General features: G+C 43.2%; 1 protein-coding gene across 1 annotated transcript; it reads right to left on the bottom strand.

Annotated features, from left to right (window-relative positions):
* Positions 1-15,249: 15,249 nt before the first annotated feature.
* On the bottom strand, positions 15,250-45,168 carry LOC132390631 (deleted in malignant brain tumors 1 protein-like). The gene is made up of 8 exons (XM_059963228.1): positions 45,085-45,168; positions 40,564-40,788; positions 30,467-30,775; positions 28,866-29,180; positions 22,622-22,936; positions 21,086-21,262; positions 18,718-18,804; positions 15,250-15,305 (listed from the first exon to the last, which is right to left on the bottom strand). The coding sequence occupies exons 2-8, from the start codon at positions 40,757-40,759 to the stop codon at positions 15,250-15,252; spliced, it is 1,455 nt and encodes a 484-aa protein (XP_059819211.1). The 5' UTR covers positions 40,760-40,788; positions 45,085-45,168.
* Between the last annotated feature and the right edge of the window lie 26,921 nt (positions 45,169-72,089).

Consider the following 72,089-nt stretch of genomic DNA (forward strand, 5'->3'; position numbering starts at 1 on the left):
TACAAAACGTGCATACAGCTGCAACTCCTGACAAACCGAGTTCGGGAACTGGAGCTGGGGCTGGATTAACTACATGTATCCAATTGCCAGAATTCCAATTGCCAGAATGTATCATTCTGGCAATTGAGGAAGTGCAGCGTAGATTCACTAGGTTGATTCCTGGGATGACAGGGCTGTCTTACACAGAGAGATTGGAGAGATTGGGCTTGTACACGCTGGAATTGAGGAGATTTAGAGGGGATCTGATTGAAACGTTTAAGATAATTAAAGGATTTGATAGGATTGAGGCAGGTAATATGTTCCAGATGTTGGGAGAGTCCAGTACCAGAGGGCATGGATTGAGAATAAGGGGTCAGTTATTTAAAACAGAGTTGAGGAAGAGCATCTTCTCCCAGAGAGTTGTGGAGGTGTGGAATGCACTGCCTCGGAAGACGGTGGAGGCCAATTCTCTGGATGCTTTCAAGAAGGAGCTGGATAGATATCTGATGGATAGGGGAATCAAGGGATATGGGGACAAGGCAGGGACTGGGTATTGATAGTGAATGATCAGCCATGATGGCGGTGCAGACTCGAGGGGCCGAATGGTCTACTTCTGCACCTATTCTCGATTGTCTATTGTCTATTGATTTATTTTAATTGAGGAAAGGCAGATTGTGGGGCTATAGGGCTAGAACTTGCGGCTGTGAATTGGAATGCTGTTTTTGCCGGGAAAGGTACTATGAACATTTGGTCGATGTCTAGGTATTGCAGGATGTTATGGATAAATTTGTCCCGGTGAAGAAGATACAGAATGGTTGTGTGATGGAAGCATGGGTGCCAAGTGAGGTGGAAAATCTAGTCAGGTGGAGGAAGGCAGCATACATGATAATTAGGAAGCAAGGATCAGGTAGATCTATTGAAGTATATAGGGTAGCAAGAAAGGAGCTTAAGAAGAGGCTGAGGAGAGCAATAAGGGCGAACGAGAAGGCCTTGGCGAGTACGGTAAACGAAATGCCCAAGGCATTCTTCTATTACGTGAAGAACAAAAGGATGACAGGAAAGAAGTTAGGACAGTTTAGAAGGAAAGGTGGTGGGATGTGTCTGGAGCCTGTGGAAGTAAACGAGGACCTCAATGAATACTTCTCTTCAGTATTCACCAATGAGAGGGAACTGGATGACAGTGATGATAATAGAAGTGAGGTTGATCTTCTGGAATATGTTGATATTAAGGGAGAGGTGGTGTACGAGTTGTTAAAAGACATTAGGGCGGATAAGTCTCCGGTGCCTGACGGAATATTCCGCTGGCTGCTCTATAAGGCGAGGGAAGAGGTTGCTGAACGTTTGGCTAGGATCCTTATGTCCTCGTTTTATATACGACTGCAGGTATTCAAAAAAAAACTTGTCCAGGCTTGCAACCTGTAAACTTTCGAAGGCGCACATCCATGGTCTATCGACACTAAAGGAGGCCTACACAGACACACACACACACACACACACACACACACACACACACACACACACCCCTCGTTGTCCACGGGAATGTTACCGGAGGATTGGAAGGAGGCGAATGTTGTCTCGTTGTTCAAAATGGTAGTAGGGATCGTCCGGGTAATTATAAACCAGTGAGCCTTTCGTCTGTGGTGGCAAAGCTGTTGGAAAAACTTCTCAGAGATAGGATCTATGGGCATTTTGAGAATCATTGTCTGATCATGGGTTTGTGAAGGGCAGATTGTACCCAATTCGTACATTCTCACACGTGTTCGAGAGTCTATCACTCTGACTCATTCGTGATAGAGTTCTTTGAGGAGGTGACCAGTTATATAGATGAGGATAGTTCAGTGGATGTGCTCTCCGTGGATTTTCGAAATGCATTTGAAAATACCGTTTCATAACACGGTAGGCCTATTCAGAAAGTCAGAAGGGATGGTACCCACGTAAGTTTGTCGAAGTGGATTTGACAAAGTTCCACATGGGAGGTTAGTTAAGAAGGTTCAGTCGTTAGGTATTAATGCTGGAGTAATAAAATGGATTCAACAGTGGCTAGATGGGAGATGCCGGAGAGTAGTGGTGGATAATTGTTTATCGGGATGGAGGCCGGTGACTAGCGGGGTGCCTCAGGGATCTGTTTTGGGCCCAATGTTGTTTGTAATATACATAAATGATCTGGATGATGGGGTGGTAAATTGGATTAGTAATTATGCCGATGATACTAAGGTAGGAGGTGTTGTGGATAATGAGGTGGGTTTTCAAATCTTGCATGGAGATTTATGCCGGTTAGAAGAATGGGCTGAACGTTGGCAGATGGAGTTTAATGCTGAGAAGTGTGAGGTTCTACATTTTGGCAGGAATAATCCAAATAGAACATACAGGGTAAATGGCAGGGCATTGAGGAATGCAGAGGAACAGAGAGATCAAGGAATAACAGTGCATAGTTCCCTGAAGGTGGAGTCTCATGTAGATAGGGTGGTGAAGAAGGCTTTTGAAACGCTGGCCTTTATAAATCAAAGCATTGAGTGCAGAAGTTGGAATGTAATGTTAAGATTGTACAATGTATTGGTAAGGCCAAATTTAGAATATTGTGTACAGTTCTGGTCACCGAATTATAGGAAAGATATCAATAAATTAGAGAGAGTGCAGAGACGATTTACTAGGATGTTACCTGGGTTTCAGCAATTAAGTTACAGAGAAAGGTTGAGTAAGTTAGGTCTATATTCATTGGAGCGTAGAAGGTTGAGGGGGGATTTGATCGAGGTATTTAAAATTTTGAGAGGGATAGGTAGAGTTGACGTGAATAGGCGTGAATCCATTGAGAGTAGGGGAGATTCAAACGAGAGGACATGATTTGAGAGTTAGGGGGCAGAAGTTTAAAGGAAACAAGAGGGGTACTTCTTTACTCAGAGAGTGATAGCTGTGTGGAATGAGCTTCCTGTAGAAGTAGTAGAGGCCAGTTCAGTTGTGTCATTTAAGGTTAAATTGGATAGGTATGTGGACAGCAAAGGAGTGGAGGGTTATGGGCTGAGTGCGGGTAAGTGGGACTAGGTGAGATTAAGAGTTCGGCACGGACTAGGAGTGCCGAGATGGCCTGTTTCCGTGCTGTGATTGTTATATGGTTATATGGTTATATGGATTCTGAATTGGCTTGCCTGCAGAAAACGGAGGGTATTGGTGGAGGGAGTACATTCGGATTGGAGTGTTGTGACTAGCGGTGTCCCAAAAGGTTCTGTTCTGGGACCACTACTTTTCGTGATTTTTATTAACGACATGGATGTCGGGGTAGAAGATTGGGTTGTCAAGGTTGAAGACGACAGAAATGTTGGTGGTGTTGTAGATAGTGTAGAGGATTGTGGAATATTGCAGAGAGACATTGATAGGATGCAGAATTGGGCTGCTAAGTGGCAGATGGATTTCATCCCACAGAAATGTGAGGTTTGGAAGGACAAACTGCAAGGCAGATTACAAAGCAAATGGTAACTTATTTGGTAGTGTAGAGGAACACGGGGATTTGAGTGTACATATGCACAGATCCCTGAATGTTGCCTCTCAGGTAGATAGGATTGTTAAGAAAACTTATGTGGTGTTAGCTTTCATAAGTCGAGGGATAGATTTTAAGAGTCACGAGGTAATGATGCAGCTCTGATAAAACTCTGGATAGGCCACACTTGGAGTACTGTGTCCAGTTCTGGTCGCCTCAATGTAGGAATGATGGGAAGGGTACAGAGGAGATTTATTAGGATGCCGCCTGATTTAGAGAGCACGCATTATAATCAGAGATTAAGGGAGCGAGGGCTTTACTCTTTGTTGAGAAGGAGGATGAGAGGAGACACGATAGAGCTATACAGGATATTAAGAGGAATAGACAGAATGGACAGCCATCGCTTCATTCCCAGTGCACCACTGCTCAATGGAAGAGGACACGGCTTTAAGGTAAGAATTACAAACTAGTTGTATGAACTCAGGAGGTCGGGCAGCATCCAGAACTGCTGAGTCTTCCAGCTTGTTTGTACGTCTTGATTTGACCACAGCATCGCAGTGTACTTTGAGTTTGCATTAAGGTAGGAGTTGCGAAGTTCAAGCGGGATATTAGATGAAAGATTTTTTACTCAGACAGTGGTTGATGCGTGGAAAGCAATGCCTAAGTCAGTGGTGGAGGTAGAAACACTAGTAAAATTTAAGAGTCCTCTAGACAGGTATATGGAGGAATTTAAGCTGGGAGGTTATATGGGATGCAGGGTTTAAGAGACGGCACAACATTGTAGGCCGAAGGGCCTGTATGGTGCTGTGTTATTCTATGATCTATAATCCATTCTTTAAGAAGAATGCAGTATGAATTAAATTACAGGCCAGTTAGACGTCAGTGGTTGGGAACTTGTTTGATACTTTTATGAAGGTTGTTTTCGGGGTACTTGGAAACTTATGATAAAATACGTCAGCGTCAACTTTGTTTCTGTATAAGGAAGTCTTGCCTATAAACACAGTTAGTTACAAACTTTTTGCTGGACGTAACGAGCAGGGAGGACAAAGAAAAGGCAGTGGATGTTAATTGCTTGGATTTTCAAAAGACATTTGATAAGGTGCCTCACATGATGCTGCATAACAGGATAAAATCCTATGGCGTTACAGGAAAGATATTGCTATGTATAGAGGAATGGCTGACAGGAAGGAGTCAACGAGTGGGAATAAATGTCGGCATTTCTGATTTAGCTCCCAGAGACTGGTACTGTTCTTCGGGGATCAGTACTGGGACTGCTAATTTTTAAATTGTTTGTCAAAGATTTACATAATGGAATTATTGACTTCTGTAAGAAGTTTGTAGATAATAGGAAGATAGATGGAGGGCTGTTTAGTGCTGAAGAGGCAATGCGATTGACGCACGACTGAGACAAATTGGAAGAATGTTCAAATAAGTGGCAGATGGAATACAGTGTTCGGAAGTTATTGATAATGCATTTTGGTAAAATGAGTAAAAGTGTAGACTATTATCTACATGGTGGGAGCAGACAAGTGCAGAGGTGCAAAGGGACTTAGGAATCCTCGGGCAAGACTCCCAGAAGGTTAATTTACAGTTTTAGTCTGTGTAAGGAAGGCAAATGCAGTGTTTTGATTTACTTTCGGAGAAAAGAATATTAATGCTAGGAGCCAGTGTTGAGGTTTTATAAGATACCTTTCAGAACGCATTGGATTATTTTCAGCATTTTTTGGCCCGTTATCTCAGAAAGGGTGTGTTGTCATTGGAGAGAGTCCTGAACAGATTCCGGGAATGAATATGTTAACATATCAGGAGCGTTTGACGGCTTTGGAACTTTATTCACTGGAATTTAGAAAAATGCGGGTGTTCTCATTGGGGGTGGGGAAGTGGAAATTGGAATACACCCAGAAGTGTGATCGCTCCTTTCGTTTTTCTGACTTCCAGCCACATTAACTGCAGATAATCCCTTCACGACTTACTCCGTATCTGCAGCTATGACACCACGACTGACTTGTATTGCCACTTCGCACCTTCTTCGCCTCTCTCCACTTCGATTTCTGCCCTTGATGCTGTGGAGCCTGTGTAATGATAGCATCATTGTAATTAAACGTGCTGACCAAGCTCTAATTGAAGCACCCTTGTTTTGGAAATTCTTCTGAAAACAGTAAGTATATTTCAACCCATCAATCGGACTGTATTTATGGCATAACCACTGGCCATACTTCCGCACAGTCTTTCTGCAGGTTCCTTTACACTCAAATTTTATCATCGAAATGTCATTCTAGTCAGCTGACAAGGATGTTAGACCATCGAGCTCAGCTGTAACCCGTTCATTTTGTGTACATCATACATTCCCCATAGTATAAATTCAATGATACAGCTATATGATGAATTGTCCCTTTCTTTCAAGAAGAATGGGATATTGCAAATGCCACTCGAAGAAGATATAACAGTACAGACCTGCTAAATTGACCTAAATGATAGGGATGGTATTGGGTTTTCTTTTTCTCAGGGATATGATTTCGTTGTACTTGGAGGCACGTGATGAAATAGGCTAATTCCTTAAGGGAAGATCATGCCTGACAAATCTATTAGAATTTGCTGCAGAAATAACAAGCAGGATAAACATATGAAAATAGTATTTTCATTTCAGAAGGCATTAGAGAAGATGCCACACATGTGGATGCCAATACAACAAAAGCCCATGGTATTATAGGTGTACAATGTCCTGGGTATGTTACTCAAAATGACCTCTTTGGTTTGTTACAAGTAGGAATGTTTCTTTGACGGATAAGTGTTTCTCTCGCCGTTGTTTCACTTTAGAATGGCTGATATGGTAATTGTATTCATTTGTTAATCAATGGGGAATGTCATTGTTTCTTGTGATGCTGGGAACTTGGGGGAGGGGTTTTCGCGGGTTTTTTGGGGAGGCCGAGGAAGACGCTGAGGAAGGTGGACGTGTGCTGGACTGCTCGTAAGACCACCGGGGTGGTTCCAGGTGCGACGGCCGGATGGGTCGATTGGTTCGTTGATTGAGCTCCAACGAGTGCACTAAACAGACTGAACTTTGATAAGTTGGCGCCTTTTGTTTTTTTCCTTGTATATATAGTATTGCCTACTATTTTTTTTAATTTTAGTAAACTCTTTAAAGTGTATTTCATAACGGTATTTGTTGTGGGTTTGATACTGTTGGCGGGCGCGAGGCATTAACTCGATTCTCACAGCACCTGCGTGTATGGGAGGTGGGTTGGAGAGTGGCTGAATCTCCTTTTTCCCCTACATATATACCAGCCTGTGGGTAAGGGTTACATTTGTGGGGGCTCGTCCGGGATTGGATTGTCATGGGCTGTGGAATCGCGCAGGCAGCAGTGCGGGGATGGACAGAGATAAGTTTGTTTGTTGGTGCCAGTTTGAAGGTGTACCAGTACAGTACGCATGCGTAGTGAGCGGAGTGGATTTTCGAGTTTCGGGAGACGCGATAGTGCGGGGTTCAAGTTCGGTGAAGGGTATTGGGCAGGTAGAATTGGTAGCTAGACGGAGTGGTAAAGAGGTAGAGTCTAGCTGGGTGTTGGTTTGTACGAGTGCTGAAGTCAGGACGGTGGGACTGCCGGCGACGGTCAGTGTACCGGGGATGGAGGGGCTGTGGGGGCTCCACTTCTACAAGGATGAGGCTGAGGAGACGTCGCCGGAGGAGTTAGAGCTAGAGGTGGACCCCAGAGAGGTGCCCGGCACTAGTAAAGGGAGGTGGGAGGAGGGAGTCGTGACTAAGCCCCGCTCCCCAGGTAGGGTGGAAGTCTCGGAGCTGGCAGCCGCACTTAATTCCCTGGTGGGGGTGGCCGAGAGGCCACGGCTGAAGCTAAGGGTGTTCTCCGGAGCCAAGCCTACTCCGGATGGGGAGGTGGACTATGAGACCTGGATCGAGCATACGTCCTTGATGTTAGAGGAGTGGCCAGGCTCAGAGGAGGAGAAGAGGCAGCGATTGGTGGGAAGTTTGAGGGGTTTAGCAGCCAAAATCGTCCGGGAGTTGAAAGCTGAGAAGCCTGGGGCCTCAGTGGAGGACTGCCTAGAAGTTTTGGAGGGAGCGTTTGGGTTGTCAGGGGAACCCTAGCTGCTTTTAGCAGTTTCAACGCCTGGACCAATGGAGAGGGGAAAAGCTCTCCGAGTACATATTTAGGATGGAGGGGATGCTCTCGGGGCTGCGGCGCCGGGGGGTAGTGAAGGCGACTGACGTGGCTAGCGTGAGGATGAGTCAGCTATTCAGTGGCTCTCTGGAGGAGGACAAGGTGGCGTGGACTATCCGGCAGGCTTATAGGAAAGTTCCCCCTCCATCCTTCGGGCAACTGATTAGAGAGGTGCGAGAGGAAGAGAGAGCATTAGGGCGGAAAAGGGGCACGGGCCTACGGGAGCAATCCTCAGCGATACAGGAAGTGGTGGCTGAGTGGAGGAATGACAATCCCCCGGGGAGTAGTGAACCCCCTTTGGAGGGGAGGGACAGGGGAGGTACCTACTCTCAGGGGCGATCAGTGCAGTGGATTGGGAGCAGGAGCCGTCCTGGGAGAGGAGGGGCGGCCGGCAGTGCGTGCTTTAACTGTGGGAAAGAGGGGCATTTCAGGCGGGTCTGTGGGCGGCCGAGGGTGTGCTATAGCTGTGGAGAGGAGGGTCACTTTAGGTAGGATTGTGAGAGACAAGGAGTCCCGGGGAGGACAAGCCCCCCTATGACTAAAAAGGGAGAGGTGTCGGGGAAACTTAGGAGAGGCTCAGTGAGGGAACGGACTGGAGCCTCTGAAGGGACACGTTCCCAGAGATCAGCCGGAAGACCACCGGGTGCCCACGCCTCTATTCCGGATGGGCTGGTAGGAGCCCGTGCCAGTGTGGGTCTACGGATAGAGGGAATTTACGCAAAAGCCGTTCTTGATACGGGATCGCAGGTGACCTTATTGTACCGGTCTTTCTACAATCAATATCTAAAGCATTTGCCCGTAACACCATTTGACGCCCTGCAGATTTGGGGTGTGAGCGAGGGTGACTACCCGTACGATGGGTACCTATCGGTGAGATTGGAGTTCTCGGAGGGCGATGTGGGAGTGTCTGAAGCTATTGAGACGTTGGTGTTGGTGTGTCCTGACCCGGTGGAAACCGGTGGTGCTGCCCTCCTGGTGGGGACTAACTCCCCAGTTGTGCGACGGCTCCTGGGAGCTTGTAAGGAGAAAGGGGGGGAAGACTTTCTGGAGACCCTCTCGGTGCATCCAGTGTTTCGAGCAGTGTTCGCAGAAGGGGTTGCCTTCCAAGGGTTGGACCCGTAGTGTAAACGAGGGACGGTGTGGTGTACCCAGGCTAGACCCAAGGTGATCCGACCCGGGGAGGTAGCCCTAGTGATGGGGACCCCAGATTCCCAGGAGTGCGACGGGAGAAGCCCTGTTAGTAGACGCCCCAGACGAACTTGAAGGGGAGACACGATTTCCGGCGGGGGCGCTGGTGAGGCCCGAAGTGCAGAGACCAGGGGTGGTACATGCGAGGCGTATAGCTATAAATGTCAGGAACACCACGGCAAGAGAAATCACCTTTAAGAGGGGAATGCCGCTAGCACATCTGTTCCCGGTGACGGTAATGTCCAGCGCACCAGTGCGGACCCCTAACGGGGAGGGATCGGAGCATCGAAGGGAGCTGACCGCTGAAGCCTTTAACTTCGGGGATTCCCCAGTGTCGCCGGAGTGGAAACGCTGGCTAGTGGAGAAAATGCTGAAGATGGAAGCTGTTTTTTTTCTCGGGGCGAGTTTGATGTTGGCTGCTCCAAAAGCACTCGCCACACCATCCGGGTGACGGAGGACACCTCGTTCCGAGAGAGATCCCGGCGGCTGGCTCCGGCAGATGTTGAGGACGTGCGACAGCACTTGTGCAAGTTGAAGGAGGCCGGAATCATAGCTGAGTCTCGAAGTCCTTATGCGTCCCCAATAGTGGTGGCACGGAAGAAGAATGGGCGAGTGCGCATGTGTGTTGACTACAGGACGTTGAAACGGCGAACTGTCCCTGATCAATATACTGTCCCAAGAGTCGAGGATGCGTTGGCCTGCCTGAGCAGTGCGAAGTGGTTCAGTGTGCTGGATTTAAGAAGTGGGTATTACCAGATCCCGATGAGTGCGGCCGATAAAGAGAAGACCACTTTTATCTGCCCGCTGGGGTTCTTTCAGTTCGAACGAATGCCCCAAGGCATATCCGGAGCCCCAGCCACCTTCCAGAGGCTCATGGAGAGAACTGTGGGGGATATGAATCTGTTGGAGGTGTTGGTGTACCTGGACGATTTGATAGTGTTAGGATCGACTTTGGAGGAACATGAGGAGAGGCTGTTGAAGGTGTTGGGCCGGCTTAATGAAGAAGGGTTGAAGCTTTCCCTGGACAAATGCCAGTTCTGCAAGTCGTCGGTTAACTACATTGGACATATCATTTCGCGAGAGGGAGTGGCTACTGATCCAACCAAGATAGAGGCCGTGACCACCTGGCCGAGACCCCAGAAAGTGGGTGCTCTGCGCTCATTTTTGGGGTTCTGTGGGTATTACCGGCGATTTGTGAAAGGATACGCCAAAGTGTGTCACCCGTTGACTCAGCTGTTGTGCGGCTATCCCCCGGTGGGGAAGAAGAGGACGGGGAACCAGAGGCAGGATGCTGGAGGGTACTGGAACCCGGCGGAACCTTTTGGTTCGAGATGGGATGATCAATGTGAAGAGGCGTTCCGATCTTTGAAAAGGGCACAGACCCAGGCCCCGGTGTTGGCTTTTGCCGATCCCCAGAAGCCATATGTGCTGCACACGGATGCCAGCCGAGAGGGTCTCGGGGCTGTTCTGTACCAGGAGCATGGCAAAGCATTGAGGCCGGTAGCCTTTGTCAGCCGAAGCTTGTCGCCATCGGAGAGAAACTATCCCACTCACAAGTTGGAGTTCCTGGCGCTGAAGTGGGCGGTGGTGGACAAGCTGGGCGATTACCTGTACGGAGCCAAGTTTGAGGTGAGAACGGATAACAATCGTCTCACTTATATTTTGACTTCGGCGAAGCTGGATGCCACAGGACATCGGTGGCTGGCGGCCTTGTCGGTATATGATTTCAGCCTGAGGTACCGCCCCGGAAGCAAGAATGTCGATGCGGATGCATTGTCTCGTCGGGAGCCGGGGGACGAGGAGGGGGAGAGTGTCCCTGCCCCTGGAGTGAAGGCGATGTGTCAGTTTGTTATCACCGTGAAGACCGAGGGAAGAGGGAGGCTGGAACGAGCCGTGCACCATTTGGGGTTTTTTGACGACGCCATACCACTAGTTTACTGTGACCTGACCTCTCTGGGGACTAAACAGTTGCCGAAACTGAGTCCGGGGGAAGTGGCAACTGCTCAGCAAAATGACCCGGGCATTGGCACAGTGTGGAGAGCGGTCGAGAAGGGGGATGGGGCGTTGGCTGAGAAGGCGAAACACCCATACGTGCCTTTGTTGTTGAAGGAGTGGTCTCGGTTGAAGTTAAAGAACAAAATCTTGTACCGGGTAACGACGCCTCCGGACCAACCCCGCTGTTGGCAACTGGTCCTGCCGGAGGAGTATCGCCAGGCTGTACTCCAGGCCTTACATGATGATTCTGGACATTTGGGGTGGAAAAGACATATGGATTACTTAAAGACCGGTTCTACCGGCCCCGGATGAGGGCGGAAGTCGAAGAATACTGTAGGGGATGCCGTCGTTGCATCCAGAGGAAGACCCTGCCAGCGTTGGCGGCTCCACTGTCGCACTTGCAGAGTGCGGGACCTCTGGACCTGGTATGTATGGATTTCCTGTCGATTGACTGACACCAACAACACCGCGAATGTATTAGTCATCACCGATCATTACACTCGCTATGCTCAGGCATTTCCCACCAAGGATCAGAAGGCGACGACAGTGGCGAAGGTGTTATGGGAGAAGTATTTTGTGCATTACGGCCTTCCCAGGCGAATCCATAGTGATCAGGGGCGGGACTTTGAGAGCCGCCTTATCCAGGAATTACTGACTATGCTTGGGGTTGAGAAATCCAGGACTACCCCTTACCACCCACAGGGAGATCCTCAGCCAGAGAGTTTCAACAGGACCCTGTTGGATATGCTCGGGACGCTGGAGATTGGGCAGAAAAGCAGGTGGAGTCGTCATATTGGACAATTGGTTCACTGTTACAATTGTACTCGCAATGATGCTACAGGGTATTCGCCCTATTGTCTGATGCTCGGGCGGGAAGCGAGGTTGCCCATTGACGTGTGTTTTGGAAGTGGAGTGGGTGAATTTCCTGGGAAGTCCCATCTAAAGTACGTGTCCGACATGAAGAGGGAGTTACAGCGGGCGTACGAGTTGGCCGAGGCGGCGGCTACCAAACAAGATCAGAGGAATAAGATGCGGTATGATCGAAAGGTGAAGTTTCTACAATTATTACCGGGCGACCGGGTCCTTTTACGGAATTTGGGACTCCCTGGTAAGCACAAGTTGGCAGATCGATGGGCGGCCAGCCCCTATGTAATAGAGAGCCAGATGCCGAACCTGCCAGTTTACCGGGTGAAACCTGAGGATGGAAAAGGGCCTATCAAGGTACTGCATAGGAATCACCTGCTGCCACTGGGTCAAGCAGTGCAGGTGGATCAGGAGCCCGAGTGGGAGGTTACGCACAGTACAAGGACTCTGCGAGGGCGCGGAGAACGGGAAGAGCCCGCTGCTGAAGAGCGGGGACGGGTCCCTCACCTGGGAATGGCTATCGATTCAGAGGAGGACGATTCAGATGAGTGGGTCCTGTTCCCATTCGCTGGTGCTCCAGTACCAGGAGAGGAGGCTCCTGGCCCTTCCCATACTGAATTGGGTGAGAGGAGGGAAGGTCTTGAGGGTCAGTTGGAGAGGCAGCCTACACTGGTGGGAGAGAGGGTGGAACCCGAGCGTGAGCCGGAGAGATCTCGGGTGAGGGAGGACCCCTGTGAGGAAGGGGGTGCGGGTCTGTCAGGTAGACCTGGTGTGTCCGAGACAGTGGGTTCGCAGGTGACGAGGGAACCCAGTGGGGCAGAAGGGGTATGGAGATCTCAGAGGATTAGGCGCCCCCCGGAGCGGTTGACATATGTGGTACCGGGAGAATCGAGTGTGATTTCTACTGCTCTGGGTAGTTATGTCACTGCTTTCTGCACCTGGATTGGGTTTTGTGTGTTGCAAGAAGCTTTGGGGACCTCTAGTAATGCCATGAGGGCATGACATTTGCTGGTGGGAAGACAATGTACAACGTCCTGGGTATGTTACTTAAATTGGCCTCTTTGGTTTGTTACAAATAGGAATGTTTCTTTGTCGGATAAGTGTTTCTCTCGCCGTTGTTTCACTTTAGAATGGCTGATATGGTAATTGTATTCATTTGTTAATCAATGGGGAATGTCATTGTGTCTTGTGATGCTGGGAACTTGGGGGAGGGGTTTTCGCGGGTTTTTTGGGGAGGCCGAGGAAGACGCTGAGGAAGGTGGACGTGTGCTGGACTGCTCGTAAGACCACTGGGGTGGTCCCAGGTGCGACGGCCGGATGGGTCGATTGGTTCGTTGATTGAGCTCCAACGAGTGCACTAAACAGACTGAACTTTGATAAGTTGGCGCCTTTTGATTTTTTCCTTGTATATATATATATATAGTATTGCCTACTATTTTTTAATTTTAGTAAACTCTTTAAAGTGTATTTCATAACGGTATTTGTTGTGGATTTGATACTGTTGGCGGGCGCGAGGCATTAACTCGATTCTCACAGCACCTGCGTGTACGGGAGGTGGGTTGGAGAGTGGCTGGATCTCCTTTTTCCCCTAGACATATACCAGCCTGTGGGTAAGGGTTACATAGGAAAAACATTTACATGGAATCAACATTGAGTGAATGGTAACAGGCAAAGGTTGAGAATAAAAGGAAATGAAAGGAACAAGGGATGACCGCATTGAAACCTGTCGAATGTTGTAGCGTGGATGAGGTGGGATGTTTTGATGGTGAGGAGTCTACAACCAGACACAACCTCAGGATAGAGCGGCCTCTATTTACAACAGCGGAAAAGAATAATTGCTTCAACAGTGAGTAGTGAATCTGTGGAATTCGTTGCCACAGACGTCTGTCTGTCACAGAGTACATTTAAGGCGGAGTGTCTTCTTGATTCGTCAAGAAGATGTGGAGCTGTGTGATGATGGCGCTAAACGGCGACTCCTTTCTTTCCATCTTTGGAAACAGCTTTATTTCTATCTTTGATATCTCGTTTTCCCTTTCCAGGTTCTTCTGAAGACCCTGACTTGGAGTTACAAATTGACCTCTGTCCATTGCGGGTATGGGCCCCGCTGTCAGGACCTTCAGACCAGCTGCTTTTCGATATGCCAAGGACGCGTCCTCAAAGACTAGCACACATTCAGTGTGGCGGATTTTCGTGGCTCTGGAGGCGGTAGGATTCAAGGCTGGTGTCGCTGCCACCGACCGAAGTGTCGTGGGAGAACAAAAAATCGAGAGCAGCAGGACCATTGTTGGCTGTTTGTCCAAAGGCACATAGCTCGGAGAAAGCGATGTAACAGTCTTTTAACACTATATATCAGCGAGTTGTTTTGTTATGTCTGCCCTTTCGCTGTGAAACATGGACACCTCGTGTTCCCTTATTAGGGAGGGAGAGAGCCTGTGGTATAGGGAGGGATTGAACAGATTAGGAAATTATTTCGTACAGCGTAGAAGAATGAGGGGAGATTTGATAGAGGTTTACAAAATAACGAGGGGTATAGGCAGAGTAAATGTGAATACACTCTTCCCACTTAGGTTAGGAGAGATAAATACGAGAGGACCTGGCTATCAGCTGAAAGGGCAAAGGATTATGGGGAACATTAGGATGAATATCTTTGCTCAGAGAGTGGTGGGAGTGTGGAACGAGCTGCCATCTGACGTAGTAAATGCGGGCTTACTCTTAAGTTTTAAGAATAAATTGGATAAATACATGAACAGCAGAGGTCTGGAGGGTAATGGACTGGGTGCAGGTCAATGAGACTAGCGGAATCAAGTTTCGAAACAGACCAAAAGGGGGGAATGGCCTGTTTTCTGCGCTGTGTTGTTCTTTCGGTTGGTCGAACTTGCTGTAATTATACGTTTAGAACATGGAGATTCCCACGCCTGGCTCCAAAAGGAGGAGTGTTAGCAACCCTATTTCGTAAAGAAACTCAGAGGTAAAGACGCAACAACAAAAGCTCCCAAGATCTCATCCCTGGGAGAGGAAGGATCTTCGGTTAGAAGTTGGGCTAATCTATGAACAACTTGAAATCTGGGCCCAGGGCAGAGGACTCTGGCGAGAGGCTGTCGCTACCCCTTGCTCCAGTAGGTGTGTTGTGCTTAAGAGAGTCGTGTATTCAAAAAATTATCAAGAGACGAGATATGTATTTCAGCAAATGTATTTCAAGGTCCGATGCATATATTAAAAGAACAATAGTCAGAAAATCTGCATCGTTTGTTGAATATGCCATACAAAATACAACTTGCTAGAAGATCAGCTGTGTGAAGTAAAGAGATATTTACTGACAGCGTCAAATTCAAATTAAAGCCATTTTACATTTTGCATCACTGGCATCTGCCAAACTGTTCAGAAGTTACTTTTTGTGTTCTGCTCAAGGAAGGAACTTACTTCAAATCACAGGGTGGGGGGAACGGGGGTGTTGAATGTCACTTACAACTTTACATTAAATGAATTACAAAGCATATGGGGAAATTGCACGGTGTTTGCAACAGACCATAAAATGTTTAATCTAAATGATTGTAATTCACATTTCTTCATGCACAATTATTCAATATCGTCATATTCTTCTCCGAAATGTTCCTCAAGCGGTAAAGGGGATTCTGAAAAGTGAGAGACAATTCCTAAGTGTACTGCAGAAAATGCTGCCACAATACAATACATAATGTGAAGTTAACTGTCTGTAGTCAACCCTTTAAGTATCTATGCGGCTCATTTTCTGAAAAATATTTCTCAGTATCTCCAGAGATCTGAACAGTGCACAAGTTGCAACTAGGAAACAAGGGCAGAGACAACTTCTAATCGTCAGCAGGTTAACTAGCAATGGCCAATACAGGTACAAAGTTAACGTTAATATAAGTCCATAAGACATAAGAGCAGAATTCGACCTTTCGCCCAATCGACTGCTCCGACATTTCATCATTGTCGTTGTATTACCCCTCCCCACCCAGACTCTTTCCTTTTCCCCGTAGCTAATCAAGAGCCTGTCAACCTCTGTCTTAATTATACACAATGGACTGGCTTCCACGGCCGTCTGTGACAAAGCATTCAAAAGATGAGCTACCGATTGGCTAAATAATTATTTATTTTCCTCTCTTAAATGGGCGCCCTTTATTCTACGTTGTGCTCTCTGGTTCGTGACTCACTCTCTATAAAACAAGTCCTCTCCACGTACTCTACCTCGTCCTTTCAGCATTCGATATGTTTCAGTGAAATCCCTGCCTCATTACTCAGAACTATTGTGTATATTCGGGAACGATAAAAAGCTCCGAATACGTTTACCCTTCTATTCACGGAATCATTCAAATGAAGCTACTGTGTATCTTTTCCAAAGTCCATAGTTTCTTAGACAATGAGCCTAGAACACCTCAAAATACTCAGTACGGTCTGACTAATGCAAATGAAACCCCACCATCATACACCAGTATTTCCTTTTTCTTTCTCAGCGTCCTCTCACGAATGATCCTATTACATTTCTCTTCCTCACCACAGATTCAGCCCGCAGGTTCACCTTTACGGAATCCCACACAAGCCCTGTAAAATCCCTTTGCAACTCTGTTTTTCGAATTTTATATCTGTTCGAAAAGAGTCTACGCATGTACTCTTTCGGGTATGTTATTTCATCGAACATTTTAAAAAAATCTTCATCCAATCAACATCTGGAAAATACTCTCAAGCCCATTCGAATTGCATTTTAAAATGTAATGCTGAGACGTGGTATTGTATCGCTGTCGTCCTGCTGTGAAATCATGAATAAAATTCTGCTCTGAAACTTCTGCAATGGAGCTTCCCAAGCACGGCTACGAAAGTAGGAGGGTTCGACGTTGTTTTAGCAAACCCATCCTGAAAATCCGTAGAGCTAGAGGAATGCCAACAGAAGCGAGATAATCCTTTTACCTGCGAGAGAAAGGATCTTTATATCGAGGGGATACAACAGGGGATTACCTGAAAGACTGCCCCAGGACTGAGGGCTCTTACAAACTTTGTCAGCAGCCTATGTCCCAGCAGGGTTGATGGGCTTAATGAACTGAGATGTTCCCAAGTTATATCAAGGCAGTATTGCACAGGGGAACTACATTGGTGATTGTAGCTGCAACAGTAGCTTATATATTCGGTGATTTAATTGTTTCCTCAGAGTGTTTCCTTCGGAAAAACTTTGGCAGGAAAAATCAATTGATTTAACAACAATCCTTGTATAATGCTCATGAAACGTATCACTGTTGGGGTTGGTGTTATTCAATCAAAGGAACTATAGTATCGATGGTGGCGTCAGTCGACATCATTGTCAGAGTAGCTCATATCCAGGTAAATAGAATGCATTCATTTTACTCATAAATTATATATTGCAGACAATTCTTGGTGGTCTCGAAGTCGCAGACCTTTCAGTCTCCTTACTACTCTTGTAGTCACAGTACATATGTGTAAACCGATATGTAGAGTCCAAGTATAGGAGGGACAATACTCAACCTGATTTTGGGAAGGAGACCTATCAGGTGAATATCCATTCAGTAGGAGACATTATATCGGGAAATACCCAACATTAAGTTTAAGGCAGCCACTGACCTTGCCTGAGATAATTAAGCCAGAGGTAGCAAACTACAAACTGATTAAGCAAGAACTGGAGAGAGGTAATTGAGAACAGCTATTTTAGGGCAGGTCCATATCGCAGATGCGGAGGGTGTTTAAAGACAAATTGGACTCATAGCACCCCGGTAAGAGGGAACGACAGGATAGTAAGATGAAAGAACCTCAGATACCGAGAGAACTAGTATGTTTAGTCAAGCAAAGTAATGATACTAAAATAAAATGGATCCCTTCAAGACACCCTAGAAGATGGATTCTATGGTTTTATGGTTTTATATATTACTTCTATGTTTCTTCTGTATTTTATGGGTATTTAGAGAAGACAATTCTTAGAGTTGTGTCCACTTATATTTTCTGATAGTAAAATGAGCATTTGATTCTCTTAAGATTGAAAATAACTAATGAAGGGGATTATGAGATCCATCAAGAGTCATGAAATGGCAATGACAAGCAAAATTGAAGTCAAACTTAAGATAGTTTATATATAAACCAAGGTCTATAGGATTACTAGGGAAAGGTTTGAACCTCTCAAGGATACAGGAGGAGATACGTACTTGGAGGTGGAGGATGTGTAATTGATTGTGCGTTGGTATCGACAATGGAGAATGACGTGAAGAATAACATGTTTTCTAATATGCTATGGCATTTGGATAGGAAAAGAGACGTATTGTTAGATCTATTGAAGAAGATGAAGGTAGATAATTTCCAGCAAGTACCGTGAGAGATATACCACATATTGAAAGAGGTACGATGGCCAAGGATTTCATGGCCTATCGAGAACAAATGATGTCGCAGCAAACTGAAATTAGTTAATGTTCTGTTATTCAGTAGTGAACATTGGAATAACCTTGGAAACCAGAGAACTTTGACCGTCACGTGAGTTGAAGGACGGATATTGGAATACATTCATAGGGATAGGATTTATCAGCACAGTCTAATTGGGAAGAGTTATCATGACTTATCAGCTTTCTTGTTGCCCTTGTTCTACTTTATGTTTGTAGATATTGCGAAATGATTAGTTTTCTGTATATTTTCCATACTTCTTTTGGTACTAGACTCTATGGCGAGAAAGGCTAAAATCTGCTCCAGTGTTTTATGGTACCCTCGTTCAAATTTCCTCTATCTGCATTTTATTGATTGCATTTTAATTATTTTCGTTACTGTGTGTTGTAATATCCTTGCGTCTTGTTCTAAGAGTATGACTTATTTTGCTCTATTCTGATGGGACTAATGTGGGGTAAAATTGTATCGAACTTAGCTTCCATGTTTTTATTTTGGTTGCCATGCAAATCCCCGTCCAGATAATATTCCACTGTATCTGCTGAGCTGAGGGATTACGAATCGCCTGATGAATGAAACACCCCGACGTAATAAAAAAATAATTCACTGACATTGAAAGATAACTGATGCATACAGATTAAACAGTATTACCAACTCCAGGCCCAGTCTCCTGAATGACTATCTCCTCATAAAACGGCTCAGCAAACTTGTGTATTGAAGGCCGTGACTTCTTATCCCCTGAAACACCAAAAATGGAAAATTATCCGGTTAACAAAACGGACAGATATTTCACCTATTATTGCCCTCTTTTTCTTTACTTTCAGCAGAGGAAGAGAGGGGGGAGTGACAGAGAGAGAGAGAGAGAGAGAGAGAGAGAGAGAGAGAGAGAGAGAGAGAGAGAGAGAGAGAGAGAGAGAGAGAGAGAGAGAGAGAGAGAGAGAGAGAGAGAGAGAGAGAGAGAGAGAGAGAGAGAGAGGAGAACCGCGCACCCTTGTAAACACGCATCGTTATTTATATATTAAGCATGTATTACTTTGTTAACATCCTTCCATTTTGTCAATTCATTATAATATCCTAGAAACGTTCTTCGGAACCTTCGTTTGCGTGATAGAATTCAAAATATAACCAGCTATATTGTTGCTACCTACATAAAATTAATCTGCAGAAGTTCCAAAGTCCAGGATCCGCTTCGTAGTAAACCAACAACGTTTACAGCATCTCAATCACACTGAAATATTTGACTGTTCTAACTCCTCTCTGTGAAGCAGACTATCTCAAACATGCAGCAGTATTCAGGATTGTCTGCTAAACATTGGGTAGGCGGACTAGTTGCTTCTCTCTTTATTAAAGGACGTTAAGAAGTGGCTTGTTGGAGGCATGCAAAATGATAAGAGGCATAGATCAAGTGGATAAAATGAGTATTTATCCCAGGGCTGAAATTAGAAATACGAAGGAGCATAATTATAAGGTGATTGGATGGAAGTATAAGGCAGAAGTTATTTTTTTTTCCACAGAGCGGCGAGTGATAAATCTTAATACGAGTGGTGGTGGTGGTGGCAGATACATGAGGGATACTTACAAAACACTTACATAAAGATACAGATGATGGAAAAAAATAAAACAGAGGGCTATGTGGGCTTGAAGGTGTCAATCGAAATTAGAGTAGGTTAAATTGCTGGAACAACATCGTGGGCGGAAGGGCCTATACTGCGCCGTAATGCTGTGAGTCCTCGAAGTAAAGTCATCCCAATTCCCAGAATGTATTTCTTTTTGTAATAACCTTAGCGTTACTTCCATATGTTGTTTCCCCCGTTCATACCGTATAGCTAGGAATCGACATGAGGAATTTTAAATCAGTTCACAGTTATTCCTCAAGGCTCATGAGAAAAAAAATACCAACCATTCTGGAACTGTCTTCGTTGGCTTTTGATCAGGTAGAGAGAAACGATGACCAGAAGAGAACCAAGAATGAAAGGGATGGTGTTAATGAAGTATCTCAGAGTACTAAAAGTGGGAGTATATGGCTGATGATCTGAAAGAAAGAAGTTAAACAAATGTAAATATATTTTATTAGGAGCAGCATAGAAGTGCCTAGCGCCGGAAACCTCGGTTCAATTTCACTGCTCTCTGTAAGTAGATTGCACCTACTCCCCCTGACAGCGTGGGTTTTCTCCGACTTTCCAGAGATGTAGAGGTTTAACAGGTGAATTCTTCAACCGACCGTAATTTGGCCGCGCGGTCTTGTTGGGCCAGAAATGCCTGTGACCGTGCTGTATCTCCTAGTAAATGAATATTAGAAAGCATACCCGTCATTAAATCACGGATTCAGTTATCAGAGCAGACAAAATTGTTAGTCATGCCTTTTCATGCGTTTGTCAAAACTTGATATTAATTCTGAACATTATGATGTTAAATGTAAACTCAAAAGTACTTCTTAGTGAGGATAATCTCACCCAGGCCTGTTCTGGGAAGTTCGAAGACCGGAGTAGATTTCAATTCGAACACCAGCGACGTCACAGGGGTGCAAACAGAGTGTAAAATTTTACGTGGTAAGGAGATGGAAAGCCGGATTTAAAACATGGTCTTGAAGTGAATTAAATGCTCAAAGAAAATTACAGATATGTAGAGGAAGAAAATTGCGTTGAACATCGATGTGGAACGACACGAGCAGCTGAGGAATAAACATAGAAACGTAGAACACCTTCAGCACAATATACAAAGGATCCTCAAAGCAAAGCAATGTCCCTGTGGGCAACCAATGCTGGAAAAGTTAATTTTGTGATACCCATTCGAAGATATCAGGGTTTCTTCTAGGGGTGTGCTACAGAGATAGAGATATGACGTGAAAATAACTGGAATTGACAAGTAAAAACATATTTCGATTACTGACCTGAACATATCACACTGACTGTTTCTTTGTGTCCACAATCATGACGGCTCAATGCAGAAAATTGGCAATCCCACAGAAAATTCTCACTCCCTTTGCATTTGACCTCGTCCATCCAAATAGTGCCGTTACCAGGGGGGAATAGCATCCCCACGGAAGTCAGGAATGGATCCCCACAGTTTAATTGACGACAGACGACAGTAGCATCGTATCTGTCCCACGAATCGTCACAGACCGTCCCCCACGTCCCACTGAAGAAAACTTCAATTCTTCCAGAGCAATTATCGAACCCGGCCACGAGCCGCAGGTCTGAAACAAAAATGCACAAGCTCTTACCTGAGAACTAACTTATATCGGACGTCCCATGTATCCACATCACCCTATCAACTTCTTGGGATGAGTCATGCGTTTAAAGTTTTGGGATGCTAATTCTTCCTGGATGCAATCAGAGAATAATGTAGAAGAACAGCATGTTCGATAGAATATGTTGATACACACTGATGTTGTCAATAATATCATTCGGTAATAAATGGAATCAATATTGTTGTAAAGAAATAGGTATTTAATATCCTATATTGCCCTGTTACTCTAGAATTCAGATCTTAGAAAATGATGCACCAGGAATTGTAATGCCGGCATTATATTCTTTGCATTCGACAATGAAGTAATTTTTTGACAACTCAGCCAGACGCTGGTAATGTCTCGCAGACACTTTTCTGTCCTTCTGCAGCTAAACGTTCCAATACTCTCAAAATCTAGTCAACCTCTAACTTTTGATTGCAAAGCGTTCAGCAAGAATGTTCTATTGTTTTTTTGCTAAAGCAGCGAATTGGACTACATTGTACTTAAATGTTCCCTTGCACGGACACGACAAAAAATGCAGTGAGGACAGAAAATTGAAATTGAGGGATTAAAAGTCTGTATCTTTCTGAGATCAGGAACAGAAAAAACGCCGCAGAAGAAGAAACATGGAAAAAAGAACAAATGCATATATGTTAAAATATCAGTAATTACGGGAGGCTTTTTGATATGGGTTGATTATCTTCTCCTTCTTGACATCATCAATTAGCGGTTTCGCAGGCCATATTTCTGTAAAACATTCAACTCATCGTTTCAGTGAAATATCCCAAATACATGTCCTTACGTTTAGAGATAAATAATATAATAAAGATATCAACAACTTAGCCAGAGTGCAGAGAAAATTGTCAGTTATGCTGCCAGGATTTAAGGATATGAGTTATAGAGAAAGGATGAATATGCTAGGACGTTAGACCCTGGAAAGTAGAAGAGTGCGGTGAGATTTGTTACAGATATGTACCATTATGAGTGGCTTAGATAGGATCCATTCAAAAAGGCTTTTTCCATTCAGGTTCAGGTAGACTAGAACTAGAGCTCATGGTTTAAGGGTAAAAAGGTGAAGTCATTAAGGGAAATGTGAGGGGATATTTCTTCACTCAGGGTGTGGAACGACAAGTCTGTGGAACTGTTGGAAAGGGTTTATTTCAATTTTTTAGAGAAATATGGATAGGTCCGTTGATGGGAGGAAAATGAAGGGCTATAATCCGGGTACGATCCAATGGGGCGAGGAAAATTAATAAATACTTTGTCTCCGCTAGGTGGGCCGAGAGGTCTGTTTTGCAGTCTATAACGCTATGGAAATATAGTTACCTGAACAACTGATCCCAACATCCTCCTGGTGTCTGCAGTTGTGCTGGCCCCATGCTGAAGATGGACATTGCCATAAAAGTGAGTCGCCAAACCGACATCTCACGTCGTCCAGCCAGATCGGTCCAGTCCCTTCTCCAAATGCAGCGTTGTTTTCGACAAATTTTGCCGAGCCGCAGTTGAGCTGGGAGCAGACGACTTCTGCATCATCAATGCCAAACAAATCAGAGCAAACTGTTCCCCATGTTCCGTTAAAGAAAACCTCAAGTCTGCCCTGGCAGGGATTTTTCCCATTTTCCAACCTTATCTCTCTGTGACCTGAAGAACAAAGAACAAACCTGATTATTGATTATTGCTTCACGCTAATAATTAATTGCGATGTGGATATTTGGTGATCAGGGACGTGCAACACTTCTTACGATGGGGCTCATGGTCTCCGAACTCACCTTTGCAGACTTAGTTCTCACCAAACACTCGAATAACTGGTTGCAGGCGACACCAGCCACACAATGGGGCACCGCTTCAACAGGCAAGCTAAATCAGGCGATTAGAGCCGGCGCAACCCATATCAGAGTGAGATATTCACATGCCTGCACTAGAATGTGAAGACAGCTGTGGCATAGTGGACGTATAATATCTACAGAGAGATCCAATGGCCGGGAAGGGTGCAACAGTTCAATTCAAATACAGTGTATTGTGCCTGAACAATGGGACGAGGGAGTATTTGTGTCGTGTAGACTGTTAACTGTACTACTTGAAACTACAATACTCATCCCCAGACTATATTTTGAGATGTTTAAGGGACAGTGGAATACCTCAAAGAAATTTTCATCGTGCTCAACAAAAGTATATTCCGCTTAAAAACAAGGACAGTAAGCGTGGGGAGAAGAAGCCTTGGATAACAAGGAAATAAAAGAAGGCATCAAACCAGAAGCTTGTGCAGATAAAGTTGGTAAGACTAGTAGGAAACTGGAAGACTGGAAAAAACTGTAGAAAGCAACGACGAATTAGGAAGCGATCAATGAATAAAGGGAAGCTAGATTATGAAAATAAACGAGCACAAAATTAAAACGGACAGGAAAAGCCTTTATAATTATATAACGCGGAAAAGAGTGGCTAAATTGAACTTAGGTCCCTTGGAGGACAAGAAGGGGGAATTTACCTTGTGCCAATGACGAAATGGCAGAGACTTTGAATAAATATTTTGTGTCAGTATTCATGGCGTAGGATACGGCTAACATGCCAAGAAGAGATGTTATAAATGCAAAGGGAGAGGAGGACATCGATACAATCGCTATCATTAAAGAGATAATGCAGTTTAAACTTTGAGGCGTGAAGATATATAAGTCCCTCCGTCCTGATAGAAAGCATTCTAGGATACTGAAATGAATGCCAGAGGTTAAAGTGAAAGCTTTGTTGAAAATTCTCTGAAACCTGCGGAGCTATCGGCAGATTAGTTGAAGACGAATGTCACGTCACTGTTAAAAGAAAGAATGTAGGAAAAAGTCAGGTAACTATAGGCCAGCTATGTTACCATCTTTAGTTCGGAAAATGTTTGAAGATATCATTGGAGAAGAACTAGCGTGGCATCTGGAAATAAACGGATCCAGCAGTCAGACGTAACATGTACTCAGAAAAGGCAGTTCCTCTTTGCGGACATGACGAACGCAGTGGATAGAAGGGAAGAGATGGGCATCATTTACTTCGATTTCCAGAAGTGGTTTGATAAGCTACCACATAAAATACTTATTCATAGAGTTCGAGGTGATGTATTAAAATGGGTGGAGAATTGGTTAATTAATAGAAATCATCGAGATGGGACAAATGGGTGTTACTCTAGCTGGTAAACAGTGGAGTGAACTGTACCTCAGGTGCAGTGGTCGTGATATGCATTAACGATCCGGAAGAGGACACTCAGTGCAGTGTAGCTAAGTTTGCTGATGATACTATATTGAGCGGAAAAACAAATGTTGCAGTAGATACAGAGCGTCTGCAGAAATACATAAATAGGTTAAGTGGGTGGGAAAGTGTCTGTCAGCTGGCCTACAATCTTGGTAAATACGAGCTCATCCACTTGAAAAAGGGAAGAGCAGATTATTATTTAGGTAGTAAAATACTGCAGCACGCAGCTGTGCAGAGTGACTTAGGAGTGCTTGTGCATGAATCTCAAAAGATTTTTTTGCAGGTGCAGTGGGATATAAATAAGGGGAATGGAATACTGGCCTTATTTGCCGTATTTACCGGCCTTATTGTATTTACGTGCAATGAGGTTATATTGCGTATTGATAAGGTCATACCTGGAGTACTGCATGCACTTCCGGTCTTCCTCACTGGAGGAAGGATATACTGAATGTGGAGGTGGTGCAAAGGAGATTTAGCAGGTTAATTTATTTCCACTGGGCATGATTAACACATTATTATTTAATTATTTATGGTTTTATATTGTTATATGTCGTCACTAATCATGGTTGGTGCGGCTGTAACGAAACCCAATTTTCCCCTCCGGATCAATAAAGTGTGTCTGTCTGTCTGTCTGTCTGTCTGACTGTAATTGCAGTGATGCGGCGGTTAAACAATGAGGAGATATTGAGGCACCCTGGACTGGACTCACTGGAATTCAGAAGAGGAGATCTTATGGAAATATATAATGTTATGAAAGGGTAGATACGATAGTGGCAGGAAAGTTGTTTCCACTGCTAGATGATACCAGATCTAGGGGACATATTCTCAAGATTCGGTGGAGTAGATTTAGGATGGAGATCAGGAAGGACTGATTTTCTTAGAGTGTGGTGAATCTGCAGAATTATCGGCCCACTGAAGTAGTGGAGGCTCCATCATTTAGCTTATTTCAGACAGGTGGGATATTTTATTGCGTAGTAGGGGAATTAAGGGCTTTGGAAAAAATGAAGGTCGGTGGAGCAGAATCCATGGCCTGAACAGCCATCATCTTACTGATTGCCCGAACAAACTCGAAGGGCCAGATGGCCTAATCCTGCTCCTATTGCTTATGTTCTTGTGCTCCTATGTTCAAATGACGTTACCAGGCACAGAAGTGGTCATTCACTGCAACTACAGAAGACCACAGCTTGTGCGAGTACTAGTACCACTGGACACGGACTTTCGAGGTCGAGAGTATAGAGTTGTGACAGTGCAACGTCTTTTCAATTAAAATAATACTCTCCCGCACAGGTTTCCTGTCATTGTTGGACGGGCAAGGAACAACCTTAGACGTTAACGAGCTTTAATCTCTAAAGCGCAAAAAGATTTATATTTGTTACTCAAATTTGCAGTCTTTGCATCGTCAAGTTGTGTACATCAGTCTTTTGGAACCAATGAATCTTAACTGCGCAATATGATTTAGTGCTGCGTTTTACTGACTTTATTTCGATAAAGTCGTAGTCTATTGTAGCTGAATTATAAATATGAGAAATTCTGTCAAAGCTGGAAATCCAAACTTACACACACAGGTTGCTGGAAGAACTCAGCAAATCAGGAAGCTTCAGTGGAACTCGTCGACATTTCAGGCCGAGACCTTTCTTCAGGATTTTTGCAATGTTCTAGTCTTCTGGAACCATTCCATAATCCACTATATTTTCAGCAAACTCTTTCTGAACACTGGGATATACACCATTTCGTCCAGGTAACATATAACTTTAGACATTTTAGTTGCATATGAACCTTCTCTCAATTTTTCGTAACTTCAAACACTTCATGACCTCCGACAGCTGGAACTTCCACCATAGCGCTAACGTCTTCCACAGTGAAGACTGATGAAAAATATTTATTCAGTTCGCCTGCTATTTTGTTGTTGCCTGTTACAACTCTACAGCATCGTTTACCCGCGGTCTGATATCCAGTCTCAACTTTCTTTAGCACTATATGCATCTGAGGAAACGATTCCTAGCCTCTTTAATATTATTGACAAGCTTGTGTTCTTATTCCCTGTTTACCTTTTTAATGACTTATTACTTGCCTTATGTTGGCATTTGAAAGCTTGCCAATCCAATAGCTTCCGCCTATTACCAGGGGGTAATAGCTCTATCACATGCCCTCCCTTTGGCTTTTATGTTAGCTTTGACTTTTCTTGTTAGCCACAGTCGTGTCATCTTTCCTTCTCCACTTTGAGATTTATATATCAAGAGCGCTCCGAAATTCTTCCAGAAATTCCAGTCATTGCTGCTCTGCCGTCATACCTGCCAGTGTTTTTTGTCCAGTCAATTCCGAGCAAATTCTCCGTCATATCTGTATAATTCCATTACACCACTGAAATACTGATATATCTGACTTTAGCTTCCCGATCGAAAACTTCAGAATGAATTCGGTTATATTGTGATCACTTGCACTGAAAGGTTCTTTGATCTTGATGTCTCAAAGCAGCTCTGTTCATTGCACAACACCTAATCCACAATACACGATCCTCTAATGGACTCAACTACGATCTGCTGTAAAAAGGAATCTCATTAGCGCTCTAGAAACTCCCCCTCGTAAATTGCTGCAGCAACCTGATTTTCCGAATATACCAGTATATCGAATTACCATTTTAATACTGTACTTTTGGCATCCATTGTCTATCTTCAGTTCTAATTTGTAGGCCGCATCCTTACGATTGTTTGCGGATGTGCATGCAAATCCCATCAGTGCATCTTTACCTTAACAGATCCTTAGCTTTATCCACTATGATTCAGCACCCTCCAACTCGATGTCATTTCTTTCCCATGATTAGCTTTCATTTTTAACCAACAGAGTTATGCCACCCCATCTGCCTCCCGGCTTGTCCGTCAATGGAATGTGTATCCTTGGACATTATGTTCCAGCTATAATCGTCTTTCAGCCACGACTTACTGATACCTAATATTTCCTACCTGACAATCTGCAATTGTGCTGCAAGTTCATCTACCTTATTCTGTCTGCTGTGTACATTCAAATACGCTATCTCCTGTGCTGTATTCACCCGTTTTCGATTTTGTCCACCATTCACGTTGCAACTCATCCTGGTGACTGCAATTTTACCGGATCAACAGTGTGCGCCTCTCCTGAATACACATTCCCTCTATCGGCAAACCAGTGACGACATCTCCAGCACTATTATTCGCCTTGCCTCCGATAGGTCTTGCACTGAATATATGCAGCGCAGGACACCAGTCACACCATACTCAGCCTTTGTCTGAGGTCTTCCAACATATGCCTCCACATCCTCTTCCACTTACTGTTCTGGTACAGTGTCTCCCATCCATCGACACCTCTGGTTTCAACCCCACTATGCAGGATCAACAAATCTTTCGGCTAGATTATTAGTCCCCCTCCAGTTCAGGTGCAAGCTATCCCTTCTGTACAGGTCCAACCTCCCATAACACAATTATCCAGAATCCTATGTCCCCAACTTACACAAAATCCTGAGCCACGTATTAAATTGCATGGTCTTCCTGTTGGTGCCCTTACCCGCACCTAACACGGGTGCAATCCTGAGATCATAAGCGGGAGGTTCTGCCCTTTAACTTAGCACATAACTCCTTGACATCCCTAATCAGAATCTCGCCATTCGTCCTGCCAATGTGATTAGACACTACGTTAACAACGTCCTCTGGCAGTTCAACTTCTCACTACATAATGCTGATATACCCTAGCTCCTGGCACTTGGGAGGGAGCATACCATCCAGGAATATTGTTGTCACCCACGGTACCTCCTGATTGATCCCCAAACTAACGAATCACCTATCACTGCAGCTTGCGTCTTCTCCTTCATTCTCTTCTGAGTGACAGGACCAGACTCACTGGCAGTAACCAGAAACCAGAAACGCATACAACGTGATCAGCAGAGTTCTATAAAAAAATCCAAACACCAATACGTGTCGATGAAACCTTGCCTCGAAACCACGATTCCTGCACCTTACTCCAGCAAGAGCAAGTGAGAGGGAAAGGGGCCTCGCTCAAACGCTGACAGACAATGTCGAACATGTCGCTCTCGTCTTCTCTCTCTCGAGAGGGGATAGATCAGTATCCTTTCTCTTTTGATTACCACGGGATTCAGAACGAATTAAAAGAGAACATAGTATTATTTTTCGATTTACTTGTAGTTAACTCACTGAAACTTTGTTGGTTTCGTGTTAGATTTGGTTGTTTTTCAATAGCAGAAATAATGCCCATCTTATCGATTATCTTTATGAAATTATCTTACACCGGTATGTAAAATAACAGACTTAATCACAGTGAGAGAAAAACATGTCTCATGCATTAAGGAACTCCTCACCGGAACAGATAACTCCAGCATCTTCTTTGTGACTGCAATCGTTCTGTCCCCATGGTCTCGCCGGACATTGCCACAAGGCTGTATTATTCACTGAACACTTCAGGTTGTCCAACCAGATTGGGCCTGAGCCTTGACCAAACCAACTGGTCTTGGTGGCATTAACAGCATGTCCACAATTTAGTTCCTTGCAGACAACATCAGCATCTGTTATATCCCAGGCATCATCGCAGACGGTCCCCCAGATTCCGTTGTAATAAACTTCTACCCGTCCTGCACAACGACTTGAACCATTCACCAGCCTCACGGGAATATCATCTGCAGCACGAAATAATATCATTAAATGAATTGGCATTCTGGAAACTACTTGACTAAGTTTTACAATCAAGCAGGATGAACAGATAATTGGCAAGAGTAACTTCATTACTCTGGTTAATATAAATTCGCAACACATTGCTCATTTATAAGAAATGAAAGGGTTGTGTTATGGGTACTTGCAATCTTTAAGATGAAGGTGAACTTCAAGATTGTTTAATTTCGCTTCCAGTACACAATTGAATAATATTTTTTTCTGCGGTTCCGATTCAGCAGTTAAAAACATCCCATAAGATAACGTACACAATAACAAACCTGCAGAATAAATATAAAATAATATCTATAATGCGACACCAGACATAGAGATGTTTGTACATAGGTTACTCTGATAGGAAATGATGAAGCAGTGGGGGTTGGCTGTGTGAAGGTCGTCAGTTGGTGACCGAAGTTGTTGATCAGCCTGGCTGCTTGCGAAAAGTAACTATTTTTGTGTGTGATGTACCTGACGTGGATACTATGTAGCTTCCTCCTGATGGGAGTGGAGAAAAGAGACAATGAGCAATCACGTTTCGCAAACTGTTCCTTGTGCAACTGAGCGTATTTACGATGGATTACAGATTGATCACATCCACTCAACATTCCTCTACACCTTTCTGAAAGTGCAATCCTTCTTGATTCCTTACAGTATGTGGGTCAATTCTTTTCACAGACTTGATCTGGCAGGACTGCGCGACCTCTGTCTTCATTTAGCTGTGATTAATGTGATTGTGAACTTGAATTAGATTAGTTTGGGGCGATTCTCAATCGCATGTGTGTCAACATATTACTGTAAGTAAAGATAACTGTAGATTGTGTATACATAAGAGATTCTGCAGATTTTTCAAATGACGAGTAACACTCGCAAGTTACTGGAGGAACCTAAAAGGTCAGGAATCATCGTTCCAGGAATACACCGTGTTCGTTTTGGGTCTAAACCCTTCATCATGACAGCATTGCGGAAAGGCTATAGTAAAGTATTAGCAGGTATTTGCCTCCCTTACATCAATGTTAACGGGGAAACAATTGGGCTAATGTGGTCATAAATTACCTTTTGTTATCATAACTTGGTGCGTAAGTCGCGTCTTTTAAACTTGATTTCCTTGTTGAAAAGGCAACAAAAAGTCGCAATCGGCAGTTTAATCCAGAAGACCTCAGCAAAGGGATCCATGTGAATGACATATTAGCACAAAGAATACACACTCTATGTCTGTAAGGAGTATACACTTTATGAATGAACAGAATGTTCTTACCAGAACAAAAGACACCAACATCAGGCAGAGGTATATGGTCCGTTTGTGTGAAAGTGCAGTTCCAGAGATAGGATTCAATTCCAATGCAACTGACGTTGCTCATGATCACATGTCCTTTTCCGATTCCATACTTCCCGTGGTTGTAAACATTTACTGCGGAGCCGCACTTTAGCTGTCTGCAAACCACATCTGCGTCTTTGAAATCCCACAAATCATCGGTTACTCTTCCCCAGACGCCGCTCTGATAAACCTCCACTCGGCCATCGCATCGGCCCTCTCCAGCAGCCAGCCGCAAATGCCAGTGATCCACTGTAAAATATAATTAGTATTCGATGTCCTTCGACTTTCAGCATCAGCATATTTTAAACAACAGTTACACATTCACATGCGTCCAAGTCGGTCAAAATTAATAAAATTAGAAACTGTTGCAAATATGCTATGCGAAGTGTTACTGGAAAGAAACAGAATAAGATGCTTCTGCTCTAACGTACTGTAAGAGCATGTCCGAATTGCGGTGGCAGAGGCCATCTGGCAGACTCAAGGAATGTGATGATCTGGATCATCTTGAAGGGAAGGTTGGCCGGAGATTCATGAATCTCTGATGGGGCTGTTACTGGCGATATGCATCAAGATAGCAAGTTAGGTTACTTTGTTCCGTCTCTCAGGAAATAACTGCTGATGACAAAACTGGATTTTAATAGTATCTGCTGTAGTCTTTCCACAATAACTTCATCCATCGTGGATAACCTGCTGCGGATATTACTTGATTGGATGAATAACTCATCTGTCATTTTAGGCACATATGCTCCACAGAGATATTTACAAATTTTAAACGCTGCAGCTGCGCCGAAAACTCTTTGAGATGCCATTCGTATGCATGGGAATCAATTATTTAAATTAATTAGTGCATTATCTTGAAATTACTGTTAATTAACGGGCAAGAATGCAACTTGTATATGAGCCAATGTGGATTATAGATAATTAGTATTCAATAATTATTTTCTTGCAAAGTTTCGACACTGAGCATTCTTCATTTATTATTATACGTAACTACGTAACGTTAATATAAAATTCACTTCAGCTACATTTTATTTATATTTTTTCTTTATTTTTATATATTTTATTTTGTCAGGTTAACATTAATTACAATAATTCATTAATTAATAGTGCATAACTCGTTCTCAATAATTGTACATCATGGATGAACCACGGAGATTTTCGGTTCTATTATAACAGCATATCAGCAGATGCATTCTTAATCATTGCTGTATATTGGTTAGTGAATTTCACAATTGTATCCATGGCGCAGCGTCTTTGTTTTTTTCAGTAAATACACAGTCAAAGTCTCGTAAAAACTTTAACGCCATGTGACGTGAGAACACTGCAGTGGATGTGTTCAGAGATGTGTTGTAAGCTACATCCTTGTAAATATATAAAAGCATGAAAATGGAGAGGGATTGCTGGGAAATTCCATGTTTCACATCTAGAAACTCGTTTGACGTATACCAAAAGACAAAGTTGCACACTACTGTATCTGATTCCGTGAGTATTTTATGTCATGTACCAGTGATGATAAGATATGTTCTGTACATCACAGAAATAAACTAGTCCACGAGACTTCAGACTGCAGTATTCATGATTTCAGTTTGTGAATCAAATATTTCAATTGCCATCACTTAAAGTCGCTCTTAAATTGCTTGTAAAGCAGATCATGCAAAACCAATTTTACTTGCTAATACTACTTTGCACAAATCGATTGACCTTGGTTGCAGATTACATAGCAATCCGATTTTAGCGCACGACTACTCTATATTCTAAAATTACGGAAATCTTTTATTTTAATTTGCATTGTCTTGCAAGTTGCAGACGAATTTCATTATTCCTGCACAGAACTAGAAGCTATTTCCACAATAAAGCGGACATTTTAAATTACTAACATCGGCTATTTCTGATAACTTCATGCCACGAACTCAGATTCTCTGGCACTTCAGCTGCTCAGTACGTTTGATAACAGTTTCAATATTCACTGACGTTTAAAAACAGCAAACATGAACTAACAAAAGAATAGGGGCAGCCCCCTAATGTTGCCATACATGCCGGCACCAACCTAGCATGCCCACAGTGCTGGGCAGAACCACTGAAGCAGCAATAGCAAAAACAACAAAACAATAGCAAAGCACCTTGCCTTCTTACGTTCAGACTACACGGTTCAGACTAAATCACTACGGTTTCTGTAAAGAGAAATCTTGCCTGAAAAATCTGTTGGAATTCTTCGAGGACGTGACAATCAGATTGGGCAAATGAGAGGAAGTAGGTACTTTTCACTTGGATTTCCAGAAAGCCTTTGGTCAGATGCCATACATGAGGCTGCTAAACACGATAAAATACTTTACCGTTCAGGAAATATTCTGGCCTGGATGAGGATTATCTGACAGGCAGGAGGTAGTGAGTGGGAATAAAGGGACCTTTACTGGTTGCCTCCCTGTGACGAATGGTGTTCCTCTTTGGTTTTTATTGAGACCGGTACCTTTCAATAACAAAAGTTAATGTCAGAAAAATGAGTACAATATACTTCCTGTTGACGATATGAACAAACTTGGAGGGATATATAGTACTGATGAAGATAAAATGATGAAGATTGCAGCTGGTCTGAGACGAATTGGAGCAATGGGCAAAATAGTGGAATATGGGAGTACTGTGTTAGGAATTGTATGAAAATACATTTTGATAAAAGGAACAATAATGTGGACAATTATATAAATGCGGAGAAGGTTCAAGCATCAGAGGTGCAGAGGGACTTAGGACGTCTCGTCCAAAACTCGTAGAAGATTAGGTTACAGTTTGAGTCTGCAGCGAAGAAGGCAAATACGACAGTGGCGTTTGCTTCAAGAGGGATGGATTGCAAATACAAGGAGATAATGCTGAATCTTAATAAGGCACTAATTAGACCGCACGTTGAGTAGGATTGAACCCCATATCTCAGAATGAATGTGCTGTCATTGGCGAGAGTTTGGAGGAAGGAGGAATTCATTTAGCCTGAGAGCAGTGAACCCGTGGAATGCTCTGCCGCACACTGCGACAGAAGTCAAATTCAAAGGCATAATTAAGACCATAACATCATAAGATATAGCAGCAGACGTCGGCCATTCATCCCATCGAATCCGCTCCGCCATCCAGTCACGGTCTGTTTTCCAGTGATCCCCACTCCTCTGTCTTCACCCCATACCAGTTAATGCTCTGGATTATGAAACACCTATCTATCTCTGCCTTAAATGGACCCAATGCCTTATCCTCCAGAGCCGCTCGTGGTAACAAATTTCACCGATTAACCAACCTCTGACTAAAGAAATTTCCCCGCATCTCTATTCTAAATGGACGTCCTTCAATTCTGAAGTTGCACCCACTTCTTCTAGACTTTCCTGAGACGGGAAAAGACTTCGGCAAATATAATCTGTTCAGGCCTTTTAATAATCGGATTATTTTTTTCTATGAAATCCAGCCCCCTCATTCTCCTGAACTCCAGGGAATACAGCCGAAGTCCTGCCAAAATTTCCTGCTACGGTAATCCTTTCATTCGCGGTATCGTAAATCTTTTCTGAAGGCTCTTCAATGTCAGTATTTCCTTTCCGAAATAAGCAGCACAAAACTGCACACACTTCTCCAATTATGGTCTCTCGTGTGCCTTATTGAGCCTCAACATCACATCTTTGCTCTTACATTCTGTCCCTCTAGAAATGAATGCCAACATTGCATGCTTCTTCTTCACCGCCGACTTAACCTGTAGTTTAACCTTTAGGGTATCCTGCACAAGGACTCTCAATTCCCTTTACATTTCTGCATGTTGAATTTTTTTCCCATCTAAATAATAATCTGCCTGCTTATTTCTTCCACCAACGTGAATGACCATACACTTTACAACGATGTAATTCATTTGCCACTTCTGTGCCTGTTCCTCTAAATTATCTATGTCTCTCCGCAGGATCTCTGTTCCCTCAACACTACCTGCTCTTTCACCTACCTTTGTATCATTGGCAAATTTAGCCGCAAATCCATTAATCTCATAATCCTTTCTTTTACATGCATCGTAAAAAGCAGCGGTCATAACACTGATCCCTGTGGTACTCCACTGGTAACCGGCAGCCAGCCAGAGTAGGATCACTTTATTCCCACTCTCTACTGCCTGCAGATAATCCAAAGCTCCACCCATGCTTGTTGTAATTCCTTGGATTTATCTTGCTAAGCAGCCTCATGGGCGGCACCCTGTCGATGGACTTCGGAAAATCCATATAGACCATATCTACTGCATCTCCTTTGCTTATCCGACACGTAATCTCCTCAAAGATAATTCTGGATTAGCCAGGCAGGATCTTCCTTTGAAGATACCATGCTGAATTTGGCCTGTCTTGTCATCTGCCTCTCGGTACTCCGTCATCTTATCCCCAACAACCCATTCCAACAGATACCCAACTACTGATGTCGGGCTAATAGGACTATAATTTCCTGTCTGCTGCTCCCCACCTTCTTAAATAGCAGATTAACATTTGGAATTTTTCAGACATCCTGTACAATAACAGTCTATCAATTCTTGACAGATCATTGTTAATTTGTTAATGCCTCCGCAATCTCTAGAGTTACTTTCTTCAGAACCCGAGAGTGCATTCCATCAGGTCCAGGAGATTCATCTGCCCTCAGGCCATTAAGCACACTGATCAGCTTCTCAGTCGCAATTTTCACTGCACGTACGTCACTTTCTCGAACCCTCTTGAATATACTGCAGGTCTCCTACTGTGAAGACTGATGCAAAATACGCAGTCAGTTCCTCTGCTATCTCTGCGTCTGTCGTTACAACATCTCCAAAGTTGATTTCTATTATAAATACCCTCAACTCTCTTTTAGACTTCATATATATTTTTAAAAAATAGTATCTTATTTGATATTAATCTCCAGCATTCTTTCATAATTCATCTACTTTTGTTAATGACCTTCTTAGTTTCCTTCTGCAAGTTTTTAAAAGCGTCCCAACCCTTTATCTTCCTAATGGCTTTTCCATACTTGTGTGCCCTCTCGTTTGCTTTTACTTGGGCTCTGACTTCACTTATCAGCCACAGTAGTGTCCTTCTTCCATTCGAAAATTTCTTCTTACTTAGGGTAAAATTTGATTATTTCCTGATTATTCAAGCCATCAAAACTTATGGCGAGAAGGCAGCTGTATCCAGATTCAGCCATAATATAATATCCAAGCAATCTAGATGGACTGACTGGTCTACTGCTTCTCCTTTATCTTATGGTCTTATGGTTTTACACTCGTTCTCACACACACACGAAGTCTCTAGGACACACTGCCTTCGGGCCTTCAACATCCATTCCTGTGCATTGGACCCCAGGTCTCGCAGTTATTGGACTTTGAATCGCCAGTTGCTGGCTGGCCTGTGCTCATAGCCTTAAAGACACTTCGCCATGAAATGCAACTACAATCACGACACGATCTATGAAAATAAACTTTCCAACTGGATAGTCAGGGATTACATTCTCATAGATATTCCCTGTATCCCTTCCCAACGCTCTGCTTACTTTACCGTAACAGAAGTTTTTTTTTTCATTTTTCCAGAGCTGATGAAGGGCCATTCACTACGAAGCCGTACGCCTTTTCAGCCAACTCAGATGCTACACGAGCGGCAAAATTATCAGCAGAATTCTTTTTTTCTATTTCAGATCTCCAGTATCTGCAGTTTTCTTCCTTCCGATTTTCTACTGCTTATTCATGACAAAGCAGATTGATTCAATATCCTGGAATCTCAGTTACATGCCGCTATATTATTCACCCGGTCTTCTGGAATATTTAATCTCATATAATTTTCTATCAGCCCGGAGCACCATTAGGAGGAATTCATTTGGCTCGGTGAATTCGTGGAATCAATAGTCACAGACGGTCGTGGAGGCAAAATCATTGGGCATATTTAATGCCGAGATTAAATGATTCTCATTTAGTAAGTGAGTCAACTTTGAGAGGAGAAGACAGGAAAATCTGGGTTGGAAAGAAAATAACTCAGCCATGATGGAATTGAGAATAGGACTTCATAGGTCGAATGGCGTAGTTCTTCTCCATTGTCTTAACGTTTTTATAATGTCTGCTAATTACACGCTACACAGCTCTCACGGTATTTGAATATGTAGAGTAAACGGCAATTTCCATGATCCACAAATAATTACTGCAAGGCAGCAATTACAATACATTTTTATTATTTTTCTCAGCTCAAACTAGTAAAACGTGACGTCAAGGCATAACCAAGAAAATTCATTACTCAATGGTTATAAACGCTCCGACTAATCAAGTGGTGTTCCTTGGAACGAGGGAGGATGAGTTCTGACCTGATAAAGGTGTAAAAGAAGATGAGAGGGATTGATCGTCTGGATAGTCAGGGGATTCTTACGTCAGCTGAACGGTTTGCCACAAGAGAACAAAAGTTTAAGGTGGTGGGCAGTAGGTACAGAGGAGATGTCAGGGTTACGTTTTTTTTTTTTACGTAGAGTGTGGTGAGTGCGTGGATTGGGCTGCCGGCAACGGTGGGGGAGGCAGATAAGATAGGGTCTTTTAGGAGACTTTAGGAAAGGTACACGGAGCTTAGAAAAATAGTGGGCTGTGTAAGCCTAGTAATTTCTAATGTAGGATCATGCTCAGCACAACTTTGTGGGCCAAAGAGTCTGAATTGCGCTGTAGATTTTCTATGCCTCAATGTTTCCATGTTTAATATTGCGTCTGTATGGAGATATATGTACATTATGCTGTGTAGTCCTAGTGGTTTAATGTTATTATGGATTGCGTTTGGGGTGATACTAGTTGTAGTTATTGTTATTGGGACAATGTATACCCTGCTCTTGGCTTTAAGTTTTCTCATTTAATTCGGCAGAATTCTTATGATTTGAACTTCTTGATTTCTGTATGTGATGTGTCTTTGGAATGGCAATACCCATTCCGTAACTTGATCTTGTTCGTTTATTTGTGTTATCATACCTTTATGGTTATTATGAATGCCAGGATTGCATTCGCCTTCTTCACCACCGACAGCCTGGAGGTTAACCTGAAGGGTTTTCTCCACGAGGAGTCCCAAGTACCATTGCATCACAGAACTTTGAAATCTGTCCCCATTTAAATAATAGTTTGCCCGTTTCTTCCTTTTACCAAAGTGCATGGCCGTACACTTTCCGACTTTGAAATTAATTTGCCACCTCTCTGCCCATTCCCCCAGTCTATCCAAGTCTCGCTGCAGACTCTCTGAATCCTCAGCACTACCGGCCCCTCCACCTATCTTTGTATCATCAGCAAAGGTACACACAAACCATCTATTCCATAATCCATATCGTTGATATACAACGTAAAAACAAGTGGCACCAACACGGACCCCTGTGGAATACCACTGGTAACCGGCAGCCAACCAGAATGGGATCCCTTTATTCTTACTGTCTGTTTCCTGCCAATCAACCAAAGCTCTATTTACGTATGCAAATTTACCGTGATTCCATGGGCTCTTATCTTGTTTAGAAGCCTCATGTGAGGCACCTTGTCAAAGTCCTTCTGAAAATCCAAGTACACAATATCCATTTCATCTCCCTTCTCTAACCTACTTGTGATTTCCACAAAAAATTGCACTAGGTATGCCAGGCATGATTTTCCTTCAAGGAAACCACGCTGAGTTCTGCCTATCTTGTCATAGGCTTCCAGGAACTCTGTAAGCTCATACTTTACAATCGACTCCAACTACATCCCCACCACCGATGTCAAGCTAACAGGTCTATAATTCCGTTTTTCCTTCCTTGCCTCCTTCTTAAATAGCGGAGTGACATTTGCAATCTTCCAGACCTCCGGAATCAGGCCAGAATCTATCGACTTTCTAAAGATCATGGCTAATGTCTCCGCAATCTCCACTGCTACTTCCGTCAGAGCACGAGGGTGCATTCCATCTGGTCCAGGAGATTTATCTAGCCTTAGACTATTCCGTTTCCTGAGTACTTTCACTGTCGTAATTGCGACTGCGCATATTTTTCTTCCCTGAGACCCTTGAATGTCCGGTATATTGCTGATGACTTCCTCAGTGAACACTGATGCAAAATACTCGTTCATTTCCTCCGTTATCTCCTTATCTCCCACAGCAATATCTCAAGCATCGTTTTCTATCAGTCCTATATCTGCACTCAGCTGTCTTTTTCTCTTTGTATACTTGAAAAAGCTTTAATATCCTCTTTGTTAGTGTTTGCTAGCTTCCATTCATAGTTAATCTTTTCCCTCTAAATGAGCTTCTTAGTTTCCTTTTGTATGCTTTTAGAAACGTCCCAATCCTCTGTCTTTGCACTAATTTTTGTTCCCTTGTCTGCCCTCTGCTTTGCTTTGACTTTGGATTTGACCTCTGTTGTCAGCCAATTTTGCACTCTTTTTCCAATCGAAAATTACTTCTTCTATGGAACATATCTGACTTTCACCTTCCTCACTTCTCGCATAAACTCCGGCCACTGCTGCTCTTGCCGTACTTCCCGCAATTGCCCCTTTTCAGTCGACCTTGGCCAGTTCCTCTCTCATGCCACTGTTATTTCCTTTACTCCACTGAAATATGGACACATCAGATTTCTGCTTCTCTTCCTCAAATTTCACAGTGTACTCAATCATGTTGTGATCTCTGCCTCCTAAGTGTTCTTTCACTTCTCTCTCTCTAATCACCTCTGGTTCATTAGATAATACCCAATCCAATACAGTCGATCCCAAGTGGTCTCATCAACAAGCTGCTCTAAAAAGCCATCTCGTAGACATTCTACAAATTATCTCTCTTGAGATCCACTGCCAACCTGATTTTCTCAATCCACTCGCATGTTAAAATCCCCTACAATTTTCATAACTCTGACTTTCTGGCAAGCCTTTTCCATTTCCTGTTGTAATTTGTAGTCCACATCACTGTAGCTGTTTGGACGCCTGTAGATAACTGCCATCAAGGTCATTTTACCCTTGTGATTTCTTAGCTCAACCCATTAAGATTCTATATTTTCCGATCCTATGTTAACTCTTTCTAATGATTTAATATCATTGCTTACCATTAAAAACACGCCACCCCCACTACCTATCTGATGCACTGTGTACCCTTGGACGTTCAGATCCCAGAGACATGCATCCTTTAGCCACGTCTCAGTGATGGCCATAATATCATACCTGCCAATCTGTAACTGCACAACAAGATCATCCACATTACTTAATCTATGTGCATTTAAGAATAACACATTAAGTCCGGTATTTGGTAATTTCTGCATTTATTACACTGCAACTTTATTGCATTGCAACCCCTTCCAATGGCTGCAAATTTGCTCCATCACCAACCTGCCTGTCCTTCCTGACATCCATACTGCTCACTACCTTTGATCTATTTCTGTTTTCCCTCCCCACCTCTCCGTCATTCCTGTCCCAATCTCTCTGCCAAACTAGTTAAAACCCTCCCTAACAGCTCTATTAAACCTTCCCACCAGGATAGTAGGGTAGGTGTAGCGAAAGTGTTTATTGCCTTTGCTATTTTTTTTACTGTTGGGCTCTGTCTGGCAGATTGTATTAACCCTTGCTGTAGATTTTGTCAATAAGCTTCCTTTTTCGCATGGGGATGCATTTCCTTTTCTGAGTGATACCCCATATACTTACTTATTGTTCTATTTATCAATCGGGTTTATTGGATCATGTTCCTCTGGTTTGGATTCTATTCCGGCTATAGCAACTATCTTTATGTTTATTATTCTGTATTTCTCTAGTCTAAAATTTATGAGTAGACCTTTCGGAAATAGTTCTAGTATATGGATTAATTGCTTTAGCTTAACTGACGAAGAAGCATATAATTTCAAATCCTCCATGTATAAAAGGTCTGTTAAGGAAAAGCTCACATCGATGTTTCTGATTTGATATTACGACTATTATTATTATTATTAACTTTCAAACTATTATTATTATAAGCGTGCCCGATATTTAATGGCAAATCACCTACCGGAACAGATAACGCCGGCGTCATTATTGTGTGAACAGGGTTGGTGTCCCCATGATGAAATGCGGCAGTCATTCAAACGCATTTCATTACCGCGACATTCTGTGACGTCTTTCCAAATCGAGCCATTTCCCTCACCAAAGAATGCTCCCGCTTTCGCTGATAAAACCGGTCCACAATGGAGATGATTGCAGACGACGGAGGCATCCTTTAAATCCCAGAAAACATCACAGACCGTTCCCCATGTTTCGCCGCGTAATACTTCCACTCTCCCCGAACACCTGTCCATGCCACCAGTTAACCGCAGTCCTTTTTGACCTTAGTAATAAAAAGAATTTGTGAATACTGTTAAACTGTCTACTAATTCCACTCACCGACCTTCCCCACTACCACTGCTTTACTATTTCCTGTCACGTTATGTACAGACACTCACGTGTGCAGAGTGAAGTTATTGACATACAATCAATCTATGTATAACAACTATGATATTTTTTATATTTATTGTGTTTATATTGCGCCGCAGCGTGTCTGACATAACACGTAATTCTTTCTCCTTCTCTGGAAATGACATTAAACAACCTTGAATTTTGAAGCTTGCATTGAATTTCTCTCTGCCTTCTGGCTACCTTATAACCGTCAAAATCCCAGTCTCTTCTTGAACTTGAGCAATGCATCACGCTTCCTCTTGTCTAGCATGAGGCCTGCACCCCACCTTCTGCTGACTATTTCAATGGAATAACATATATGCAGAATCGCATGCAAGTACTCGCGATCCTACCTCGATATTTCTTCACTGTATTTCCATGAGAACATCTATTCCAATGTAACACTATTAATTTGCTGTCCAATAGCACAAAAAATATCCCTCGCTCAATTAAATATTAATCCACCCCTTCTGCTGCTATCTTTATAGACGATTGTGCTGAACATCAGGGAGCTGCGGTTAGTATCTCATACATACTGAACCAGAGCATATGTCTTTGCCTGGTACTAGATTCCGTATTGCCTCTCCTCTGGACATCCTGCCCACATACAGTTTCCAGGATCCTTCATGGGCATTACTAACATATTACCACCGTAAACTATAGGAGCGTAATTAGGCCATTTGGCCAATAGAGTCTGCTTTGCCGTTTCATCATTTGTCTCTCAGCCCCATTCTCCAGATATAATGAAAAGTATTCTCCCCGGCCTTGGCGGGATCGTAACAGAATTCGACTTCATCCATGATGATCAGACTGCTTCCAGGCTGTGAGGAATTTGCCATTTTGTATCAGCCGAGACTCCGTCGTTTCTTCCTACAGTTCTTATACGGGCATGGATGATTTCACTTAGATCAGTAATGAACTGATCGCTGAAATTTCAAGGGCACTACAACTTATGTGCTCAGAATCATTTATTTCTTAATGCATTTTTGTAGTTGCACAGTTTGTCTTCTTTTGCTCATCGCTTGTTAATGAGCTCACGCAAGAAAATGAATCTTAGCGCAGTAGATGGAACTTTGTTAATAAAGTTTCTATGAACTTTGAACTTTGAAATGCGCAATTCGTATATAGCCTGTCTCCTCTGATCCATAGAACAATAGAACACACGGCGCGGTACAGGCCCTTCAGCAGTCCATTTTCTGCCAACCTATATAATCCTTAAAAAAAACACTAAACCCACGCTACCACCTAACCCTCCATGTTTCTTTCATCCATGTGCCTGTCCAAAAGGCTCTTAAATATGCATAATGTTTTATCCTCCAGCACCATCTGTGTAAGTCATTCCAGGCACTCAAAGCCCTCTGTTTAAAAAACCTACCCCGATGTCTCCCCTAAACTTTTCTCCCTTAATTTTGTACCTATGCCCTCTGGTGTTTGCTATTGGTGCCCTGGGAAACAGGTACTGACTATCCACCCTATCTGTGCTTCTCATAATCTTGTAGACCTCTATCAAGTCCCCTCTCATTCTTCTGCGCTCCAAAGAGAACAGTCCCAGCTTTTCCAACCTTGCTTCATAAGACTTATTCTCCAATCCAGGCAACATCCTGGTAAATCTACACTGCACCCTCTCCATAGCTTCCACATCCTTCCTATAATGCGATGATCAGAATTGAACACAATACTCCAAGTCCGGTCTCACCGGAGATTCTTAAAGTTGCGACATGACCTCTCTGCACTTGAACTCAATCCCCGTGTTAATGAAGCCTAGCACTCGTAAGCCTTCTTAACTATCCTATCAACCTGTGCAGCGACCTTGAGGGATGTATGGATTTGAACCCCAAGACCCTTTATTCATCCACACACTTAAGTAGCTGACCATTAATCCTGTACTCAGTCTTCTGGTTTGTCCTTCCAAAATACATCAGCTCACACTTGTTCGGATTGAACTCCATCTGCCATTTTTCTTCCCAACTCTGCAGCCTGTCTATATCCTCTTGTAACTTTCCAGCACCTCCAGCTCCACCCAAAACTCCTCCAATCTTCGAGTTATCAGCAAACTGCTCACCCATCCGTCCATCTCTACATCCAGGTAATTTATTAAAATCACAAATAGCAGGGGTTCCAGGACAGATCTCTGCGGCACACCACTAGTCACCGATCCCCAGGCAGAATACTTTCCTTCAACAACTACCCACCCTCTGATTTCCTCCTTTTAAGCCAGTTTATTTGATTTTACCCAAACAGACAAGGCTCCACTTATCCCATGCCCCATACCTTTCTGGATGACTCTCTCATGAGGAACCTTGCCAAATGCTTTGCTAAAATCCATGTAGAGCACATCCACAGCCCTTCCCTCGTCAATTTCATTTGTCACCTCTTCAGAAAACTCGATCAGGCTCGTGAGGCACCATCTTCCCTTCACAAAGCGATGTTGACTATCCAAGAGTAAACTGTGCTTCTCCCAATGTTCCTAGGTCTTATCCTTAAAAATCGTTTCCAGTTGTTTGCAGACAACCGACGTAAGACTCACAGGGTGTGTAGTTCCCAGTTTTCGGACTATTAACTTTTTTAAACAAGGGAACTGCATTTGCCATTCTCCAGTCCTCCGGCACTTCCCCTGCAGGCAAAGATGATTCAAAAATCATAGCTAGTGCTCCTGCGATCTCTTCTCTTAATTCCCACAACAACCTGGGGTGTATTATATCCGGCCCTGGAGATTTATCAATCATAATGTTTTTAAGAAGATCCAGCACTTTTTCTTCCCTAAATTCCACATTGTCCAGCATAGAGGCCCGCTCTACTTCGACCTCAACTTGATCAAGATCCTTATCACTTGTGAATACTGAAGCAAAGTATTACTTTAGGACCTCTCCACCCTGCTCCGCCTCCAGGCACATGTTGCCCTCTTTACCCTTTAACTCTCGGCATCCTACTATTCTTCATATATGCATAGAATGCCACGGGATTCTCCTTAATTCTACATGCCAAGGCCTTCTCATGCCCCCCTCGAGCTCTCCTATGTCCCTTCTTTAGCTGCATCCTGGCTACCCTATATTTCTCATAAGCCACTCCTACTTCCTACTTCTTTTATCTAACACATGCTTCCTTTTTTCCTCTTGACGAGTTGCCTCACATGTTTCGTCAGCAACCTTTTCCTTTTCCTAGCATTTTTCCTTGCCTCAGTAGGACAAGCTTTTCCTGAACCCATCTCAAGTGGTGCTTAAACTTCTCCCATATTACTTCTGTACTTTCCCCTTTGAACATCAGTTTCCAATTTACTCTCGCTAGATTCTGCCTCACTCCTTGAAAGTTAGCCCTTCCCCAGTTAAGCACTTTACCATTTTGTCTGACTTTATCCGTTTTCATAACTCTACTGAAGCTAAGGGAGTTGTGGTCACTCTCACCAAAATGCTCCCCCACCAAGAGATCTGTCACCTGACCAGGTTCCTTACTGAGAACTGGATCCTGTATAGCCTCTCCTCTCGTCGGCCGGTCCACATACTGTGTCAAGAATCCTTCTTAAAAACACCTGACAAATTCAGCCCCATCTATCCCCCTTGCTCTATGGAGGTGCCAGTCTATATGAGGGAGGTTGAAATAACCCATAACTGCTAACCTGCATTTCCAGCACCTTTCTAAATCTGCCTGCTTATCTGCTCCTCGGTGTCCTGAGGGCTATTTGGGGGCCGATAGACTATACCCAGCACAGTGATTGATCCCTTCCTATTTCTGACTTCCACCCAGACGAACTCCATGGACACTCCTGCAGCGTCTTCCGTTTCTATAGCCATGATACTATCCCTGACCAGCAATGCCATTCCCCCTCCGTTTCTACCTCCCATCCTAGTCCTTTTAAAACTCCTGAACCCGGGGACCTGCATCATCCAATCTTGCCCTTCCTACAACCAAGTTTCAGAAACGGACACAACACCGTAATTCCACGCACTAATCCATGCTCTAAGTTTATCCTCCTTGTTCACACTACTCCTAGCATTGAAAGAGACACATTTCAACCACTTTAACTGGCTACAGTTATGTTCTGTCCCCTGCCTGTCCATCCTCATCAACTCTGAATTGATGTTAAGTTTTGTGTACAAGAGTTCGAATTAAACCGCGAAAAATATTGCAAACTCTTTGTTATCAGATTTACCCGCTCTCTGAATACAGCCATATAAACAACTGAAGTACTTACCTGAACAAATAACGCTCACATCACTTCTATGTGTGCAGTTATGTTTATTTCTTGACGTGGTTGGGCAATCCCAGATAACAGTCTCATTGCCTTCACATTCATAGGACTCCTGCCACACGAGACCGCTGCCCTCGCCAAAGTATGCCCCTCCGATTACTGAGATCACGTCCCCACATTTCAAAGATCTACACACTACGCGTGCGTCCTGGAAATCCCAATTTGATTCGCACACAGTGCCCCACGTCACTCCATGCTGTATTTCCAGCCTTCCGGAACATTCATCGTATCCATCAACTAGTCTGGGCATTCTGTGTTCTGCGGTAAATTAGCAGAAAGTTAAACTCAAGATTCAAGGGTTAGTTCTAAAATTAACCCAGCACAGAAGCTGAATTTATTTGGAGTTTCAGAATACATAGCATTTCATAGAAAAATAGAAAACCTACAGCACAATACAGGTCCTTCGGAGCGCAAATCTGTGCTGAACATATTCCTTACCTAGAACTACCGAGGTTTACCCATTGTCCTCTATTTTTCTAAGCTCTATGTAGCCTTCCAGGAACCTCTTAAAAGAGCCTATCGCTTCTGCCTCCAGCATCATTGTCTGCAGCACATTCCATGCCCTCACCTTTCTCTGCGTAAAAAAAAAAACAGACCCCTGACATTTCCTCTGTACCTACTTCCAAGCACCTTAAAACTATGCTCTCTCGTGCTAGCCATTTCAACCCTGGGGAAAAGCCTCTGAATATCCTCACGCTCAATACCTCTCTTTATCTTGGTCACCTCTATCAGGTCACATCTCATCCTCCGTAGCTCCATGGAGAAAAGGCCGAGTTCACACAATCTATTCTCAATCGGCATGCTCCCTAATATAACATATAACCATATAACAATCACAGGACGGAAACAGGCCACCTCGGCCCTCCTAGTCCGTGCCGAACTCTTAATCTCAGCTAGTCCCACCTACCCGCACTCAGCCCATAACCCTCCAGTCCTTTCCTGTCCATATACCTATCCAATTTTACCTTAAATGACACAAATGAACTGGCCTCTACTACTTCTACAGGAAGCTCATTCCACACAGCTATCACTCTCTGAGTAAAGGAATACCCCCTCGTGTTTCACTTAAACTTTTGCCCCTAACTTTCAAATCATGTCCCTCGTTTGAAACTCCCCTACTCTCAATGGAAACAGCCTATTCACGTCAACTCTATCTATCCCTCTCAAAATTTTAAATACCTCGATCAAATCCCCCCTCAACCTTCTACGCTCCAATGAATAGAGACCTAACTTTTTCAAACTTTCTCTGTAACTTAAGTGCTGAAACCCAGGTAACATCCTAGTAAATCGTCTCTGTAATCTCTCTAATTTATTGATATCTTTCCTATAATTCGGTGACCAGAACTGCACACAATATTCTAAATTTGGCCTTACCAATGCCTTGTACAATTTTAACATTACATTCCAACCTCTGTACTCAATGCTCTGAATTATAAAGGCCAGCGTTCCAAAAGCCTTCTTCACCACCCTATCTACATGAGACTCCACCTTCTGGAGACTATGCACCGTTATTCCTAGATCTCTCTGTTCCTCTGCATTCCTCAATGCCTACTACTTACCCTGCATGTTCTATTTGGATTATTCCTCCAAAATGTAGAACCTCACACTTCTCAGCATTAAACTCCATCTGCCAACGTTCAGCCCATTCTTCTAACCGGCATAAATCTCCCTGCAAGCTTTGAAAACCCACCTCATTATCCACAAGACCTCCTAACTTAGTACCATCGGCATACTTACTAATCCAATTTACCACCCCATCATCCAGATCAGTTATGTATATTACAAACAACACTGGGCCCAAAACAGATCGCTGAGGCACCCCGCTAGTCACCGGTCTCCATTCCGATAAACAATTATGCACCTCTGCTCTCTGGCATCTCCCATCTAGCCACTGTTGAATCCATTTTATTACTCCAGACTTAATACCTAACGACTGAACCTTCTTAACTAACCTTCCATGTGGATCTTTGTCAAAGGCTTTGCTGAAGTCCATATAGACTACATCCACTGCCTTACCCTCGTCAACATTCCTCGTAACTTCTTCAAAAAATTCAATAAGGTTTGTCAAACATGACCTTTCACGCACAAATCCATGCTGGCTACTCCTAATCAGATCATGTCTATCCAGATAATTATTAATACTATCTCTAAGAATACTTTCCATTAATTTACCCACCACTGATGTCAAACTGACAGGTCTATAATTGCTAGGCTTACTTCTAGAACCCTTTTATAAACAGTGGAACCACATGAGCAATACGCCATTCCTCCGGCACAATCCCCGTTTCTAATGACATCTGAAAGATCTCCGTCAGAGCTCCTGCTATCTCTACACAAACTTCCCTCAAGGTCCTTGGGAATATCCTGTCTGGATCCGGAGATTTATCCACTTTTAAATTTCTTAAAATCGCCAGTACCTCCTCCTCTTTAATTGTCATAGGTTCCATAACTTCCTTACTTGTTTCCCACACCTTACCCAATTCAATATCCTTCTCCTTAGTGAATACCGAAGAGAAGAAATCGTTCAAAATCTCTCCCACCTCCCTCGGCTCCACACATAGCTGACCACTCTGATTCTCTAAGGGGCCAATATTATCCCTCACTATCCTCTTGCTTTTAATATAACTGTAGAAACCTTTCGGATTTACTTTCACCTTATTTGCCAAACCAACCTCGTATCTTCTTTTAGCTTTTCTAATCTCTTTCTTAAGATTCCTTTTACATTCTTTATATTCCTCGAGCAATTCGTTTACTCCATGCTGCCTATATCTATTGTAGACATCCCTTTTTTTCCGAACCTAATTTCTAATATCTCTTGAAAACCATGGTGCTTTCAAACCCTTAACCTTTCTTTTCAACCTAACAGGAACATAAAGTTTCTGTACCCTCATAATTTCACCTTTAAATGACCTCCATTTCTCTATTACATCCTTCCCATAAAACAACTTGACCCAATCCACTCTCTCTAAATCCCTTCGCATCCCCTCAAAGTTAGCCTTTCTCCAATCAAAAATCTCAACTCTAGGTCCAGTCCTGTCCTTCTCCATAATTATATTGAAGCTATTGCTATTGTGATCACTGAACCCGAAGTGCTCCCCAACACATGCATCTGTCAGCTGACCTATCACATTCCCTAACAGGAGATCCAACCCTGCCCCATCTCTAGTCGGTACTTCTATGTATTGTTGCAAAAAACTATCCTGCACACATTTCACAAACTCTAAACCATTCAGCCCTTTTACAGAATGAGCTTCCCAGTCTACGTGTGGAAAATTAAAATCTCCCACAATCATCACCTTGTGTTTACTACAAATATCTGCTATCTCCTTACACATTTGCTCTTCCAACTCACGCTCCCCATTAGGTGGCCTATAATACACTCCTATCAGTGTTACTATACCTTTCCCATTCCTCAATTCCACCCAAATAGTCTCCCTAGAGGAGCTCTCTAATCTATCCTTGCAAAGCAGCGAGATAAGATTTTCTCGGACAAGCAATGCAACACCTCCTCCTCCTCTGGCCCCTCCTACTCTAACACACCTCAAGCAACTAAATCCAGGAATATTTAGTTGCCACTCACACCCTTCCTGCAACCATGTTTCACTAATAGCTACAACATCATAATTCCAGTTATCAATCCACGCTATAATCTCATCCACCTTTCTTACAATGCTCCTAGCCTTAAAATAGATACATTTAAGATACTCTCCACCTCCTCCTCTCTTTTCATCCCTAACAATTCATTCAATTTTATTATCCTTTTCTTTCTTCCCCCCGACATCTTCGGGCTAAGCGCATCCCTTCTCCATCACCTCCTTTCCTCCCTCACACACGGTCTCTTTACTTGCTCTACTGGTGACCTAACCTCCTCTCCCATAGTTTCCTCAAATTGATTCCCGCCCCCCATCTTACTAGTTTAAAGTCTGCCCTGTAGCCCTAGCAAAACTCCCCGCTGGGATATTGGTACCCCAGGATTCAAGTGTAACCCGTCCCTCTTGAACAGGTCACGATTGCCCCAGAAGAGGTCCCAATGATCCAGAAACTTGAATCCCTGCCCCCTGCATCAATCTCACAGCCACGCATTCATCCTCCACCTAATTCCTTTTCTACTCTCACTGTCGCGTGGCACAGGCAGTAATCCCGAGATTACTACCTTTGCGGTCCTTCTTCTTAACTGCCTTCCTAACTCCCTATACTCACGTTTAGGAACTCTTACGCTATCCTACCTATGTCATTGGTACCTACATGTGCCAGTACCTCTGGCTCCTGACACTTCCACTTCAGGATATCTTGGACGCGATCAGAAACGTCCCGAACCCTGGCACCAGGGAGGCAAATTACCATCCGGGACTCCCAATCACCTCCACAGAACCGCCGGTCTGAACCCCTGACTATCGAGTCCCCTATTACTATGGTCATCTTTCTTCTATCCCTACCCTTCTGAACTACAGGGCCGTCCTCTGTGCCGGAGACCCGGTCACTGTCACTTCCACCAGGTAGGCTGTCCCCCCCAACAGTACTCAAACATGAGTACTTATTGTCAATGGGTACAGCCGCTGGGGTACTCTCTAGTACCTGCCTCTTCCCCTTCCTGACTGTGACCCACATATCTGCCTCCCGTGGCCACGGAGTGACCACCTGCCTGTAACTCCTCTCAATCACCTCCTCACACTCCCTGACCAGGCGAAAGTCATCGAGCTGCAGCTCCAGTTCCCTAACTCGGTCCTTCAGGAGCTGCAGTCCGGCGCACCTGGCGCAGATGTGGACGTCCGTGAGGCTCGGATTCTGCAGGACCTCCCACATCCGACACCGAGAACAACAAGCTGCCCTCACACTCATACTTCCCAAATAACTGAAAATAACAAGAACTAAAAGATAAGCCTACTGTGCCCTCTTCCGCCTAACCCCCTGAGCCCAAGCCCTACACTCTGCTCCCGGCACACTCCGTTGCCCGCAAACAAAGCTGCACGGTTCTGAAGACTGCGTTCTTTTTATATCTTCCTGCCTTCCCAGGCCTCCTTCACGCGCCTGCGCAGTCCCGCCTCTCAGAACTCCTATCTGAGACGCAATTGGACAATTTGAAAATGGCCGCCGCCGCACTTCCTCTCAAAGCCTCGCTGTCCTCTTCCAAAAGAGACCTACCTCACTCAGTCTTCTCCTTTTTATATCTTCCCGCCTTCCCAGGCCTCCCTCACGTGCCTGCGCAGTCCCGCCTCTCAGAACTCCGATCTGAGACGCAATTGGACAATTTGAAAATGGCCGCCGCCGCACTTCCTCTCAAAGCCTCGCTGTCCTCTTCCAAAAGAGAACTACCTCACTCAGTGTTCTCCTTTTTATATCTTCCCGCCTTCCCAGGCCTCCTTCACGCGCCTAATCCCAAGCAGCATCCTGGCAAATCCCCTCTGTACCCTTTATATGGTTTCCAAGTCCTTCCTTAGTGATTCGACCAGAAATCAGCATAGTACTCCAAGTGGGGTCTGACCTGGGTCCTTTATAGCTGCAACATTACTTCTCAGCTCTTAAAAACAATCCCAAGATTGATTAAGACCAATGCACCGGATGCTTTCTGAAACACAGTGTCAACCTGCGTAAAAGTTTGATTGTCTATGACAACAAGATCCCTCTGATCCTCCACACTGCCAAGAGTCTCACCATTAATACTATATTCCACCATCATATTAGTCCACCAAAATGAACAACCTCGCACTTATCTGGCTTGAACTCCATCTGCTGCTTCACAGGCCAGTTTTTTTTTATCTTATCAATGTCTCATTGTAACTTCTGGCAGCAGTTCACACTATCCACAACAACCCCAAATTTTCGTCATCAGCAAATTTACTTACCCATCCCTCCACTTACTCATCCAGTTCATTTATAAATGTCACAAAGAGCCAATGTTCCCAAACAGATCCCTGAGGAACATCATTGGTTACAGGACTCCATGCAGAATATGACCCGTCGACAGCCATTCTTTGCCTTCTGTGGGCAAGCCAGCTTCGGATCCACAAAGCATTGTTTCCCTGGATCTCATGCCTCTTTACCATCTCAATAAGCCTTGAATGGGGTACCTTATCAAATGCTTTTCTAAAATCCCTATACACTGCACGTACGGCTCTACCTTCATCAGTATGCTTACTCAGCTCCTCAAGGAAATCAGTCAGGCTCGTAAGCCACGATCTGCCTTTAACAAAGCCATTCTGATAATTCCTAATCATATTATACCTCTCCAAATGTTCATAAATCCTACCTCTAAGGATCTTCTCCATCAATTTACCAACTACTGAAATAAAACTTAATGGTCTATAATTTCCTAGCCTATTCCTACACCTTTTCTTGAATAAGGGAACAACATCCGCAACTCTCCAATCCTCCGGAACCTCTCCCGTCCAAAATTGATGATGTATAGATCATTGCCAGAGGTTTAGGATTCTCCTTCCTCGCTTGCCATAGCAGACTGGCGTACATCCCGTTCGGTCCCGGTGACTTATCATACTTGACGCTTTCCAAAAGCTCCAGCCCATGCTCTTTCTTAACATCAAGATTTTCAGTTCACTGCAAGGCAACCCTACAATCGTCAATATACTTTTCCGTAGTGAATTCTAAAAACAAAGTATTCATTAAGTACCTCTGGTATTTCTTCCGATTCCATGCACACTTTTCCACTGTCACACATGATTTGTCCTATTCTCTCACATCTTATCCTCTTTCACTTCACATATATATAGAAGGCCTTGAGGTTTTCCTTAATCCTGTCCGGCAATGCATTTTCATGGCCCTTTCTGGTTCTCCTAAATTCATTCTTAAGCTCCTTCCTGCTTGTCTTGTATTCTTCTAGATTCCTATCATTACCTGTTTTGTTTAACCTTTCGTAAACTTTTCTTTTCTTGTCGATTATATTTTCAACAGCCTTTGTACACCACGAATCTTGTACCCTAACATCCTTTCCATGTCTCATTGGAACGTACCTACTCAGAACCCCACGCAAATACCCCCTGAGTATATGACACCTTTCTTCCGTATGTTTCCCTGAGAACATTTGTTTCCGATTTATGTTTCCAAGTTCCTGCCTGATAGCCTCCTATTTCCCCTTACGCCAGAACAACATTTCCCTAATTTCTCCAAAGCTATGGTAAAGGAGATAGAATTGTGCTCATTATCTGCAAAATGCTCTCCCTTTGAGAACACTGACACCTGACCAGGTTCTATTCACAATACCCACCTGACCAGGTTCTTTTCACAATACCAGACCGTGTACAGCCTCTCCTCTTCTAGGCTTATCTACGTATTGTGTCAGCAAACCATCCTGAATACATCTAGCACACTCAACTTTATCGAAAACCCTCACTCCAGGGAGATGCCAGTAAATATTTGGGAAATTAAAACTCCCACCACAACAACCCTGTGATTATTACTCCTTTGCATACTCTGTCTATTTTCTCCCTACATGTTCTTCGATTTCCCTGTTACTATTGGGTGGTCTATAACAACACCCAGTAGAGTTATTGACCCCTTCTTAATCCTATCTTCCACCAACAGAGACTCCGTGGACAACCCCTCCATGACTGCCTCCTTTTCTTTAGCCGAGACACTATCACTGACGCAGAGTGCCAAGCCCTCTCTTCTTTTGGCTCCCTCCCTATCCTTTCTGAAACATCTAAAGCCTGAAACATCTAAAGTTGAGGTAGCTATTCCTGCCGCTACACCATCCAAGGCTCTGTAATGTCCAAATAATCATAAATCGAAGTGTTCAGCCACGCTCCAGCTCATCTGCTTTATTGATGATACTCTTCGCATTAAAATAGACATATCTCAAACCATCCGACTGTGCGCTCCCTTCTCTATCACCTGTCCATCCTCCCTTTCGCTCTGTCTCGAAGCTTTCTCTATCTGTGAGCCAACATTCCTTTCCAACGTCACGTCAGTTCGGTTCACACCACCCCGCCCCGCAGTGATTCCGCTGTAAACTCTGCCGAATAGCGTTAGCAAATCTTCCTGTCAGGATACAGGTCCCCCTCAGATTCAATTGCACGCCTTCCTTTTTGTAGAAGTCACAAGCGATACAGAAATCGTCCCGATGATCCACAAATCTGAATCCCTGCCCCCTGCTCCAATCTCTCAGTCATACATTTAACTTCCACCTCATTCTATTCCTATGCTCTCTGTCACTTGGTACAGGCAACAATCCCGAGATTACTACCCTTGAGGTTCTGCTTCTCAGCTTCTTTCCTAAGTCTTTGTAGTCAGTTTTCAGAAATTCTTGCCTTTTCGTACATATGTCGTTGTGCCACGACGTCTGGCTGTTCTCCATCCCATTTCAAGATATCGTGGCCGCGATCAGAAACAAATCCGACCCTGGCACCTGAGAGGCAAACTACCATACGCGTTTCCTTCCTGCGTCCACAGAATCGCCAAATTGTCTCCCTAACTATAGTGTCTCCTATCGCTGCTGCCATCCTCTTCTTTTCCCTACCCTTCTGAGCCACAAGGCCTGACTCTGTCCAGAGGTGCAGCCACTGTTCCTTCCTCCAGGTAGACTGTCCTCACCAACTGTAGTCAAGCAGGAATACGCTCTTATATTTAAGAGGGACAGCCACTGGGTACTCTCTAGCACCTGCGTCTTGCCCTTCCCTCTCCTGACTGTTACACCAAATTCTCCTCTAGCTTTCTTTCGATGTGCTGTGGGGTGTATTTTGACTATTTGCATGCAGATCTGGTATAGAGGTGCCATTTCTGAATATCGAATGAGGTAGGGAATTTGGAAACTGAGCATGGATTCTATCCTCTCTTTCATCGAGGGCGTCTTCAAAGAGCGATGATTCCAAAAGGCTGCATTCCTCATGAAGGAAACTAACACAAAAGACGTATCGTTCTCTCCTTAAAATGTAGTTTTATACTTTTTGTTATTACAATGTGATTCAATTTATTTTAATAATGCATTATAATAATGGACCCTATTATAAATATGCACAGCCCAGCTGCCGCAAAACATCAGCGCCGCAATTAATGACCTGTCAAATACGAATTACATTAAATCTGATCATGTGATAATCTACTGACAATATGGAATATACCAGAGATGCCTAGCTCAGGCTCGCCTCCAGGCAGCTGGGCGATCTAACCTCGTCTCTACTTCGGTACATCAGACTGTCACACCATCACAAGCTTTTTTTCGCATTGTTGAGGACTGTGCGCCAGAGAGGATAATCATAAACCGGAAATTATGAGTGAAGCAGGAGGCTCACTCCTTACAGACGATCAGGCCTGCAGCATTCACTGACCTGTACCAGAAATCGAAATACGACCTCTGGAAGGTTATTGGGTATGTCAAGAGAAACCACTTCTCAAACAACGACTGCCTATATCCTATGCTGGTCAACAGTCTGGCATGTTTCCAAACTCTTTACTCCGTGCTTATTAAAATCCTCTTCAAGCGACACACCCTGAAATATATTTCCTGTATGTATCACGCTGGCATGACATCTGGTCTGCCGCTAACACATATGATCTCTCAAAAATACCGAGCATATGCAGCATGTCTCTTCCTACTTGTTGCATCTGGCTTCACAACTACTTCTGCATGCAGAAATGTAAGTTGGGCTATTTGTTTGTCATCATTTCTCAGAGAGTTGACGCAGCAGTTAGTTAAGGGTTTAAAACTAAATGCGTTACTTATATTATACAACTTCCGCCTTTGAGAGCGCGAGTTTGTTTTATGTGCTCCGATTACCTCCCTCAGTCTAAAGACGTATTGGCTTTCAGGTTAATTTATCATCATAAAATGTCTGTGCTTCCTCCAGGGTTAATTAGCTGTGTTACTGTGCGGTGTGGCTCACAGAACCAGAAGGATCGTCTAAATGAATTAATGAACGAATGAAAAAATAAATAAATAAATTAGTTCTCAATAAACAAACAAAATACAAGTAAGCAAAGAAACAAATAAATAAACACCCAATAATACCTCGCTGAATTGCATTTACTCCATGGTTAATCCCACTGATCTGTTGACCTCTGTCTTCTGTGTTGAGATTTAACATTTACTTTCCTCTGCTTCGTTTTCTTATATCTTTACATTGAATTCAATATTAGTGACTAGTCCAGAGACTGATTTTTAGAAATTGCTTAGTTACAGTAAAACGTTCATCTGAATCTGCGAACCATCATACTGATTGGAAGAATATGTGTTAATATAACCATATAACATATAACCATACAACAATCACAGCACGGAAACAGGCCATCTCGGCCCTCATGGTCCGTGCCGAACTCTTAATCTTACCTAGTCACACCTACCCGCATTCAGCACAATAACCCTCCACTCCTTTCCTGTCCATATACCTATCCAATTTTACCTTAAATGACACAAATGAACTGGCCTCTACTACTTCTACAGGAAGCTCATTCCACACAGCCATCACTCTCTGAGTAAAGGAATACCCCCTCGTGTTTCACTTAAACTTTTGCCCCTAACTTTCAAATCATGTCCCTCGTTTGAACCTCCCCTACTCTCAATGGAAACAGACGTTTCACGTCAACTCTATCTATCCCTCTCAAAATTTTAAATACCTTGATCAAATTCCCCCTCAAACTTCTACGCTCCAATGAATAGCGACCTAACTTGTTCAACCTTTCTCTGTAACTTAAGTGCTGAAACACAGGTAACATCCTAGTAAATCGTCTCTGCACTCTCTCTAATTTATTGATATCTTTCCTATAATTCGGTGACCAAAACTGTACACAATATTCCATATTTGGCCTTACCAATGCCTTGTACAATTTTAACATTACATTCCAACTTCTGTACTCAATGCTCTGAATTATAAAGGCCAGCGTTCCAAAAGCCTTCTTCACCACCCTATCTACATGAGACTCCACCTTCAGGGAACTTTGCACTGTTATTCCTAGATCATTCTGTTCCACTGCATTCCTCAATGCCCTACCATTTACCCTGTATGTTCTATTTGTATTATTCCTGCCAAAATGTAGAACCTCACACTTCTCAGCATTAAACTCCATCTGCCAACGTTCAGCCCATTCTTCTAACCGGCATAAATCTCCCTGCAAGCTTTGAAAACCCACCTCATTATCCACAACACCTCCTACCTTAGTATCATCGGCATACTTACTAATCCAATTTACCACCGCATTATCCTGATCATTTATGTATATTACAAACAACATTGGGCACAAAACAGATCCCTGAGGCATCCCGCTAGTCACTGGCCTCCATCCCGATAAACAATTATCCACCACTACTCTCTGGCATCTCCCATCTAGCCACTGCTGAATCTATTTTATTACTCCAGTATTAATACCTAACGACTGAACCTTCTTAATTAACCTTCCATGTGGAACTTTGTGAACGGCCTTGCTGAAGTCCATATAGAATACATCCACTGCCTTACACTCGTCAACATTCTTCGTAACTTCTTCAAAAAATTCAATACGTTTCGTCAAACATGACCTTCCACGCACAAATCCATGCTGGCTACTTCTAATCAGATCCTGTCTATCCTGATAATTATAAATACTATCTCTAAGAATACTTTCCATTAATTTACCCAGCACTGATTTCAAACTGATAGGTCTATAATTGCCAGCTTACTTCGAGAACCCTTTTTAAACAATGGAACCACATGAGCAATACGCCAACCCTCCAGCACAATCCCCGTTTCTAATGACATCTGAAAGATCACCGTCAGCGCTCCTGCTATCTCTACACAAATTTCCCTCAAGGTCGTGGGGAATATCGTGTCACGATCCGGAGATTTATCCACTTTTAAATTTCTTAAAAGCGCCAGTACTTCCACCTCTTTAATTGTCATAGGATCCATAACTTCCTTACTTGTTTCCCACACCTTACACAATTTAATATCCTTCTCCTTAGTGAATACCGAAGAGAAGAAATAATTCGAAATCACTCCCATCTCCCTCGGCTCCACACATGGCTGACCATCCTGATTCTCTACGGACAAAATTTATCCCTCACTATCCTCTTGCCTTTAATATAACTGTAGGAACCTTTCGGATTTACTTTCACCTTATTTGCCAAACCAACCTCGTATCTTCTTTTAGCTTTTCTAATCTCTTTCTTAAGATTCCTTTTACATTCTTTATATTCCTCGAGCAATTCCTTTACTCCATTTTGCCTATATCTATTGTAGACATCACTCTTTTTCCGTACCAAGTTTCTAATATCCCTTGAAAACCATGGTCTATATATAAAAAATATAGAAGGTTCTTTTCTTATTTAGTTACTTACTTTGGTGTTTTGAAGATGTGCCGCTAAATTCTAATTATTCCTAGAATATCAAACAGGAAATTACCCTCACAAACAACGCCGGCTGCTTCATTTTCCTTACAGCATGGATGAGCTAAGTGTCTCCTTTCACATGTCCAGGGGTCATTCTCGGTACCATTGCAACGAATTTCATTTTGCAGAACATGCCACTGTGAATATCCAAATGTTGAATTTCCTGATGACGATACGGCGTTACCGCAGCCGGCAAATCGGCACACGACCTCAGCTTCGTTCATATCCCAATTACGACCGCAGATAATAAGGAATAAAGGTGGGTAGTTGGTTGCCTCCACTCTCCCAGCACAAGGGCTGCCACCATCTGACAGAACCATTTGTGTTCTACCTATTGTATATATAAAAAATGCATCGAGTTAGTACTCCTCAAATACTGCTAAGTTGAAACTGTATTCAAATGGTTCATACAAGCAGCTTAATTAGCTGACGGAAATATATGGGCTTTACAAATAGAGATAAAATGATCGATCGAAAAGAGTGCACAACATAAGAAAAAAAATGTCTATACGGCACAGCGATTCTGATCCAACAAATGGCTGATTTATAATCCCTCACATACGCCATTTTCCTGTTTCCTCCACGGAACCTTCGATACCGTACCTAATTAAGAAACTATTAACCTCCACATTATAATCCGTATATCTAATAATATGGCCTCCACAGTAATCTGTGGCAACGTACTCCTCAGATTTACTACACTTTGGCCAAACAAATTGCTCTTAATCTCAGTTCTAAATGGACGTTCCACTATTCTGAAGCTGTTGTCTCTGATCGTCGGCTTGCCCACTATTGAAAAAAAAATCACCAAATATACTTATCTCGGCTTTTCTTTATTCGGGAAGTTTCTATAAGATTCCCCCTTCTCACACATTCTTCTGACTTCCAGCGGGGACGGAACTATCATGCGCTCCCTACCCTTTTATTTCCAGGATCTTTTTCGTGAACCTGCTCATGGTGCTCTTCAATGTCTATACATACATTATTAAGCAAGCATCAAGCAAATACTGTCAGTGAGGTCTGACTAATGCATCAAACTTGCTCAGCATGATATCCTTACTTTCATGCTCTATTCCTCTCGAGATGAACGCTAAAATTGCATATGTCTTGAGGAGATCCAGTTGACCGAAAGAGTACGGGTGACTATTCTCCAACAAGCTGTCAACACAGTTATTATTTTCTATGTTTTCAGTGACACTGTCGCCTTGAACACTTGGCTTCTCAAGGGATGGAGCCACTAGCGGAGAGGAAAATCGAGCATTTCGCATCCAGACTTCTCAACCTTAAATCTGTGCTTTTATTTTCACATCCCGTATTTCAAATGTGATAGGGAGATTGAACATATCATCATATCAACTAAGGACTAACAGGTGGTAAACAAAATCTTCGAGTAACAACACTTCCACAAAATAAAATCACAAATATCTATTACAAACAAAAATGCCGGAGGTGCTCAGCAGGTTAGGTAGCATATGGAAAGATACGCGTCATCGGGATTGGCAAGGAAGTAGGGAGACGTCAGGCTACAGAGTTGGGGCGAGAGGAAGGTGGATAACTGTAAGGTGATGGGGAAGTTAAATGGACAGAAAAAATTAAAGTGCAGGAGAGGAAACTATCTGTTGAGACAGGAGAAGGAACGATGGCAGAATGGGAAGGAGGCGGTGAGCTCGCAGGAGGTGACAGGAAATTGAGAAGAAATAAGAGGCCAGGCAGGAGAATAGAGGAGATAAATCACACAATATTCTGGAGGAACTCAGCAGGCCAGACTGCATGTGTGGAGAAATGTTTCCCGCCGAGAACCTTCTCCGTGTTTACTCTTTTCAATTGATGCTGCCTGCCCTGCTGATATCCTCCAGCATTTTAGGTGTCTTTGTTTGATTTATCATTGTTTCTAAAGAGGCGACATGTCGGAACGGACACAGACTATTTTATCACCGAGAAGTTCTACATTTGGAGATCCATCGAAGTGCTTGACGATGCAGTCCGTCAATTTACGTTGGGTCTCACCAATGCAGAGGAGGCCGCTTCGATAGCACCAGCTGACCAGCAGTTTCATAGGTGAAGTGATACTATATTAGCATGGCTATTTTAGTTTGTCAATTAGCAGAATAGACGTGGAGAGGATGTTCCCTTTCGCAGGGGAGACCAAGACCAGAGAGCATACCCTCAGAACAGAAGGGCGTCCATTCACAAAAGAGGTGTGGAGAAATGTATTTAGCTAGAGGGTGACGTATCAGTGAAATGTATTGCCACTGACAGTTGCATAGACTGAGTAAGTTAGCATATCTAAAGCGCAGTGTGTCGGTTAATTGATGAGTCAGAGTTTAAGGAAAAATGCAGGAGAATGTGATTGAGAGAGTTAATAAGTGAGGCCTTTTGGATTAGCGGAGCACATTCGACCTGCTGAATGTGATGGTCTTTCGGCCTTGGAATGCAAGCTGTAATTTATTCTTTATGCTGCCGCTGCTGCACAATACGTCGGTTTTTGTCCTTTTGCGGACTAAAATGCAGAAATAACAACAGATTGTGATCAATGTACACAATGAATTGAACTTTTCAACAAACGATTAGAAAAATTTAAAGAGAATAACTAAACTGCATAGCTCAAGTGCCTTTTCAGAAGATGTTTACGGCAACCGAAAACTAACATTTTACTAAACTGGTGATCAGTATGGTAGGAGAGGCAGCGGAATCCTAATAGCTAGTTGGAGACTAGGGTGCCTGCATGCGGAGGCTGGGAGATGGCAGAACAGTCAGTTCCTGACACCGTTTGATTCGGAACCCCCATATTTTCGCCACACAGCTAGACAGCAGAACACGGACTTTATTAGTGTGGGCTGACCAGAAGAATGTGAAAAGCGACTTCTGAAAATTGTTCGAGAATTGGGTCGAAGTCAAACCCCAATTAGACACTATCAGAGGGCAACTAAAATGGAAACTGACGGAAATATAAACTTCTACTTAGAGCAGAATACGTTTTGCTGTTATGAGATATTGACAAAAAACTTATCTCACATTCTTCATCTGCCATGTCCAGATCTTTGGTTTCGGTGGTTACCATGATTACGGAGCTAATGGAAGAAAGTCAGCTAGTAACAAAGTTAGGAATTATTTGGGCGATGTTAAATAGAAGGATCAAAATCAGTGAACGAGAATATTGAACAAAATTGCAGAGCGCAAATACCTTTACAGTAGGTGTTTACGATCGCCCTTGTTTGGCATTCCTCCTGGTTTGAAACAGTGAAAGAACACTCCGATAAAGATGTCTCATTTCCCTGGCACTGAAGGTTATTCAGCAGGACGGGTCCGTCTTCGGGTGAAGTAGGTCTGACTTCTACTTTGTCGTAAGAACCGCATCCAGCCTGCCGACAGAGGATTTCCCCATAGACCGGATTCCATTGACTGCTACAGACGGGCAGCCATTGATCTTGGAATTTAATTTGTAAATTTCCGAAACAATCTGTGGGCTGTCCCACCATTCTGACTTGTCCGAAATCTTAAAAAAAAGGGATATTGTTTATTTTCCAACCTGAATCGAAATGATGCAGTTAGATATCAAAACAACACGTTACAGACAGAACGTAGACTACGTAAGTAGATGGCATGAATGTGTTCCACACTTCCGTGTTATTTCTTGCTCTCAGAAAATGCTGGAGGATCTCAGAAGGTCTGGCTGCATTGAGAGTCATGGAGTCATAGAAAAGTACAGAGACAAATAGGACCTTCGGCCCGTCTATTCTTTGCCGAAAGATTTTAATCGCTTTACCCCCATCGAGCTGCACCTCGACCCACCTTTGCCGTCGATACCCCTATCACCCACGTACCTGTGAAACTTCGATTAAACCTTGAAATCAAGCTCGCATAGCAGCACGTGCGCTGACAACTCGTTCCAGACTCTGAGAACCTCGTAGTGAGAATGGTTTTCCTCTCATGTTCCCCTCAAATCTTTCAACTTTCACCCTTAACCCATAACCTTTGGTTGCAGTCCCATCCAACCTCAGTAGAGAAAACCTGCTTTCATTTACCCTATGATAATCATGTATACTTCTATCAAATCTCCTCTCAGTCCTCTACCTGCTTTATTCTGAGGCTATGCCGTCTGGTCCAAGGCTCACCCACTGCAGGACACATCATTTCACATCCACTCTATCAATTCCTTTCAACACTTCGTATGAATCTATAAGATCTTCATTCGTTCCTCTAAATGCCAGCAAAACTATCAAACTCTCCTCATATGATAAACTTTTCATTCCAGGAATCATTCCAGAGAATTTTCCCCAAAGTCATCAATACCATCACCTCCTTTCTTAGATAAGGGGACCAACAGCGTTTTCAATGCTACAACAAGGCATCGCTAGCGCCTAAAATAGTCAGCGTTATATTATTGGCTTATATACTAGTCCTCATGAAATGAATTTGACTTCCTCACCACCGACTCAACCTGGAAGTTAACTTGTATGGAATAAGAATCCAAGGACATAAGAAATTAGAACAGGAGTAGTCCATCTGGCCCTTCCAGCTTGCCCCGCCTTTCAATAAGTTCATGGCTGATCTGTCCGTAATCTCCGCTCCACCTGCCTGCCTTTTCCCCATAACCATTAATTCCCTTACTATGTAAAACCGTATCTAACTCTTTCTTAAATTTATTCAGTGAATTAGCCTCAACTGCTTCCCTGGGCAGAGAACTCTCAAGTCCTGTTGCACATTGCATTTTAATTTTTTCGGGCCGGATATAAAATTGTCTGCGTTTTTACTCCTTCTATCAAAGTGCATGAGCACACACTTCTCGTCACTGTATTCCACATTCAACGGCGTTTCCCTCATTCCTAATATGTCTAAGGCCTTCTGCAGCCCCCTCGCTTCCTCAGCATTACCTGCCCTTCCAACTACCTTCGAATCTTCTATAAACATGGCCACAAGGCAACCAATTCCATCATTTAAATAATTTAAATACGTCGGTAAAAGTAGCGGTCCCAGCACCGGCCCCTACAGTTCAATCCTACTTACCGACAGCCAGCAAGAAAAAGCGACCATTATTCCCACTCGTTGCCCCCTACCAATCAATTAATCTTCTATCAATACTGGTAGCTTTCCTGCAATATCATGGGCTGCTACCTTGTTATGCAGCCTCGAGTGCGGCACTTTGGCTAACGCCTACTGAATATCCAAGTATATATCGTCCACCGGTTCTTCATTGCTTGTCCGGGTTGTAATTTCGTCAAAGAGTTCAAACATTTGCCAGGCAAAATTTTCCATTAAGGAAACCCTGTTGACTTGGGCCTATTTTATCATGTCTCCACGTACCACGACCTCATCCTTCATCTTCGATTTCAACATCTCCCCGACAACCGATTAGGCTATCTAGCGCATAATTTCCAATCTTCTGCCTCCCACCCATCTTGAAGCGTGGAGTGACATTTTAAATTCTCCAACTCTCCGTAAACATGACTGCATCTAATGCCTTCATAAACTCCTCAGCTACTTCGCTTTGAACGTTTGGACGTCGTCCCTATGTTCCAGGTCACCCATCTACCATCGGACCTTTGAAGATCCGAATCACCGTCTCCTTACTAATAGCCACTGCAGTCACTTTGTTCTTACTGAGCACCCACGAAGTTCTAGCGGACTGCCAGCGTCCTCCAAGTAAAAGGCAGATGCAAAATTGTTTACGTAGTTCGTATGAAATTTCGTTGTTCCCCCATTATTACCGCCCCGGCGTAATTTCCCAAATTCCAATATCCAGTGTCGAACCTGTTTTGGTCCATATATATCTGGGACCAAAACTGTACACAATATTCCAGGTGTGGTCTCACCAGGGCCCTGTACAAATGCAAAAGGACATCCTTGCTCTTGTACTCAATTCCCCTTGTAATAAAGGCCAACATTCCATTTGCCCTCTTCACTGCCTGTTGCACTTGCTCATTCACCTTCATCGGCTGATGAACTAGGACTCCTAGGTCTCTCTGCATTTCTCCCTTACCTAACTCTACACCGTTCAGACAATACTCTGCCCTCTTGTTCCTGCTTCCAAAGTGGATAACTTCACATTTATTCACATTGAATGACATCTGCCAAGTCTCTGACCACTCACCCAAACTATCCAAGTATCCCTGTATTCTCCTAACGTCCTCTTCGCATGTCACACTGCCACCCAGTTTAGTATCGTCAGCAAACTTGCTGATATAGTTTTCAATGCCCTCATCTAAATCGTTGACATAAATCGTAAAGCGCTGTGGTCCCAATACAGAGCCCTCTGGTACCCCACTAGTCACCTCCAGCCAGTCCGCGAAACACCCATTCACTGCTACCCTTTGCTTTCTGTTTTGGTCCATATATATCTGGGAATTTATTGTCCCCTTTGACATTATATGATAACTAAAATCTTTAATGTTCTCCTACTTATGGCTTTATAGTTCCTTCTGTTAGTTTTCGAGAACTTTCTTATCTGGTAACCTCCCACTAATTCTTGTATTGCTCATTTGATTTTATGTTGATTTTGACTTCCCTTGTCAGCCGCTGCTTCGCCATTCTTTTGGAATGCATCTTCTTTGGGACGTATTTATCCTGCATCTATTTATTCTGAATTTCTTTCAGAACTGTAGTCTATGCAGCTCTGCCGTCATCCCTGCTTGTGTCCCCTTCATTCAACTTCGGTGATCTCCTCTCACGTGCCTCGACAATTCTCTTTCCCAACTTAATACTGATTCTTCTCACTTCAGCATCTGCTGGTCAACATGCAGGGTGAAATCTATCATATCATAAGCACTGGCTCCCAGGGTCTGTGCCGAAGCTCCCTATTCAAATCAGGGTCATTATGCCCAATGCAGAATAGGCATTCCCCTAGTGGGCTCAACCATTCACTGTTCTTTAAAGCCAAACAATGAAGGATTCTACAAATCCTCTTGGAATACAGCACTAACCTAACTTTTGAATCTACCTGCATATTTACATTCTCCATGACTATCGTAACATTGCCCTTTTGAAACACTTTTTCTATCTCCTGTTGTAATTTGCAGCCCACATCATGGATGCTCTTAGGAAGCCTGTATATATCTCCCATCAGAGTCTTTTCAGCCTTGCAGTTTGTCACCTCTACCCGCAATGATTGTACAGCTTCGTTCACTTTTCATCTCCTTCTACTGATTTATTTTTTTACAGCAGAACTACACACTCAACTCTTCCTACCTGCCTGCCGTTGTGATGTGATGTTTATAATTGGTAGGTAAGCTCCCATTTATAACCGTTTAGGCACGACTCAGTGAAGCCCAGGACGTCGCATCTATCGATATCTCAATGCGTTACAAAATCAACTATCTATGTTCCGTTTACTGTGCGTACTCAAACAGAACTACTTCATTCCTGTACTAGTTAACAATTTCGCTTTTGACTCCATATTACACTTCAACTCATCCCACTGACTGCATTTTTGCCTTATCATATGTATGATCTTCTGGAGATGTCCCCTTCCTGTACATTCCTGAAGAAATATCTCGGCCCGAAACGTCGACTATTCGTTTATTCCTATCACTGGTACCTGGCCTGCTGAGTTCCATCAGCTACTTTTGCCTATTGCCTTGGATTTACATCAGCTGCAGTATTTCCTGTGTTTATATGTCTACCATTCATAACAGTCTCACTGCACACTGCTTCTAGTTGTATATTAACTGCCTTCCTCAGAACTATCAAATTGGTTCCCACAACCCCACTCCCCACGGCAGATTATTTTCAACAATTTGCAACAGCTCCAGTAAAACAGCTTGCAAGTACATTCGTTGAACTCCAGTTCTGATGTATGTCGTCATTTTTGCACAGGTCATACCTTCCCCATAAGGCACCTGATGATCCAGAAATTTGAATCGCCGACCCCAGCACTAATTCCCCTGCCACGCATCCTTCTGCGAAATTATTCCTTTGTTAACACCACTATCCGTGCGACGGGCAGCGATTCATAGGTTGCTGCCCTGTCATTCCTGTTTTTCAGTTCTCTACATAACTCCCTAAAGTAGCTCTTCAGGACCTCCTTCCTTTTTCTACCTACTGTATGGCATCGGTGCCATATGCACCAAGACATCTGGCTGCTCATGCGTCCCCTTTAGAATGCTGTGTACCTGATCCGAGACGTCCTTGACTCTGGCATTAGCACGAAGCATAATATCCGTACTAACTGCTTTCTTATGGTGATGTGCAGGCATACTCTATAATTTAATATGTGCACGTTTAGTTGAAAGGAACACTAACTGGTTTTGGACAATAGCTGTCCTATCATATTGTCTGAATATGATGAAACCCGTGATGATGGGCTAACAGCAGTCAGAACCTTCAAGTGCTGGTGTCCTGGGTATTCAAATAAATTTCACGCTAAACATGGCGGAACTCCCAAACCTCGGCCCTGTTTTAGCCGCTCATGCAGCGACTAATGCATGCGTATGCAAAAATCACAATTAGATCAGATAAAGGTAAACTCTGGGACATACTACTGTCATCGTACGCCATATAGTCTCGAATGTGTGGGTGAATTTCATTAGACGCTGGCCTTATTTCACTCGAGTCGTTAGTTTTATTTAATCAATTGACCCCAATAAATAGATCTATTGTCGGAGAGACTTACTTAAAACGGAGCGGCGCGTGTTAAGTGCGGCTGGTGGATAGCACAAATCATGGTTATGCGACCACTGACGTCAGGCATACAATCCCTGAAGAGTGTTTAGTTTCACCCGACTTGAAAAGACACTGCCCAGAATCAGCCAATAGCAACCGCATCCATAGAACAATTTGTCAACAACAATCGTGGACCATGATCGGTCCCATTATACTACCTTTCGCAAATGCTGATGATGATGATATTATATCTTTACATGTCCAAATCCAGACAACTATATTTACCTCTAATTCCATTATGATCTATTAAAACACTGTTAAAAGCAGCTATATGGAATAGGTCCCGAATTTCACTGTATATCATTTTAATTTCAAAATCGTATTCAGAAGTTAACCTCTCAGATTGCTTTGTTCAGCAATATTTCACGCACTCTGTGTAACCTAGATTAAAATTATGGTCCCAGCTGTGAAAAAAATGTTTACAAAAATGCAGCCTTACAAAGGGGAATGAAGTCTGTATCAAGTCTGTTGAATAATCAACAAAACCAACTATTTACTCCCCTCCACAGGTGCAGCCTGACCTGCTGAGTTCCTCTAGCACTTTGTATGTCTGGCGCTGGATTTCGAGCATCTGCAGAATTTTCCATGTGTCTCAGACATCCAAGGACATCAAGAGTCATATAAAGCAAGAATAAACGTTAATCTATGTTGTAAAAACTAACATAACAATCGTATAATCGTCTACAACGGACCGTACCCTATACGGGAACTGCTGGATGGTCTTTAAAGGAACAGTCAGAAGAAAACGTATTTTCTTGTAACGTCCTTGCTTAATAACTCCAGTAAATAATCGACAAAATGTAACAGAACAATCCGAATAATAGGTTGCAATATCCCTATTAATTGCCCTGGTGCCATCAGAAAAAAATCCAATGATTTCCAAACATTTCCCTTTAAATCTTATTTTCCGATGCTGCTCCTATGTGCTTCGCGGGAAATCATGAACACAATAGATTCTGCAGATGCTGGAAATCCAGAGTAACACACGAACATTGATGGAGGAATTCATCAGCTTAGAGGACACCAAAATAAAGGAATGAATCGTCGGTGTTCAGTGAAGACACCCTGTATCAGTTCTAAAAAATTGACTGTATATTCCATTCCACTCTGGCCTGCCGAGTTCCGCAGCATTCTCTGCAGGAAGCTTATTTTGCAGTTTCTTTTTCTAAAAATATACTACGAATTTCGTAGGATTTTGTTCTCATTCGTTATGAATTTTTCAATATAGTATTTTTGTCATACCAGTCTCCATTCTCCAGGGCACAAAAGAAGCATATTGACGCCGGCATCTCGATCCACCCACTATTCCGGTTCCCAAAATACTTGGTAAGATACTGACAGCATGTTTCGTTCTCTTCACATTGCAAAATTAAAATGGAGGCTTCCACCAAAAAGGACTGTGGATTTAGAAATAGCTCCAAGTCCGCAGCGATTGAAGAAGGCAGCCTGTAAACAACTTTTCAGGGACAAAAAGCTGTAGGAGCTTTTATATTTGCTCACCGTGTGAAAGCGATATCCCTTGTATGGAAATTAAAATACTGATTGATTCAATCACTGCATGAAACAGAAAATACTAAAGCGTATCAGGTAGATCCTCAAAGGGAAATAAATATTGTTCGTTTCGGCCCGTACACTTCATCACAACTCCAAAAGAATGAGGGTTCATTAATATATCTACTATTAATTCATTTTCATGGATCCTGCCTGACCTCCTAAATTCTTCTAGTATTTTGCCTGTGTTACTCTGGATTTTCAGCATCTGTAGCATCTGTTGTGTTCATGATTATTCATTCGACGGTTATACAGTACCGACTCAAGTATTCAGATAAAGTAGCATCTTTCTCGAAATCCTTAGAAAGAAGGTTCAGCAGACCCCTCGGCATCGAGCCAGAAGACCATAAGACAATGAGACATAGGAGCAGAATTAGGCAATTTGGCCCGTCATCTGTACCACAATTCAAGTATGGCTGATACTCTTTCGCCAATTCAGCCCCACTGCCAACGCGTCTCCCCGTAACCTTTGATGCCACAAGTTCCACAAGTTCTCTACTATAAGGCTAAATAAATTTCTCCGCACTCTGTTTCAAATGGACGAGTCCTCTTCATCCTCGATATTACAGCGAGTACAGACCCGCAGTCATGAAATGTTCTTCGGATAATAATCTTTCATCCCCTTAATCTGAAAATCCTCTACAACCTTTCCAATGGCAGCTCATCTTTTCACAGATGAAGACACCAAAACTGTTCACAATGCTCAAAGTCATTGTGAATGCCTCCAATATTAGTACAAACTGCAACCATATATCAGCCAATATTAGTTCATGGCCGCATCCAACCTGACAAATTGTAGTACTGCAACAAGATCATCCATCATATTTCGCATACTCCGTGCATTTACATATAAAATGTTGAGTTCTGTATTTACTGGCATTTAGATTCACTCTCACCAATGCTCTGATACTCACACAACAGCCTGCATTCTTGTCCTTTCGTCTGCATACCTTCCGAAAGTCTGACTGCATGCTATATTTTCGTTTTTTTTTACCATTCGTCCTATCCTGAGTCCATACCATCCGGTTCCTAGTCCCCTGCAAATTTATTTAGAGTTCAACTCAGTAGCTCTAACAAACATACCCGCGGGAATATTGGTACCCCTCGGGTTTATGTACAATCGTTCACACCTGTGCAAGCCATACATCCATCAGAACATCCCAATGATCCTAGAAATTATAGTTCTGTCTCCTGCACCAGCTCCTCAGCCACGGATTAATTTGCTAAATCATCGCGTTTCGGGCCACTGCAATCTAGAAATTACTACCCTGTAACTCTGCTCAATTATCTCCCCACTCTCCCGTTTAAGCCGAAGATCACCTAACTGCTGCTCAGACACGGTCTTCAAGGAACTGCTGCTGGATGTTAACACGAAGATGCAGTTCCCTAGCAGACTGTGGGTCTCCCTGGATTTCAACATCCGCCATGAAGAATGCGCAACGGCCATGTACTACACTAGTTAGAAGCCTCTTGTGCAGCAAAGTATGACTCTCCTACTCCAAGATATGGCTGCCCTAACAATGACTGCCTTGTTTTCCTTTCTGTAGTTTTAAACACGCATCGCCGTCTTGGGAGAAGCTTCGCCGCTGTGGGCTGCTTCTGCTGCTTAATGGGCCGCCTGACTGAGATCGTACCCCGGCGAAGCTCTCCTTTTGAACAAGTTATGCCGACCTCAGCGAAAGAACGTCGCTGTGGTTTGCTTCTGCCGCTGATTGAGCAGCCTAAATCAAATTGGTTTCGAACGGAACTGGTCTGTATAACATACTATGGAATTATCTTTGGCAAAGTAATATTTGCGCTCCCGGAATGAAATACGTCGGAAACAATGGAATGTAAAGAACATATTCACGAAGTATTCGTCTGTCACTCCGCCTATTTAGGAGTGAATGTCAATAACTTGCGTTAATGTTTCAATATTCCATCATCTACATTACCTTACTTGTCAACGGACCACACAGATTCCAAGCGGAAAGAATCTGCTTCTACCAATAATATTGAGGAAATTTGTATTTCGAAATTAATGTTGGATTCCGTTGAACGGAGCGGTGTTTTGCTCATTAAAGCAGCCTAAAGTCGGTGAAGTGCATTGATTGGTTGCCACCCAAGTCTGTTTAATCTCACTAATATATGTTTGTGTGTGTGTGTGTGTGTGTGTGTGTGTGTGCGTGAACTTAATCTGCCTCAAATGGTGACATCCATCGTTAGAAGTTCTCATCACCCAATACATGCCCTCTTCTTATTTCTACAATCAAGTCTCGGAGATACAGGATCCTGGAGGCACAGGTTCAACGATTCATGAACAGAGTGTTCCCCAGCACCTTCAGATTTCTGAAAGAACAAATAACCTATAACACTAATTCACTAATTCCCTCCACTTTTGCTCTTCTTTTACATTGCGTATGTGAGTTAATTATATATATATATATATATATATATATATATAACAATTTATCGACATTTTCTTATGTTTTTAATAAATTAGGGTGATATTTAAGGGAAAACACGAAATTTTATGACATATGCCAGAGATGTTTACCCTGATTCTGAAATTAAAGAGAAAATTTGAACAATATTCATGATAAAATACGTCACAACATTTCCCTGGAGTAAGTTTTTCCAACCACTTTTTAAAGGAATGTTTCAATTCAATTATACAAGAGGTCCGTGCACCCGAGGTTCGAAACCCGTGCTCGAGGGACAGTTAGCCAAACTGGATTGCTCATGGAGAAATGCAACAGTTCGACCAAAATAGACTGCTCCACCATTCATTTTCACTCTCAACCCCATTCCTCTGTCTTCTCCCCATCGTGCTTGACGCCGTTGTTATCCTAAATTAGAGTCTATGCAAAGAGAAAACAATTTCGTGGGGAATGATATGGTAATTGGACAGAACAATGTAAAAACAAAGCAATGCATTCAACTTCCCAATACCGATTAAATGTACCTTTTCCAGAACTTTATCTACGCTCGACGTGGTGGAAAATTTGGCAGAAACTCTCACCAACATTGAAACAATAATTATTCTCGAGGGGGAGGTCTGTTTTTATCAATTTAGTTATAAGATAGGTTGTAACCAGAGACTTCTGAGTCTCTAGATACAACCGATATTAAAAATGCGATCAATGCTTTAAAGCGGCAAGGTCTTTCGAGTGCATCAGCCTTAAGCCTCCTGAGCAGGCAGACCCATGGAGTAGCATCCCAGATCAATGCACAGAATGAGGACAGGACTTTTATGGACATCTACTCTTATATCTATTAACAACGAACCGTGACTGTATTATTCACACTAACATTCGAGTGAAGGAGATTAATATGAGTTTAAAATCTATAATTGTGGATGTACTCTATATGACTGATTCCTGCAAAGATAGTTATATTCTAACCAGTCGATCCATCGCATCATCCACTTCAAAATTAAATTAAACAGTGTGTTTGCTGCTTTTCTTTACGCTCCACCATTTGCATCCTCCACAGTAGAATTAAACATTTTCTAATCGAGGCTAGCAGAAATATTTCAGCAGTGGTCTAACTTATAAAACGGCTCAAAGCAATACAATTCAGAGATTTTAACATCTTAAGCTGTAAGCAGTTCAAGGAACGCGAAAAATAATGATACTTACAGCTTGGAAAGTGCAGTAAAAACACGGTAATCCACAAAATCTGCATTTCACTTTATTGAACGTAGATCAAGTAGAAATTCACCGATAATTTTCTGGAAGAATAGCTGTTCAGTTTACGGCGCGATTCAAATTAGAGTACGTCTATTAAATGACCGAAAGAATACAGTACTGTTAAATAGATGGCAATGAGAGCAGGAATCGTTACTGAAGATCAGCAGAATCGACACACCAATAGCAGACATGTTTGCCATTTTAGGCAGAAAACCTTGCAACAGTACTCTTTCAAGGGGTGGGTCTGGCGTCAGCTCTTATTACCGCAGACCTCAAAATGTTCCGATTCTTCAATTTTATTAGTAAGCTACCTTCACTTAATTAACTTACCCGAAGAGAGATGCCCTCCTCTTTTCCGTTCAAAAAAAAAACTATCTATAGCTCATGGAATTATGGAAATCATATTTGAAAAGTTGTTTATTTGGGTTTGTATCTCCATTTCAGTTTGGAGCATTTTCATTCCATTTGGAGACCAGAGGCATTTTTCCAGTATTCTCCTTGCTGGGCCGTCTGCTCCATGTTTTGGGATGCAAACAAAATTCAAGCACTTGCTACGTCGACTTTAATTACTTGACAGTTCGATCACTCTTCTAATAAATACTATGAGTACGCGCCTTCAGTACCATTCAGGATCTGCGTTTCAGATTCCAAACTAACTCCAAGTTAAAGCTACAAGCTAGCAAGTAAATTTATTATCAAAGTACGTATCTGTCATCATGTACAACCCTACAAATACACTGCACAATAGTAATAGCAGG

The sequence above is a fragment of the Hypanus sabinus genome, chromosome 2 (genome assembly GCF_030144855.1).
Source record: "Hypanus sabinus isolate sHypSab1 chromosome 2, sHypSab1.hap1, whole genome shotgun sequence".
Lineage (NCBI taxonomy): Eukaryota > Metazoa > Chordata > Chondrichthyes > Myliobatiformes > Dasyatidae > Hypanus > Hypanus sabinus.

Excerpts from the sequence above, each read along its gene's own strand:
- LOC132390631 (XM_059963228.1), bottom strand. The coding sequence starts at position 40,759 with ATGGACAGGTGTTCGGGGAGAGTGGAAGTATTACGCGGCGAAACATGG. Across the intron at positions 30,776-40,563 it reads AGACGTCACAGAATGTCGCG|TGGATCACTGGCATTTGCGG; the intron begins GTAATGAAATGC and ends TATATTTTACAG. Across the intron at positions 15,306-18,717 it reads GGAGACTGGGCCTGGAGTTG|AATCCCCTTTACCGCTTGAG; the intron begins GTAATACTGTTT and ends CTCACTTTTCAG.